We start from the raw sequence: 72,089 nt of genomic DNA, 5'->3' as shown, positions 1-72,089 counted from the left end.
TTTAATTGTTATTAAAAATCTTTGGATACTACCTTACTTCATGTGTCATATGCTTGTGTCTCAGGGTCTTTCCATGAGTGCACAGTGAACATTATGTGTTGGCTTAGGGATTCTGTCCTACCACCAAATCCCTCTATTTGCATGTTCATCACCTGTTTCCAACTGAGCTGTTACATTGGCAGCCACAACACATCTACTTGAATATGCACCTGCTGTCCAGTGTACCCACCACTCAAGGTGACTATGTTAACTTCGTATTGGACAGGTACGTGTGGTAATTCAGCTTTCATTGTCAGGGTCCTGTGTAGGAATGTTGGACACTGTGGCACATCTGACAGCCTACTTTCAATATCCATCCTGCTAAACTGACCAGTGGCAATTACAGATGAGGTCAAGTACCTCTGTTTCACACCAATGTGTTCTACTGGTACTCCTAGCTGACGATATTGCCTGAGACATGTTTCACAGCCATTCCTGCCATATGTAGTGGGTGAAGCATACATATGTTCTACATTTTTGACATACTCAGTGAATTGCTTGTAGGGGATGAGACCAGCATTGTCATTCATCATGTATGAACCTTGTGCGTGGATATATGCCCCCATATTCCTGCACGCTTGTACTGACACTGTGACTAAAGACATGTTACACACTTCACAATTCCTAAGCATATTAGATGTGTCACAATACAGAAAGTTCTGCTGGTTGTGTAGGTTTTGTTTATATACAAGTGTTGTAGTCCAATATTTACAATGTGCAGGTCTGTGACCCCATTAGTGAAATCCATGCAATTGTGACACAACACAAGTCCAGGGTTGAGGGACATGTCATGGGACATGCTTGGGTAAAGTGTAGTTCAGTGCAGAGGAACATGAGTTACCAATTGAAAAGTGAGAGACAATTGCCGTCCATAGCAGAAAGATCAACAGTGTGTCGGTAACAGGTGCATATCTCCAACTGTGCTAACACTGGCATGGTGTCAAGCTCAGGACAAAGGAAAACACTGCCCGTGTGGCATGGGCTGGTGCTACCAGGAACTCCTACGGGTAAAGATGATCTGTTCCACATCTTCATCCTCCGATGTGTGTGGTGTCTCCTCTGCCATTGATGGTGGTGGTGGGGAGTTAGATGGGGCCACACACACTTCAGTGGTTGGAGATGTGGACTCCCAATTCCCGGCAGCTGCCATCTGTGGAACTACATATGGCGTCACTGCAGCAAGAATGAGCTGCAATTTTTTTAGGATAGCAGCAACATCCCTGTGGTAGGCAGCCATGTCTGCCCTGAGGGAGGCAACCTCCCGGTGCACAGAGTCTAGCTTGTCCTTAATCCAATTTGGCAGTTGTTATGTCCTCTCCCTCATGGCAGCAGCTATGTCCCTCAGACACTGCTGGACTCCGTGCATTGGACAGTGTGTGCCTCGTTTGGCTGCAGTCTGTTCAGTGGCCATAACGAGGCACGTGCGCATACCCTATAGGCTGGCTACCATAGTTTGCATCCCCACCCACACCTCTTTGGCCAGCTCCCGCTGGACTCCTACCACTGTCCTCTCAAAGCTGGTCCCTGGGTCCTCGGAGTCCTCAACTGTGTCGGTGCTGGCAGGTTGTACTATTGGGGTGTTGGGTGGGGCCCCTGGGATGGCTGCTACATTAATACTCCTCCTTGCGAATGGCGGTGGTGTCTGGAGGGATACAAGGACTTCTTTCAGGGTCTCTTGGCTGATGGTTGTCAGCTGGTCATCCAGGACAGGCAGATCCGCAGGAGGGCAGAATCCTCTGCAATGAGATTATGTAAAATCAGTCTTTCTGTGTTGTGGCAGTTGATATGTCATGTCACTGACTTGCTATTGGAGGCTCATTGTCATCTTAGTTCCTAAACATTGTTCCTGTACATCACATCATGGTTGCAGTCTATCAGCCCTATTCCCCACCTGCGTGTCACATGAAGGCAAGCCCAGTTGGCACAATTGGCTGCGTATATCTTCTAGGTGTGATGTATATCCTTTTTGTAACTTGACACCATCTTGTCGTTGTCAACCCTCCCTATGCAACCATTTGCATGGTGAGGCCTTGCAATGGGTGTTGCTGTGCTCATGCCACAGCACCACACATGGCAATTTTCCTCTGACCCAGTCTTACATGTTTCACATACACCCATGCGGTGCTGAGACCTTGCACCACCCCAGGGATGGCATTGCAAGGACACTATGCTCTTGTTACCATTGATAGCTCCTCATGTTGATGTATGTGTGCTGCATTGTACAGCACTCATGGACCTAGCAGAGTTAAATTTAATCTTCTGTCTGTGCAGGTGGGTTCGCCTTCCTACACACCTTTGTCCTCCCCCTCAATGCAGCCCTCCTTGCACTATGATACATGAGATGCAGCATGACGGCAGTGCAGCTAATTTGACACAGGCCCAGGGGTAGACCCAGGGATGGCCAGCATGGGTATAAAATATCTGCTTTGTACATCATTATGTATCTGACAATGCCTGATGGTAAACTATAGACATAGTCAGTTAACAGGAGTTGAACCTAGGAGAGGACCTGAAGCTAGTTAGATGGTGATTCTGCAGGTAGTCATACTGGTCCCTCATTTCAAGTGCGGCAGTCCTATGGGCACCTGACTGCCATTGTCAAATTGAGCACCTCCTACAGCACAGGTGGTAGTGACAACTGTTGTCAATGGGGAATGCCCCATGGGCCAATGGCCTGACACTGGCAGGTTTCCAGCAGCTTACAGACTGGCAATGCCACCTGTCCTGTGATACCAGACCGGTATTACATTCAATGCTACCCTCCAGGTCTGTTTCCGCCCTTCCACCAGCCTTTGCATAGCGGTGAAACCCCCATGCAAAGGTTGGTGGTGATGTGGTGTGTTGTGTCCCTGGGTGCCCCTGCACAGCTAATGCACCTGGCATGGGCAGTGCAGGGGGTGCCATGTCCTGGCCCTTTGCCCTTTCCACTGCCTGATTTGCAGGGCTAAGTGCAGCGTGTCCTGTCACACCCAATGCACCCCACAACTGGCACTGACTCTATTTGATCCATAAACAATGTTGTGCTAAGTGCCCCACAGAGCTACCATGAGCAGAGAGATTTCCACGCGCCATCCCAATGTGTGACTCATCATGCCAACCACAAAGGGTACACTGCACTGGCAGTCTTACCAACACCAGACCTGCCCATGCACCATCCCCCGCCTGTCAATGTGGAATTATACACCATTATTTTCACAGTCATACCCCATGTGTATGTTTATTTCCCCATTCCTATGAGTCTCACATGGTTGTGTAGGAGTAGTTGTGGGCGCAGCCTGTGACTGTTGTTACCTACTGTTTGCTATCTGTGGTACATATTTTCTGTAGTGGCACATTTCTGTTCAGCATCAAGATGTGTGGTTCAACACTACACCAGTTTAGTTGGTCTGGGTAGTGGCTTGTTACCAATGATACAGGACCAGCCTGCCAGTCCCCCAGCGCCTGTTCAGATCATTGTTCCCTGCACCCAGGGGACATCCTGACTGCATGATGGAGTGCTGGCTGCCTTATGCGGATGTGTTGTCAATGTGCGGGGTGGTGGTGGGGCTAACAGCATATGTCTGGGTACTGTTGGGACAGGTCCAATGACTTGTGTGCTATCAGATGCAGCACATGTTTGGCCAAGGCAGTTGCAAGGTGTTACTTCAAGGGAAACCACCATGACGTAACCCCGAGAATGGTATGTACTTACTACCTAGTCTCTGAAGTCTTGGTCGTGCTAATTGGGTTGATAAGGCTCTATATAAGGGATGTTGTGATGGCACAACCAGAGGCAGTGTCATTATATGTGCCATCCATCCCATGTGCTGCATATGTACATGTAGGTATTTAGGCCTGGTGATTGACATATGTCCAGGTTGTGTATGTGTTATGGTGCATGGCACTACCAAGTACATTTGGAGCTTACGTCAGCATGGTGCAACTTGATTAATGTGCAATGTGTCCCTCTGCGCTCCTTTGACATGCATTGTGTAAGTCCTATGTGCCTCCTCCTTCTTGTACTTGACATTTTAGCATTAATTTCCCCCATTCAACTTACAATGCATTTGTGGTGTTTCCTGGTAGTCTGCACTGTCCTCTCCTGTGATTCCTGTGACAAGTTCCTCCGGGATGACTGCTGCAACTATCTCCTCCAGCTCATCCAAGTCCTCTTGTGGTGCTGGACTCCCACCTCCAGTTTGCAGTGCTGCCTTGCTGTTCCTTGCCATTTTTTCCTTTGTTCGCTTGCAGTCATGCCAGTGTTTCTTGCACTCTGTTACGGTTCTCCTGACCTCTGCCACACTGTTAATCTTGTCTACTGTCTGCTTCCAAATTGTCTCACTCCATCCAATTGGCAATTTCAAGGTGATGAAGAGTTGATGTTGATGCTCCGTCACCTCTCTCACCAGTATTTCATGCTCCTCCACACTGAAGCAACACTTTCTCTTTTTCTTCTCCCTCCCCTGGGTCTTGTCTGTGTCCTCCTGGCTGGTTCCTTGTTGATTGGAGTCTCCCTAGGGTCTCTCCTGGCTTTCTGGCTCCATTTTGCCTCTCCTTTGCACTGTCTTCTCCAAAGGCATCTGTATTTGACCCTATTGCGGGCAAAAATGGTGCATTTCCGTTTTGCAACATGGTTATGTGTAGTAAAACGGGTTAGTCATTTTGCCTTACGACAAGGCGCAATGGTTAACGCCAAGAAAAATGACTAAAAATGACTATGACGTCACCCAGCGTCATAGTATAAATATGACGCCTGGATGGCGTTAAATAATGGCTCCAGTCAGCACTAAAGATTTTGACACAAAATTGCATTAGTGCAGTTTTGAATCAAAAATTATAAATCAGGGCCTTGGAGTCCTGACCCCAAATTCCTTATGTTGAAGCAGGGGTGAGAGGGCTTGTGGATCCCTCCTCATACAGACCCCTTACTATGATCAACTCTAATGTTAAAGTTTTCTGCAATTTGCTAGAAAAGTGACTACAGGGAGTGATTTGTGACCTGGTCCATGAGGATTAATGTGGATTTATGCCCTCCTGCAGAAGAGCAGTTAACCTGAAGTGGCTGACCCATGTGCTCCATGAGACCACAGGATTGAACCAGGATCTGGCACATGCGCCGCTCGACCTAGAAAAGGTGTTTGACACGGTCAAGTGGAGCTCTCATGACTGTGCTGCAGAAGATGGGCTTCAGTCCAGTCTTTTGTGAATGGGCACAATTGCTTTATGCCTGTGGCTGGCGTCAAGGTGGGAGGGGAGGTTTCTGAGGCCTGGACAATGGAGCTGGGCACCCAGCAGGGATGTCCCCTCTCACCACTCCTATTTGCTTTGCCACTTGAGCTCATAGCCATTTTACTGTGTAGAGAGCTGGAACCCTGGGGCATGCAGGTGGGAGAATTGACCCACATCATCAAATTAGAAAACACAATGAAAGAAATATGGCACACTCATCCAGCAGCCCCATCAACATCTCAGACATTGGCGGGTTACTATGATAGGAGAATAGTAGACACCTCATCACTAATCTATATAGCCCTCCTAGGGGACATGACGAAGAACTCGTAGAGTGAGAACGGCATGAAAGACAGATCTGGGTGAACACAATGAGGACTCAGACTGGAATCGTGCATGCAGCTTGGTGAAAATGGTATCCTGCAATAACCAATTTAAATTATTGCACTTCATTTACCTACACCGCATGTGCTTAACTCCAGCCCAGGGGAATGGTATTAACCCTGACAGGGCGGTATGGTGTGCACGTTGGGGGAAAAGGGGCAGCCACGTTCATACATCTGCCACGGCAGTGCTCAGGAGAACATAGCTTCTGGGAAGAGGTTATGTACCGCATTGAGGGAGCTGAGGGAATCGCCATCCGCATAACAAGCCTCCTGGGCTTCGTAGTGAAGCCCAGGGGATGCAAGATTGGATTTAAGCTGCTGCAGTTAGCACTGCTTCTTGCTAAGCACAGAATAGCTTTGGGTGGATGGTATCACGGACTCCAAGTGAGGCCTTATGGGTCAAGGATGTTCTTTAGTGGAGAGTTGCAGAAGAACAACACCTGAGAATCTCTCACACTGATGACAAAGCTGCAGAGGACTTGGCAGCCTGGAGGGCAAAGTTGGACTCTTTTAATGAGCATAGTGACTTGTTATGGAATCAGACACAGAGACGTGATGGTACAAGGAGCACTATTGTATGAGAGAGATGCGATTACCAAGTGGGGTTCTGGGTTATGTGTCCACATTTTGACTGCTGACTTGGTATATGTGATGTTATTTACTTTGTGATGGTCCTGGCTGTAAATCGACTAAAATGCGTGATTTGGTACTTGCACTCGTTAACATGCACTATGTGTTGTGTAGGTTTTTGTATGTGTTAAATGCAGATAAAGGTTTTTGAAAAGAAAACAATGCAAGCCTATACTCCTTTGCTCCACAGTCTCTCGCCCGAAGCTTCCCTTAACCACCACCTTTACTTCCACCTGGACACAATGAATCTCATGGGCCTAATGATTTTCTCAAAATGGTCCTCTGGAAAAGTCATTGGGAGCATTCATTTCCATAGTTTTATAGCTTGATGCGCCACTACTCTTTCTCCTTCGGCTTCTGTCCATAGGTAGTCCACACAAAGATCCCTAATTCTTGCTAGTAGGGTAGCTCAGTGGGTATTGCTCCGGCTTTCAGTTGAAGTTCCATCCAGGACATTTGAAGAGTGACAGAAGTGGGACTCTGGTTATCACTCCTTGGACTCAAATAACCCTTCTTTGTTGTTCCATTCAACTATAATGATCAGCGCTTCGAAGTAGCTGCAAGACAGTGTTTGCGTATTGGGGGGGCGGGGGGGGAAAGACTATACAGGCCTGAATAAACTGACAGCTCAAAGATAGGCAAGGCATAACCCTCAAATCACAGACGCGACTGCATAGAATAGCAGACTCATCCTTTATCCTTCCCAGGTCAATAAAATAAGTAAGCAGCTAAATAATAGCATGTGAGAAAGATGCTTGGATTCAGTCTTCCACACAGATGTGTGGCTATAACTTGCACTTGACAGAAGGGACAAATTAACATTGGGGGGGTGGGGAGGGGGGGTGAACATCATGTTATGTAATAATTAAAATCTGATATTCGAGCATTAGTAGGTGATTGCGTGTGGGTGCTCTTCAGTACACATTTCTCACCACTTTGTCCTGTTCGCATATTCGGCCTGGATAATAGGTCAAGGAGTTGTGCATCTACATCAGAAATCATTCTGTAGCTTTCAGACCAATGGTATCAAATCCCATCTGGACAAACAGAATGTCATCCTTCCGAAGTCCATAAAATGAGTAGCATTGTGTTGGGTGTGGCTTATATAATCAGGAACAGAGTGCAGGTTGTGCAAAGGAGAGGGAGTGGTGTCACATCCCACTTGCCACTCTTTTCAATTTAGCCTGACTATGAGGAACATGGAACAGCAAGCATTGATCTGGCCATCACTCATCAATGCCCTTGATCATAGCGCACAAAAGTAACAAATTAACAAGCATTGGCAAAGCCAATAGGTTTTACAGTTTCTTTTTTCTTCTGCATTCTATTTTACTAACTGGATTATAAATATTTGAAAAAGGTTTTAACAATGTTTTAGATTTGATAAACTGTTAATAGTTGTTTATATTGAGTTAATATCCCAGGATTCCAAACTTGTAATTTGTACCTTATTTAATATGGCATTTTATTAGAGTATAGTAATGGATAGTAAAGGGCCACTGCACCTGCTGCGCCATTCTAAACGCCCCTTTTAACTGCAAGGTAACCGCAATTGTGACTGCCTGTTTAGTAGTAAAATATAGCAATATTTGGTGTTTAGAGAAAATCTGACAACTTTTGGCCCTGATGCTACTATTCCTGCTGCACCATTCAAATCATTACCATAATGCCTGCAAGACAACTGCACTCGTGAGTGCCTGTTTAGAAGTAAGATTTAGTAATAATTTGTGTTTTGTGGGGTTCCTAGAGGCTTTGGACAAGGTGCTGCTGCACCATTCGAATCATGACCCTAATACCTGCAAGTTAACTGCCCAGTTAGTAGCAAAATTTTGCAATAATCAGTGTTTAGAGGGGTTCTGACACCTTGTGGCACTACACCTGCTGCACCATTAAAACCACGACCCTAGTGCCTGCAAAATAACTGCACCTGTAAACTCCCGCTTTTGGCTCTGGTGCCGCTGCTCCCGCTGCACCATTCAAATCATGACACTGTAGCCTGCAAGGCAACTGAACTTGTGGCTCCTGTTTATTAGTAAAATATAGCAATATTTAGTGCTGAGCGGTTCCTAGAGCTTTTGGCCCATATCACTGCACCCACTGCACAATTGAAACCATGACCCTAGTGCCTGCTACATAACTGCACTAGTGTCCGTTTGTTTAGCAGTAAAATTTAGCAATAATCTGTGTTTAGAGGGATTCTGACACCCTGTGGCCCCGGTGCCACTGCACCTGGTTACCATTCAATTCATGACCCTAATGCCTGCAAGGTGACTGCACTTGTGACTGACTGTTTAGTAGTGAAATGTAGCAATAGCTAGTGTTCAGAGTTCTGACATCTTTTGGCCCTGGTGCCACTGCATCTGTTGTACCATTCAAATCATGACCCAAGTGCCTGCAAGATAACTGCACTTGTGACTGTGTGTTCATAAGTCACTGAGTGAGTGGTAGTTTAAGAACCAAACACAAATAATTTATATTTACAACTATAAATGTCCACTCGCTTCTTGCTTTAAAACTGCACTCGATACTCCATTGCAAGATGGCTGACACATTTAGCACATTTCAACGCAAACTGACTTACATTCAGTTCATCTTTTCGCATACTAAGAAGTAACCAATCACCAAAAACCGGTAGGTGTACATTGGCCATGCAATGACAGAAGAGCAGGAAATGAACTGCTAGCCAATAAAATGCAAGTAAATTCAAGACATATTTGAATGAACAAACAGGAAGTCCAGGCATGTAAGGGGAGAAGTGGGGCAGTTCCTTTAAAGATTTTTTATTTTTAGTGACATAGGACTTTGCAAGCACAGCACAAGTTTGGTGCAGGCAAAACCTAAAAAGCTATCATTCTCTGCTCTAAAAGAATGTGGAAAACGCCCAGTGGAGATGTCAATAGAATATAGGTACTCACGGCTCACTAATTTCCTAAGGGAAGAGAGCACAGATAGTGGGGGTCAGAGAAGTGGCAAGGAACCTTAAAAAAAGTGAGGGTCCAACATGGTTTCTCTCTTTTTTTCGGACATATTTGACTCAGCCAAAGCTTATTGGTGGGCCAATCGCCTGCGACAGGAAAGGGCCAAAAATATGTGTGGATTGCCCTTTTGGACCCACTTTGTTTCCCCCTCAATTTTTCATTTTATACATTTGTAGGCTGACTCTGCTTTGGGCACCCACACAAGCGCGGGAGGTGAAGTAAGCTTGGTTCTGGTTGTAGTACCCCCATTTTTTTGTTGCTTGGTGTGAGTATGTTTTGGACAGTAGTGCACTAGAATCCTGCTAACCAGGGCCCCAGTGCCAGTGCTCTCTCTTCTAAATTTGGTTGCTAGTAAACTTTTTTACACCCACAATTGGCATACTGGTGCACCCATGTAAGTCCCTAGTACATGGTACTTAGGTACCCAGGGCATTTGTACACTAGGGGTTTCCCATGGGCTGCAGCATATATTGTGCCACCCCTGGGAGCCCATACAAACTGTCTGCAGGCCTGTCATTGCAGCCTCTATGAACTGGTGCACCCTTTCACCACCGAACCTGGTCGCTGCACTTAGACATTAAGTCACCTCTCTGGTATGCCCTTCAGCCCAAGGGCAGAGTGTAGGTCTCTAAGTGGGAGAGTAACCCCTGCAACAGCAGGCTGCCGCCACAGACCCCTTGCCAATTCCTGGACTCTGTAAGGGGAAGCCATCTTAAGTTATGTACTGGACACTGGTCAACGCGAGTGGTCCAACTACATAATGGCTTCTCTGAACCAAGGCATGTTTGGTATCAAACATGTTGGAATCATGCAACTACACTGATTACACTGCTAGTTGCATGATACCATGTACTCTAGGGGTTCCTTAGAGGATCCCCCAGTTCTGCCTGTGCAGCCTTACAGGGTCTAGCTGCCAGCCTATGCTGCTGCTGACTCCAGACACTGTTCTACCCTCCTGCTGGTGAGCCAGGCTCAGGCTGGAGAGGCAGAACAAAGGATTTCCTATAAGGGAGAGGTGTGACCACCTCCAGCCTGTGCATTAGGTGTCTAAGTGCTGGGGTGGGGAGGGGTGGCCCCCGAGTGCCACCAAACTGCTTTGAAGGGCATATTTTGTGCCCTCCTTGCATAAACCGGTTTGCTCCGGTTCCCACTCTGGCACGAAACCACACAAAGGACAGGTGAGTGACCACCTCCCTGTCCAGCTCCTCCCTTAGGGAGATGCACAGAGCTCTGCCAGGTGGCCACTTGATTCTGCCATCTTGGAAACAAGATAGGCAGAGGCCCCTGGGAGCATCTGACTGGTTAGGCCAGGAAGGTGACATCCATGACTCCCTCTGATAGGTGGGTCACTTCAGAGAGTGACCCACACCTTTTAGGGTTACTTAAGGGCTTCCCCAGAGAGTGGGTCCTCAGATTCGTCAAGCAAGACTCTGAAAGGAACTCTCTGAGAGACATCTTCTGCTCCTGACTTCTGGATCCACTGCTGGTCTGCTTTGGAACAGAAAAACGTCTGCTTCTGGTGGGAAGGCTCCCATTGCAACATTGTTTCTCCGGACCCTGCAAGAATTCTGCAACATCCAAGGTTGTGCATCCTCCAGTGTCACAAGGACTCCGCACCTGGAAGCACAAAGGAATCTCATTTGGAGTGAAGAAGTCGCTCCCCTGCATCTGAAGGCACCTCAAGACATCGACCGGCTGGTGGGGTCTGCTGTCCCGCAGACATCTGAAGATCCTGCTTCACAGGTGGCAAGTATGTGGCTTCCTCTGGGTCAAGCTTGTCTTCTAACCAACTTGGGAGACTCTGGGCCACTGCTCCTGCCACTGGACTGAAACCCCTATGCACTGCAACTGTTTCACTTGCCAAGGCTTCTTGACTCTTCCTCCAGGAGATCTTTAGGTGCCAATAAGCCCCAGCCTCCAGCACTCTACAACTTGAAGGTTAGCCCCTGTTCTGCAACTCCTGAGACGTGGGACTTCTGTTTTGTTGTGCTGGTATGGCCTCCCTGTGTCATTCACCTGTGGATCACTTGTGGGGGCTCTATTGAATTCTGCTGGTATTCCTGCGAGCTGAGGGCCAGTCTGGACTCCCCCCTCCTGAGTAGAGTCTCCTGGACCTTGCTGATCCCCAAAACTTTGCAAATCCTTCTGCAACTCCTGCTTGCATTTGCCAGTGCTTGTTGGTGACCTGGTTGGTCACTGACCCTCCTGCAATCCGGCAACCATCAAGGGACAGCTCGTAGGTGACCCCTGGGATCTTCTGCAGCTCCTGAACACCGCAGATGGACTTCTTCCACAGACTTGCAGGAACTTCACCTTCAGGAGGGTGGGCAGTGCCACCGGCAACACGTGGGCACCTCCAAGGGTGCAGGACTTGGTCCCCTTCCTTTGCAGGTCCCTCCACATCCGGAATCCTTTCCTGTGTTCCATCAGCCTGGTCCATAGGTCGTGACAGCAGCTGGACAATCCGAGAGAGTCCCTTCTGCACTCTGCATCCAGGTCCCCTGGTGCAGGTACTCCAACTTCTGGGTACCCTAGGGTGGGGGCCCTCTCTAGCCTACCTCTGGTCTGCTGGTTTCCTTGGGGTCCACTTGGAAGGGTCCTGAATACCACGAACTCCAACCATTACACACTGTGTTAGCCTATGGACAACTGGGTAGGTAACTACCTTGCACCTACTGTGTCTGACTACTGTGGTATTGCAAGAGCTTTACATACCTCCTGGATAAGCTTCAGCTGCTAGCCTCAACTACCCCTAGAGAGTTTTTGCTATCTGGACACCAATTCACTATTAGCATGGGTTACCTGAACTCAGTATAGGGTGCCACACCATAGGTGTGCACCATAAACCGAGCCAGCCTCCTACAGGTGGGCCAAGCGCCTGTCACAGGGATGGGCCAAAAATGCATAGATTGTGGTGGCTGAATATTCAAAGGCGTGTTTACAAGGGCAGTGTAGCTTACAAAGTGTGCAAGAAGAATGTCTCTGGCACTACATGTAGGCTCTGGAAGCAGGACGCTCTTCAGATTTCACTATTAAGTGCGCAGAGGCATGCAAATAAATGGTTTTTAAATGCAGGAGTCAGGAGAATAGCCTTGAAATCTGTAGTCTCTCGTCTGAATCGGGAGGGTTGGCATGTATGCATACACAATGTTAAACACGCATTGCACTGCTCGCAAAACAATGTTTGTTAAACCACCTCTCATCAGATACTAAAGAATATTGGAAACAAATGCCATCCCTAACACAACTGGACAAAAGTGAGTAAAACAAAAAGTGGGCACACAAGTTTCTCAACATGGCAAAATAGGCACTCTAAACAACAAGCAGTAACTGGTGTGTGGGGCCAGGGCTGATGTTCGGGGAACAATTAATAATTTGAAACCAAAAGCCTGAGCAGTAACTGCTTAAGCCCATCTCCCAGCTGCTCCCCAACCCGGCCAGTTCCCAGGTGCATCCCCAACCCCTACAACAGCCTGCTTGATAAACAGACTGCGTGAAAGAAGCCCATGCTCAGCATCAACAATAAATCAAAAACGTGCTAACAGAGTAATGCTACCAAGCATCCAGGGACAAGAAATGTGGAGGGAGAGAGACTATTGATAGATGAAAAATGAGGCAATTAAAAAAAAATATATATATATATATATATATATATATATATATATATATATATGGAAAATGTCACTTACCCAGTGTACATCTGTTCGTGGCATGAGACGCTGCAGATTCACATGCTTTGCACATCCCGCCATCTAGTGTTGGGCTCGGAGTGTTACAAGTTGTTTTTCTTTGAAGAAGTCTTTTCGAGTCACGAGATCGAGGGACTCCTCCCCTTTCGGCTACATTGCGCATGGGCGTCGACTCCATCTTAGATTGTTTTCCCCGCAGAGGGTGAGGTAGGAGTTGTGTATTATAGTAATAGTGCCCATGCAATGGAGTAAATATGTATGTACATAATGTGGTTTAAAGTGATATATTTACAAATTTACAAATGTTCAAGATCAACTTCAAAACGGCTACAGGCTCCCGGGGAGGCGGGTGGGCGCATGTGAATCTGCAGTGTCTCATGCCACGAACAGATGTACACTGGGTAAGTGACATTTTCCGTTTGATGGCATGTGTAGCTGCAGATACACATGCTTTGCATAGACTAGTAAGCAGTTATCTCCCCAAAAGCGGTGGCTCAGCCTGTAGGAGTTGAAGTTGTTTGAAATAAAGTTCGTAGTACTGCTTGTCCTACTGTGGCTTGTTGTGTTGTTAACACATCCACGCAGTAATGTTTGGTAAACGTATGAGGCGTAGACCATGTGGCTGCCTTACATATTTCAGTCATTGGAATGTTTCCTCAAAAGGCCATAGTAGCACCTTTCATCCTAGATGAATGTGCCTTTGGTGTTATAGGCAGTTCTCTTTTAGCTTTGAGATAACAGGTTTGAATACATTTAACTATCCATCTGGCAATCCCTTGTTTGGATATTGGATTCCCTGTATGAGGTTTTTGAAAAGCAACGAACAGTTGTTTTGTTTTCCGTATTTGTTTTGTTCTATCAATGTAGTACATTAAAGCTCTTTTGATGTCTAATGTATGTAGTGCTCTTTCAGCTACAGAATCTGGTTCTGGAAAGAACACTGGTAGTTCTACAGTTTGATTTAAGTGAAATGGTGATATGACTTTTGGTAAGAACTTTGGATTTGTTCGTAACACTACTTTATGCTTGTGTATTTGAATAAAGGGTTCTTGTATGGTAAATGCCTGTATTTCACTTACTCTTCTTAGAGATGTGATGGCAATGAGAAACTCAACTTTCCATGTTAAATATTGTATCTCACATGAGTGCATGGGTTCAAACGGTGGACCCATGAGCCGTGTTAAGACAATGTTGAGGTTCCACGAAGGAACTGGTGGTGTTCTTGATGGTATAATTCTTTTTAGGCCCTCCATAAAAGCCTTTATGACTGGGCTCCTAAAGAGTGAAGTCGAATGCTTAATTTGCAGATAAGCTGAAATTGCGGTGAGATGTATTTTAATGGATGAAAAAGCTAGCTTTGACTTTTGTAAGTGCAGTGAGTAGCTTACGATGTCTTTTGCAGATGCGTGTAAGGGTTGAATTTGATTATTATGGCAGTAATAAACAAATCGTTTCCATTTATTCGCATAGCAATGTCTTGTTGTAGGTTTTCTAGCTTGTTTTATGACCTCCATACATTCATGTGAAAGGTCTAGATGTCCGAATTCTAAGATTTCAGGAGCCAAATTGCTGGATTCAGTGATGCTGGATTTGGGTGTCTGATCTGTTGTTTGTGTTGAGTTAACAGATCTGGTCTGTTTGGCAGTTTGACATGAGGCACTACTGAAAGGTCTAGTAGTGTTGTGTACCAGGGTTGTCTTGCCCAAGTTGGTGCTATTAGTATGAGTTTGAGTTTGTTTTGACTCAATTTGTTTACTAGATATGGAAGGAGGGGGAGAGGGGGAAAAGCGTATGCAAATATCCCTGACCAACTCATTCATAACGCATTGCCCTGAGACTGATCCTGTGGGTACCTGGATGCGAAGTTTTGGCATTTTGCGTTTTCTTTTGTTGCAAATAGATCTATTTGTGGTGTCCCCCATCTTTGGAAGTAAGTGTTTAGTATTTGGGGTTGAATCTCCCATTCATGGATCTGTTGGTGATCCCGAGAGAGATTGTCTGCTAACTGGTTCTGAATTCCTGGAATGAACTGCGCTATTAGGCGAATGTGGTTGTGAATCGCCCAATGCCAAATTTTCTGTGCCAGGAGACACAACTGTGTTGAGTGTGTTCCTCCCTGTTTGTTCAGATCATACATCGTTGTCATGTTGTCTGTTTTGACAAGAATGTGTTTGTGTGTTATCGGTTGAAAAGCTTTCAACGCTAGAAATACTGCCAGTAATTCTAAGTGATTTATGTGAAACTGTCTCTGTTGAGGGTCCCATTGTCCTTGGATGCTGTGTTGGTTGAGGTGTGCTCCCCCACCCTATCATTGAGGCATCCGTTATTACGTATTGAGGCACTGGGTCTTGGAAAGGCCGCCCTTTGTTTAAATTTATAGTGTTCCACCATTGAAGCGAGGTGTATGTTTGGCAGTCTATCAACACTAGATCTAGAAGTTGACACTGTGCTTGTGACCATTGTGATGCTAGGCACTGTTGTAAGGGCCGCATGTGCAACCTTGCGTTTGGGACAATGGCTATGCATGAGGACATCATGCCTAGGAGTTTCATCACCATTTTGACATGTATTTGTTGTCTTGGATACATGGCCTGTATTACATTGTGAAATGCCTGTACCCTTTGTGGACTTGGAGTGGCAATCCCTTTTGCTGTGTTGATTGTCGCCCCCTAAGTATTGTTGTACTTGACACGGCTGAAGGTGTGACTTGTTGTAGTTGAGTGAGAAACCTAGTTTGTGAAGGGTTTCTATGACATACTTTGTGTGTTGTGAGCACCGTTCCTGCGTGTTGGTTTTGATTAACCAATCGTCTAGGTACGGGAACACATGTATTTGCTGTCTTCTGATATGAGCAGCCACTACTGCCAGGCATTTTGTAAACACTCTTGGCGCAGTTGTTATCCCGAATGGCAACACCTTGAATTGGTAATGTACCCCTTGGAATACAAACCTTAAATACTTTGTGTGAAGGATGTATCGGTATATGGAAATATGCATCTTTTAGGTCTAGTGTTGTCATGTAGTCTTGTTGTTTGAGCAGTGGGATTACGTCCTGCAGTGTCACCATGTGAAAGTGATCTGATTTGATGTAGATATTTAATGTTCTGAGATCTAATATAGGTGTTAGAGTTTTGTCTTTTTTGGGTATGAGAAAGTACAGTGAGTAGACTCTTCCTATCTGATGAATTGGTACGAACTCTATTGCATCTTTTTGCAACAAAACCTGAACTTCTAGCTGTAGAAGATCTATGTGTTGTTTTGACATGTGTGTTTTCGGTGGGACATTTGGAGGGAATTCTAGAAATTCTATGCAATAACCATGCTGGATAATGGCTAGGACCCACGTGCCTGTTGTCATTTCCTCCCAGTTTTTGTAGAAATTGGTTAGTCTCCCCCCCCCCACTGGTGTTGTGTGTTGGGGATTTGTGACATGCAAGTCACTGTTTGTTTTGTGGAGTTTTGGGACTTTGGAACTTCCCTCTATTCTTTGGGAACTGTCCCCCTCTATATTGTCCCCGAAAAGTTTCCCGCTGGTATTGGCTCTGATAAGTGGGCCTTGTTTGTGAGGTTGTGGGTTCAGTGCTTTGTCCTCGAAACCCCCCTCGAAATTGTGATCTTCGAAATGTGCCTCTGCTCTGTGGGGAGTAGAGTGCGCCCATGGCTTTAGCCATATCAGTGTCTTTTTTAAGTTTCGATAGCAGTGTCCACCTCCGGCCCAAACAACTGCTGTCCGTTAAATGGCATATTCAGCACGGCTTGTTGTATTTCCGGCTTGAATCCAGATGTACGCAGCCATGCATGTCTCCTTATTGTTACTGCTGTATTGACAGTCCTAGCAGCTGTGTCTGCTGCATCCATTGCTGACCGTATCGGATTGTTTGAGATACACTGACCTTCCTCTACCACTTGTTGCGCTCTTTTTTTAAACTCCTTGGGCAAATGTTCTATAAAATGTTGTATTTCGTCCCAATGAGCCCTGTCATATCTCGCCAACAAGGCTCGTGAATTGGCAATGCGCCATTGGTTGGCTGCTTGGGCCGCCACTCTTTTCCCAGCCGCATCGAACTTACGACTCTCCTTGTCTGGAGGTGGTGCGTCTCCTGAGGTGTTTGAGTTTGCCCTCTTGCGTGCTGCACCTACCACCAGAGTCTGGTGTTAACTGTTGTGTGATGTACACAGGGTCTGTTGGTGGTGGTTTATATTTTTTCTCCACCCTTGGAGTTATTGCCCTTCCTTTGACAGGCTCTTCAAACACTTGTTTGGAGTGTTTTAGCATTCCAGGTAGCATGGGGAGGCTCTGGTACTGGCTATGTGTGGACAACAGTGTGTTAAATAGAAATTCATCTTCAATTGGCTCTGTATGCAGGCTAACATTATGAAACGCTGCTGCCCTTGACACCACCTGTGTGTAGGCGGTAGAGTCCTCAGGTGGTGACGGTCTGGCTGGATAACAGTCGGGACTGTTATCTGACACTGGCGCATCATAAAGATCCCACGCCTCTGGATCATCCTGACTCATCCCTGTATGAGTTGGGGATTGCATAATTGGTGGAGTGGCTACCGGTGATGGCTGTGGAGAGCGTTGTGGAGATGGTGGTGGGGTTACTTGTTTAGCCACATTTGCCTGTGGCTGCTTGTCTTTCTCTTGGAAGGCAAGTTTTCATTTCATCCGAATAGGAGGGTAAGTGCTGATCTTCCCTGTTTCTTTTTGAATGTGGAGCCTTCTTTGTGTGTAATCTGGCTCCATTGACTCTAGTTCCTGTCCAAATCTGTGTTTGCATTTGTGAGGACAGGCCTTTTTCCTGTGTAGGAACTTGTTTTCGGTTCCAAGGCCGGATGTTTCGGTACCGAAACCTTTTCGGCTGCCTTTTTCGGCTCCGACGCCACTTTTTTGCTCTTCGGCGTCGTGATCTCTCGGTTCCGACATGCCTCGGTGCCGCTCTCTCGGTGCAGAGATTGCTCTGACCCGATGTAGAGTCTGCTCTGTGCCGGTATCTCGAACGGAGTCGGATGACTTCGACACATGCATGCCCTTTTTCGGTGCCGATGCTCGGTCACCTATTTTTCGGGTTAAGCCATGGCCTGCCGGCGGTGGCATCCCCTGGGCTTTTATGGTCTTTGCGTGAGTTTTGTGTATCGACTTCTTACTCACGGTTTTCGGCGTCTGTTCAGGTTCGACCTCTTCAGAGTCCGAATCCTCGATGGAGAAGGCTTCCTCTTCTTCTATCCGTTTTTGTCCTGTCGGCACCGACGCCACCAGAATCTTCTTGCTCTTCGGTCCCTTAAAGTCTTTCTGGACCGAAATGTTCGACAGGCCTCACAAAGTATCCTCCTTGTGTTCTGGAGACAGACACAAATTACAGACCAGATGCTGATCTGTATAAGGATACTTGTGACATTCGGGGCAGAAGCGGAATGGGGTCCGGTCCATTAGCCTTGAAGACGCACGTGGTCAGGCAGACCGGGCCCCGCCGGGGAATTGAAAACCCCAAAGGGCCACCGGAGCTCTTCCAAATTCGGTGTCGATCTGTTGTAACTAACCCGATACCGAACGCAAACAATACCATCGAATTTTCCGAGATTTTCACTAACTTTCCGAACCGAAGCGAAAAGGAACACGCCAGAACCCGATGACGGAAAGAAAACAATCTAAGATGGAGTCGACGCCCATGCGCAAAGGAGCCAAAAGGGGAGGAGTCCCTCGATCTCGTGACTCAAAAAGACTTCTTCGAAGAAAAACAACTTGTAACACTCTGAGCCCAACACTAGATGGCGGGATGTGCAAAGCATGTGTATCTGCAGCTACACATGCCATCGAACATATATATATACGGAAAATGTCACTTACCCAGTATACATCTGTTCGTGCCATGTTCCGCTGCAGATTCACATGCTGTGCATACTTCTGCCATCTAGTGTTGGGCTCAGAGTGTTACAAGTTGTATTTCTCCAAAGAAGCGTTTGAGTCACGGGATCGAGTGACTCCTCTTCTGTTCCATTGCGCATGGGCATCAACTCCATGTTAGATTGTTTTCCCACAGAGGGTAAGGTAGGAGTGATAGAGTAGATAGGTGATAAAGAAAAGAGATGCCCGTGCTAATGCAAATCTATATATCTATATATGTACAAGTGTTAACTTAAACGACTACAGGCTCCCAGGGAGGGTGCATGTGAATCTGCAGCTGAACATGCCACAAACAGATGTACACTGGGTAAGTGACATTTTCCATTTGGTGGCATGTGAAGCTGCAGATACATATGTTGTGCATAGACTACAAAGCAGTTTGTCCTCCCATAATAGCGGTGGTTATCCTGTAGGAGTTGAAGTTGTTTGAAACAATGTTCTGAGTACAGCTTGACCTACTGTGGCTTGTTGTGTTTGCTAAAACATCTACACAGTAATGTTTAGTGAATGTATGTGGTGCTGGCCAAGTAGCTGCTTTACATATTTCAGCCATTGGTATGTTCCTAAAAAAAAGCCATTGTAGCACCTTTTTTCCTTGTAGAACGTGCTTTAGGAGTAACTAAAAGTTGTCTTTTGGCTTTAATGTAGCATGCTTGGATGCATATTACAATCCATCTTGCTAATCCTTGTTTTGAAATGGGGTTACCTGTATGAGGTTTTTGAAAAGCTACTAACAGCAGTTTCGTTTTTCTGAATGGTTTTGTTCTGTCTATATAGTACATTAGTGCTCTTTTAATGTCTAATGTATGCAGTGCTCTTTCTGCTACTGAGTCTGGTTGTGGGAAGAAGACTGGGAGCTCCACAGTTTGGTTTAAATGAAACGGTGAGATGACTTGGCAGAAATTTTGGATTTGTGCAGAGAACTATTTTATGTTTGTGTACTTGTATAAAGGGTTCTTCAATAGTGAACGCTTGTATTTCACTAACTCTTCGTAGTGAAGTGATAGCTACTAAAAATGCCACTTTCCAAGTTAAGAATTGGATTTGACAAGAATGCATGGGTTTAAAAGTTGGACCCATGAGTCTTGTAAGTACAATATTAAGATTCCACGTGGGTACTGGTGGGGTTCTTGGAGGTATGATCCTTTTTAGTCCTTCCATAAAGGCTTTAATGACTGGTATTCTAATCTGTTTAATCTGCAAGTAAGCAGAGATTGCAGTGAGATGTATTTTGATGGAAGAAAAAGCGAGATTTGATTTTTGTAGGTGTAGTAAATAACCTACGATGCCTTGTATGGAGGCATCTAACGGTGTGATGTGTTTTGCTTGGCAGTAGAAAACAAATCTTTTCCATTTATTAGAATAACAACGCCTGGTGGTAGGTTTTCTTGCCTGTTTAATGACTTCCATACACTCATTTGGAAGATTTAGATAGCCAAACTCTAAGACTTCAGGAGCCAGATTGCTAGATTGAGCATCGCTGGATTGGGGTGCCTGATCTGCTTGTGTTGTGTTAACAGGTCTGGTCTGTTTTGAAGTTTGATGTGTGGTGCTACAGAGAGGTCCAACAGTGTGGTGTACCAAGATTGGCATGCCCACGTTGGTGCTATGAGTATTAGTTTGAGTTTGTTTTGACTCAGTTTGTTGACTAGAAAAGGAATGAGTGGGAGAGGGGGAAAACCGTAAGCAAATATCCCTGACCAATTGATCCATAGAGTACTGCCCTTGGACTGAGGGTGTGGGTACCTGGATGCAAAGTTTTGGTGTTTTGTGGCGAACAGATCTATGTCTGGTGTCCCCCACTGGCGAAAATATTTTTGTAGTATCTGGGGGATGTATTTCCCACTTGTGAGTTTGCTGGTGATCTCGACTGAGCTTGTCCGCTAATTGATTGTGAATGCCTGGAATATGTTGCGCTATTAGGCGAATATTGTTTTGAATTGCCCAATGCCAAATTTTTTGTGCTAGGAGGCATAGTTGTGATGAGTGTGTTCCCCTTTGTTTAAGCAGTACATTGTTGTCATATTGTCTGTTTTGACAAGAATGTGTGTGAGCTAGAAGAGGTTGAAGTGCTAGGAAGACTGCTAGAAGCTCTTAATGATGTGTGTAGTTGTTTGGGTTGACTGTCCCATTATACTTGTATATTGTGATTGTTGAGGTGTGCTCCCCACCCTATCATTGATGCATCTGTTTTGAGAATGGCGTGAGATACAGGGTCTTGAAAAGGCGGCCCTTTGTTTAAATTTAGAGTTCCACCCTTAAATCGAACAGTGTGTTTGGCGGTCTATCAACACTATATCTTGGAGTTGGCCCTGTGCCTTCGTCCATTGGTTTGCAAGGCACTGCTGTAAGGGCCACATGTGTAACCGCGAGTTTGGGACAATTGAGATGCATGATGCCATCATGCCTAGGAGTTATTACAAATCTGACTGTGTAGTGCTGATTTGGTTGTATCTTTGGTACCATGGTGTAGAATGATTGTACCCTTTGTGGGCATGGACTGGCAATTGTTTGAGTGTTGCTCCCAAGTATTGTTGAACTTGGGATGGTTGCAAGTGTGATTTTTGGTAATTAATTTATAGAAAACCCTAGTGTGTGTGCAGGGTATCTATTACGTAACGTGTGTGATTATGACACTGCTGTTGAGTGTTGGCTTTTATTAGCCAATCGTCGAGATATGGGAATACGTGCATGTGTTGTCTTCTTATATGGGCCGGTACTACTGCAAGGCATTTTGTAAATACTCTGGGAGCGGTTATCCCGAAGGGTAATACTTTGAATTGGTAATGCTTTCCTTGTATGACAAACCTGAGGTATTTTCTCTGAGATGGATGGATGGGTATATGAAAATACCCATCTTTTAAATCCAGCGTTAACATGTATTCTCCCTGTTTTAGTAAGGGGACTACATTTTGTAATGTCACCATGTGAAAGTGTTCTGATTTGATGAATAGGTTGAGAATCCGGATATCTAAAATTGGTCTCAGTGTTTTGTCCTTTTTGGGAATAAGGAAAAATAGGGAATAAACCCCTGTTCCTTTTTGTTGGTGAGGTACTAGTTCTATGGCTTGTTTTGTTAATAGTGCATGCACCTCTGTTTGTAACAATGCTAAATGTTGCAACGACAGTTTGTGTGCTCTTGGGGGAATATCTGGAGGAAAATGTGTGAATTCTATACAGTAATCATGTTGGATAATTGATAGAACCCATGTGTCCGTGGTTATGGGTGAGCAATGTTTGTGGTACTGGTAAGCGCTATATAATGAAAATGTCACTTACCCAGTGTACATCTGTTCGTGGCATCAGTCGCAGTAGATTCGCATGTTTTGCAATAGCTCGCCATCTGGTGTTGGGCCGGAGTGTTACAAGTTGTTTTTCTTCGAAGAAGTCTTTCGAGTCACGGGACCGAGTGACTCCTCCTTTTGTCTCCATTGCGCATGGGCGTCGACTCCATCTTCGATTGTTTTTCCCCGCAGAGGGTGAGGTAGGAGTTGAATTGTAGTAATAGTGCCCATGCAATGGAGTGACTAAGTATGCACCTATTTAAGGTTGAGATGATACATATATAAATAATTGAAGGTAACTTCCAAACTGCTACAGGCTCCCGGGGAGGCGGGTGGGCACATGCGAATCTACTGCGACTGATGCCACGAACAGATGTACACTGGGTAAGTGACATTTTCAGTTCGATGGCATCTGTCGCTGTAGATACGCATGTTTTGCATAGACTAGTAAGCAGTTATCTCCCCAAAAGCGGTGGATCAGCCTGTAGGAGTGGAAGTAGTCTGAAATAATGTTCTTAGTACGGCTTGACCTACTGTGGCTTGTTGTGCGGATAACACGTCTACACAGTAGTGCTTGGTGAATGTGTGAGGCGTAGACCATGTGGCTGCCTTACATATTTCTTGCATTGGGATGTTTCCTAGAAAGGCCATGGTAGCACCTTTCTTTCTGGTTGAGTGTGCCCTTGGTGTAATGGGCAGCTGTCGTTTAGCTTTAAGGTAGCAGATTTGGATGCATTTAACTATCCATCTGGCTATACCTTGTTTTGATATTGGGTTTCCTGCATGAGGTTTTTGAAATGCAATAAATAGTTGTTTAGTCTTTCTGATGTTTTTTGTTATGTCAATGTAATACATCAATGCTCTTTTGACATCTAATGTATGTAGTGCCCTTTCAGCTACGGTATCTGGCTGTGGAAAGAACACTGGAAGTTCCACTGTTTGATTTAGATGGAACGGTGAAATAACCTGACAAAAATTTAGGATTGGTCCTTAGGACGACCTTATTCTTGTGTAGTTTTATAAAAGGTTCCTGTATTGTAAACGCTTGAATCTCGCTTACTCTTCTTATGGAAGTAATGGCGATGAGAAATGCCACCTTCCAGGTTAGGAACTGTATGTCGCAGGAGTGCATGGGTTCAAAAGGTGGACCCATAAGTCTAGTTAGGACAACATTTAGGTTCCATGAAGGAACAGGAGGTGTTCTTGGTGGTATAATTCTCCTAAGGCCCTCCATGAATGCTTTAATGACTGGTATCTTATATAGGGAAGTTGAATAGGTAGTCTGCAGGTATGCAGATATTGCTGCAAGGTGTATTTTAATGGAAGAGAAAGCCAGGTTAGATTTTTGTAAGTGAAGCAAGTAACCCACTACATGTTCTGGAGTTGTGTGTAATGGTTGTATTTGATTAATATGGCAGTAGCAAACAAACCTCTTCCATTTACTTGCATAGCTGTGCCTGGTGGATGGCCTTCTGGCTTGTTTTATGACTTCCATACATTCTTGGGTAAGTTGTAAGTGCCCGAATTCTAGGATTTCAGGAGCCAGATTGCTAGATTCAGCGATGCTGGATCTGGGTGTCTGATCTTTTGGTTGTGCTGTGTCAACAGATCTGGCCTGTTGGGCAATTTGATGCAGGGTACTACTGATAGGTCTAGCAGCGTCGTGTACCAGGGTTGCCTTGCCCAAGTTGGTGCTATCAATATGAGTTTGTTTTGACTGAGTTTACCAGGTAAGGAAGGAGAGGGAGAGGAGGAAAAGCGTAAGCAAATATCCCTGACCAGTTCATCCATAGGGCATTGCCTTGGGACTGTTTGTGTGGGTATCTGGATGCGAAGTGTTGGCATTTTGCGTTCTCCCTTGTCGCAAACAAGTCTATCTGAGGTGTTCCCCAGAGTTTGAAATAAGTGTTCAGGATTTGGGGGTGAATTTCCCATTCGTGGACCTGTTGGTGATCGAGAGAGATTGTCTGCGAGTTGATTTTGGATCCCTGGTATAAATTGTGCTATTAGGCGAATTTGGTTGTGAATTGCCCAACGCCAAATCTTTTGTGCTAGCAGGCTTAACTGCGTGGAGTGCGTCCCCCCTTGCTTGTTTAGATAATACATTGTTGTCATGTTGTCTGTTTTTACGAGAATGTATTTGTGAACTATGATTGGTTGGAAAGCTTTTAGTGCTTGAAAAACTGCTAGAAGTTCTAGGTGATTTATATGCAGTTTTGTTTGATGTACGTTCCATTGTCCTTGTATGCTGTGTTGATCGAGGTGTGCTCCCCCACCCTGTCATGGAAGCATCTGTTATTACGTATTGTGGCACTGGGTCTTGGAAAGGCCGCCCTTTGTTTAAATTTATGTTGTTCCACCACAGAAGCGAGAGGTAAGTTTGGCGGTCTATTAACACCAGATCTAGAAGGTGACCCTGTGCTTGTGACCATTGTGATGCTAGGCACTGTTGTAAGGGCCTCATGTGCAGTCTTGCGTTTGGGACAATGGCTATGCATGAAGACATCATGCCTAGGAGTTGTAGTACCATCTTTGCGTGTATTCTTTGTGTTGGATACATGTGTTTTATGATGGTGTTGAAATTTCGAATTCTTTGTGGACTTGGAGTGGCTACTCCTTTTGATGTGTCTATTATGGCTCCTAGATATTGTTGTACCTTGCGCGGCAGAATTTTGGATTTTGTGAAATTGACGGTGAACCCTAGTTTGAAGAGGGTTTGTATGATATGATTTGTGTGATTTGAGCACTGTATTAACGAATGGGCCTTGATTAGCCAGTCGTCTAGATATGGGAACACATGTATTTGCTGCCTTCTTATGTGTTCAGCGACTACCGCTCGACACTTGGTAAAGACTCTTGGTGCGGTAGTTAATCCGAAAGGCAGTACCTTGAATTGGTAATGTATTCCCTTGAATACAAACCTTAGGTATTTCCTGTGCGATGGGTGTATTGGTATATGGAAATAAGCATCCTTGAGGTCTAAAGTTGCCATGTAGTCGTGTAGTTTTAGCAATGGCAATACTTCTTGTAGTGTGACCATGTGAAAGTGGTCTGATTTGATGAAAGTGTTCACTACTCTGAGGTCTAGGATTGGTCTCAGCGTTTTGTCCTTCTTTGGTATCAGAAAGTACAGTGAGTAAACTCCTGTGTTTATTTGTGTGTTTGGCACTAATTCGATTGCATTCTTTTGCAATAGTGCCTGCACATCTATCTCCAGGAGATTGGAGTGGTGTGTTGTCAAATTTTGTGCCTTTGGTGGTATGTTTGGAGGGAATTGTAGAAATTCTATGCAATAACCAGGTTGGATAATTGCTAGAACCCAAGTGTCTGTAGTGATTTCCTCCCATGCTTTGTAATAATGACTTATTCTTCCCCCCACTGGTGTTGTGTGGAGGGGGTGAGTGACATGTGAGTCACTGTTTAGTAGTAGGGGTTTTGGGGCTCTGAAATCTTCCTCTATTTCTAGGGAATTGCCCTCCTCTATATTGTCCCCGAAAACCTCCTCTATACTGTCCCTGGTAACTGGACGGTGTTGCTTGTGAGGTGCTGGCTTGTGTGCTCTGACCCCGAAACCCCCCTCGAAAGGGTGTTTTACGGAATGTGCTGTAATTCCCTCTGGTCTGCGGGGAGTAGAGTGCGCCCATGGCTTTGGCAGTGTCCGTATCTTTTTTGAGTTTCTCAATCGCTGTGTCCACTTCTGGACCGAACAGTTCTTTTTCATTAAAAGGCATATTGAGAACTGCTTGTTGAATCTCTGGTTTAAATCCAGACGTTCGGAGCCATGCATGCCTTCTGATAGTTACAGATGTATTAATTGTCCGTGCAGCTGTATCTGCAGCGTCCATGGAGGAGCGGATCTGGTTGTTGGAAATGGTCTGTCCCTCCTCAACCACTTGTTTTGCCCTATTTTGTAAGTCCTTGGGCAGATGTTCAATGAGATGTTGCATCTCGTCCCAGTGGGCTCTGTCATAGCGCGCAAGTAGTGCCTGGGAGTTCGCGATGCGCCACTGGTTTGCAGCTTGTGCTGCGACTCTTACCAGCTGCATCGAACTTGCGGCTTTCTTTATCTGGGGGTGGTGCATCTCCAGATGTGTGAGAGTTGGCCCTTTTCCTAGCTGCTCCTACAACGACAGAGTCTGGTGGCAGCTGTGTAGTGATGAACACCGGGTCTGTAGGAGGCGCCTTATACTTTTTTTCCACCCTTGGTGTGATTGCCCTACTTTTGACCGGCTCCTTAAAGATTTCTTTCGCGTGCCGGAGCATACCAGGGAGCATAGGCAGGCTTTGGTATGAGCTGTGGGTGGAGGAGAGTGTGTTGAATAAAAAATCATCCTCGACCTGTTCTGAGTGGAGGCTTACGTTGTGAAATTGTGCTGCTCTAGCCACCACTTGAGAATACGCGGTGCTGTCTTCTGGTGGAGATGGCTTCGTAGGGTATGCCTCCGGACTGTTATCTGACACTGGGGCGTCATATAGGTCCCATGCGTCTTGATCTTGGTCACCCTGGCTTATGGTGGTGTGAGCTGGGGAGTGTGATGGAGTTCGTGCTGGTGAGACGTTAAGCACGGGCGGAGGAGAGGGTGGTGGGGTAACTTTTCACCACTTTTGGTTGTGGTGTCTGTTCAGTTTGGAACTCCAACCTTCTCTTTCTTCTAATGGGGGGGAAGGGTGCTTATTTTTCCTGTCCCCTGCTGTATGAAGATACGCTTTTGCGTATGGTCCACATCAGTTGATTGTAGCTCTTCCTCAAACCTATGCTTTTGCATTTGGGAGGTTAGCGAGTGCTCTTCTGTATAAGAGCCTGAAGCTGGGTCGCTTGCAGTTTGTTTCGGCACCGAAACCTTGTCTGCGTGTATTTTCGGATCTGAGGTGACTTTTCTTTTTCGGGGCCGAAACCTCTCGGCGTCGATCTTCTTCGGTGCCGCTGTCTCGGCGTCGAGCCGTGTCCACACCGGCATCTCGGTGTCGAGGCTTGTCTCCAGCACTTTCTCGGTCCCGAGAAGGCTGCGTGCCAGTGTCTCGACCGGAGTCGGACGATCTCGGCACGGTTTGGGCCTTTTTCGGTGCCGACGGTCGGTCACCGAATTTATGGGTGGAGCCATGGCCTGATGGCAGTGGCGTCCCCTGGGCCTTGTAAATTTTCCTCTGTGTGGTTTTCGACGTCTTACTCACGGTTTGTGTATCGTCGAATCCTTCGGAGTCCGATTCTTGGATCGAGAAGGTACCTTCCTCTTCCTGCTCCTCGAACTCTCGGTGGGCTGTCGGCGCGGAGGCCATCTGAAGTCTTCTGGCTCGACGGTCTCGGAGTGTCTTTCGGGACCGGAACGCACGACAGGCCTCACAGGTGTCTTCACTGTGCTCAGGTGACAGGCACAGGTTACAGACCAAGTGTTGGTCTGTATAGGGGTATTTATTGTGGCATTTGGGGCAGAAACGGAACGGGGTCCGTTCCATCGGCGTTCTTCAGCACGCGGTCGGGCTGACCAGGCCCCGACGGGGGATCGAAAACTACCCCGAAGGGCACCGGAGCTCTTCGATGCGGTGTTGAATCCAAGTACGCCGATCCCGAACGCAACAATACCGACGAAAATCTTCCGAAATTAGCTAATTTTCCGTTCCGAAACTCGGAGCGACAGGAACACGTCCGAACCCGATGGCGGAAAAAAAAACAATCGAAGATGGAGTCGACGCCCATGCGCAATGGAGACAAAAGGAGGAGTCACTCAGTCCCGTGACTCGAAAGACTTCTTCGAAGAAAAACAACTTGTAACACTCCGGCCCAACACCAGATGGCGAGCTATTGCAAAACATGCGTATCTACAGCAACAGATGCCATCGAACATACGATTACAATACATATTTCATTTCGGGTTACCCATGCAGAAATCAGAACGTGAAAATGTTTCTCCTGAAGGGAGAAAGAGCAGTCCTTTGGACTGTCACAAAGCATTTACCATGAATATTTTCTTGTCAGTGCAAACCATGCAGCTGTACTAAAACGGTCAATCAAAATATCTTCACTAAGAATACTTCTGCACTTTGTGAACACATTCAACTGTGAAGTGCACTAAATTAACCTAGAAACAGGCTGAAAAGCAGTGGTTCTCAACGTGTGTTTCGGGGGCGACTGCTTGGAAATGTAATAAGAGATTAGGTCTCCAGCTTTCAGTAATAACTCAGTGGAGGGGTCCCCGGATTCCAATGATTCAGTGGGGGTCCCATGGTTCCAGTAATGAAAGTGGGGGGCCACATAAGTCAAAAGGTTGGGAACTGCTCTAAAGGATTAGGCTGAGCCTTTTTTTTTTTTTTTGCAAAGTCGTCTACATGGTAGACCCTAGCACTGCAGAACTCCAAGCACTTTTCATGGGGAAGTTGCAAATTAAGGACAGCTTATCACAAAACTCAACGGTTCTGTACGGATGTCAGATTCCAGTAGAAATTCAAAGCTAAAACACATGCTCATCTATGTGCACTACTGAAAAGCAAATGCTTGCCAAAATAAATGGAGCTTGCCTAAGAGAATGGTAATCTTAACTAGCTTAGCAGTAGTCTTGTCCATTTGAGAGTCTGTTCTCCACCCACCCCAGCATATGCCAGGAGGGAATGCACACATCCAAGAAAAGTGAGGTTTGAGTTATCTTCAGGATTGTCAGTACAGAGATAAAATGCTTTAAACCCCTGCTGTACAGAGGAATCTTTGGAACGTCACCTGGGTCAAGTTCTAAACATAATTCAGCAAAATCTATTGGGCCCCAAAAGTCTCTGGTCTGCGTCTCCCTTAAACTTACTGCAGAGTCAGAGTAAGCCAAACACAAGTTAAAAGTTCATTCTGGATACGTGTTTGATAGGGTGTTAGATCAGTCACCTCTAGCATGGTTTCCTGTCTTTTTGGCTTCTCACCACCTGTTTTTGATCCTATGCTGGATTTCAATATTTTGCTGGCTTTAGGGCTATGTGCACTTTACTACTGCTCGCCAGTGCTAAAATGGAAGTGCTCTAACTGGTATTGGTGATTCGTTTAGCATATTTGAATTACCAGTAAGCCCTTAGTATAGTGTACCAGGTGTGCCCAGGACCTGCAAATCAAATGCTACAAGTAGGCCTACAGCACTGATTGTGTCACCCACAAGTAGCCCTACCCACATCTCAGGCCTGCCATTGCAGGGCCTGTGTGTGCAGTTTCAAACTGCTGTTTCAACCGGTCAAGTGTACCGGCTCACCCCTAAAGTAGGCCCAAGGCAGCCTCATGAGCAAGGTGCAGTTTGTTTAAAAGGTAGGACATGTACTGGTGTGTTTACATGTCCTGATATACATTTTAGCGAAGGTGGTTTTTAGATTGTCTGTTTGAAAATTCCACTTTTATAAAGTGGGCATTTTCTTGTTTATCCATTCTGTGCTTCTGCAGGTCTGTGGAATACAAGTCTGGGTGACAGTTGGACTGTTTGTGTGACAGTCTAGAGAGAATTCACAAAGCGAGCAGAGGTGTGCCCTGCATAACCTGGTGGGTCTTCCGGAGATCGTGGAGGGAGGCGCAGACACTTGCACCTAAACAGAGCTGTGCCTACACAAAGAAGTCTCCAACCCCCTGGTGTGTGTCTGCATCCATGGCAGAAAAGGCAGGGTGTTTGCACTACCACGACAAATAAATGGGTTAAATTACTGGACCTCTAACCCCACTAAGTTAGAACACTTCTGGACTGCAGCGTTCTCCCAGGAAGAGCTATGCGCTGAAGGAGGGTCTGCCACTTTGCCTGTTGCTTTGTTGTGCAGTCCTGCTGCTTCTGTCCTGGAGCGAAAGGACTGGACTCTGCTTTCTACATCCTGCTTTATAAGGTTCTTTAAGGGCTTGAACTGAGCTTGCCTCCTGTTAAGAAGTCTCAGGGACAAAGATTATCTGCCAGTGCCGTTCTGCTGAGAGTCCAGAGTTGCCAAGTGGTGGCAACCTAAGTCCCTAGAAAATCCACACACCTGTGCTGCAGCATCAATGCACTGCTTGTTTCCCCGGGGCTCCATCAACACAGCAAGTACGTATTTTCCACGCATGATCACCGGGGAGTCAATCTCTCATTGACCCTGCACCGCAGTAAGGAACCGACTGCGTGTGGAAGGCAACACATCGCCTTTCCTGTGGAGGGAGGGGGAGGGAGGGAGAGTGTGTGTGTGTGTGTGTGAGAGAGAACAAATACTTTACACGTTGCCTCCGAGATAAGCCTGACTGGTCAAAGGGGTGAGCAGGGGTTGTCTTAGCTGTGTGGCTTCCTTATCCTGACTAGAGGGACGTTCCCTACTTGGATAGGGTACAAACCACTGCCAACTAAAAACCCCAAATTCTAACAGGGTGGGCTTCATGACTGATCCAACAAATGATCATCTGGTATAACCCAATTTTATTCACAGCTTTGGTGGTTTTACTGGAAACTCAGTGGTTAAGAAATATTTGCACTCATCACTGACTAAGCTGGAGAGGTGATTTTATTATACGGGGAAAAAAAGTTGCCTATATCAATCGAAGAACTGTATTTGGAATTTAACAACTCACTCTGAACAGGTGTTACCATGATGAATTAAGGGTTCGTCTTCTCCACTCTTGTATCTGTTGGCCCTATGAAATCTGACTTTTAGACATACTGGTGAAATCGGTCCTGAAGCTAGCTTTGGTCAGTGCATTAAATGGGACTTAGTTACAAATTTCGATTACTGACACTTAAAAAAATAAAAAAAATAAAAATACATTGAACAGAAGTGATAATGTTTAAAAAGCGTGCTATTCACTAACTTAAATGCAAGTAATTTCATACCCCCATGCTTCAACAGGTTTGAAATGCAGACTAAGACACAAGAGTATTGCTGTATTTCCTTACTGAAAGATATATACACAAGACAAGTCATTCCCAAATAATCGGACAAGACATTCATTACATAAATTTTGTATTTATTTTACACATATTTGCAAACTTTAGACTGATTCTTGCACTGGGGGCTCATAGCCATCAGCCCGTTCCACTTTTGCACCAGTTTCATCACCAGCAGGTTTCCCAGTGGCACCCCCTTCACCATGCAGCTCCATCAGTTTCCCCACTGAAACGGTAAAGAAAAAAAAACATGAATTACAACAATAAGAAAACAAAACTGACCACAATCATAAACAGGACATTAGCTAAAGACATCAACAGAAAGCTAACCAGATAAAAGAAGAAATGCTAGACTCTGCATCCTTTTGGCTATATGGCATCCTTTTATGCACTGAACAGAGCAAAGGTATTTTCAGTACTGTGCTATACAAGTGAACAAGGTTATGATTGGAGAGCACTCATGATGACTTACAATTAATTTACACACACTGTCCAGGTCTCTCAAATCACGCAATCATTCAGACCATTTACCCACCAACTCCCTTTTTCATGTTTGTGAAGCTGGCCTTGCACAATTAGGAGTGCCCTGTGCTGAGAATCAATTGATTTACGGAGGCTGGCTTATATGCCGTAGGTTTATTATATAGCACTAAATGTCCAAAATAGCTTTAAGTTTGACCACGACTTCAAAGCACCTCATCAGAAAAAGTACAAATCTTGGAGAGATAACTGGGACCTACAAATTTAGACAGTAGGAAGTGAGAAACTTTGAGGACTCCCATTTAAGATAGTAGGCTTTCTCAATATCTAAGCACATGCATACAAAGCTAATGAATAAGGGGGTCTTATTAAACAAACCCTTTGGATGCAACTTAGTTTAATTGTGGGCTGCTGAATCAGAAGACAAGTGTCCTAATATAAGCCACCACACTGTCTTTAAAGGCAAACTTTACAGATTGTAAACTAATCATCCAAACACAAGTCTCAAACTCTAAGAAACATTTCTAGTCTCTCACCTGGAACCGTGTTTTCTTCTGATTATCTCCACTTATCTACTTTTAGCTATCAACTTTTTAATTTCATTAAGGTACAGCATAAGGATTACCCAAGTTTGACACTAAATGAACACAATCAAAGTGAAGGAGACTGGCAGAGACCGTTAAGTGCACACATTTTCTATGGCTTACCAAACGAGATGCTTTATTTTTAAAATATGCAAGACTTAATTATTCTATTAAACATATGTGATTGTCCCATATCAGTGGGAATGGGAAAATCCTTCATTTATTAACAAAATCAGATCTGCTCATTGGCTAAGAAAAATATATTGTAAAGCTAAGAAACGTAAATCTTTAACTAAATGCTGGCAGATATGATTATTAAAAACGCAAAATTGCAGAAGATGGTATTGGGATCATCAGCAGCATTGTTTCATAATGGAAAAATGCCCTACCAGATAAACTCAATGTAAATCTTTCAGTGATCAGGCAAACATGTCAAGATAAACGGGTGCTATAGTAACACATGTAACATAAGGATGTAGCAGAGTTTCTGAAACTTTTCTATTCAGATAACAAGAACTGATCGGAAGTATGGATCAAGTACAATGAAGGGCAACACAAATTTTCAATCCTACGGGATTTTAATAGTAAAATGAGTTGTCAAGGTACACCTCCGGCCAGGTTGCAAGCGACAATGTACAGCAGCTGCAAGCCCAGGTAGGTTTATTTGCAGATGTTACAATGATCAGTGTGTTGATATGAGGGTGCTCAAAAAGTTGTAAATTTAAGAACATTAGGCACAGAAACCTCAGGACAGTCTTAATAAGGTCAAAGATGGTCTGAGGGTTACTATGGGAGACCAGAAAATGGCTAAACGAACGAGTTACTTACCTTCGGTAACGACTTTTCTGGTGGATACATTAGCTACCTGTGGATTCCTCACCTCATGAATACTCCCATGGCGCCAGCATTCGACGGAAATCTTCTTACTAGTCTCTGCACGTCGACGAGGACGTCACTGTCGCCCACGCGACGCCGTCTGACGTCATACAGGCAATAAGAGGTCCTCGACGACGTGCGGACGTCAGTACCAATCATTTTTTACGTGCATGAGAACAACCAGGCAATGCAATGAAAGAGCAAGGCAACATCCATTATATTGTAAAAATACACCACATTGTATGAATAACTGTAAATCTTTTTATGTATATATATATATATATATATATATATATATATATATATATATATATATATATATATATAAATAAAACTCTTTTAAAATATATACACACCAAGTATATACACAAAGATATATACATATAAATATATTATATATACATCTATTGCACCCTCAAAGACCAAGAGGAGCGCACTCAAGGATTACTTGGTAAGACCAGAAAGGCAACGGGGAGGCGGGTGGGACCGTGAGGAATCCACAGGTAGCTAATGTATCCACCAGAAAAGTCGTTACCGAAGGTAAGTAACTCGTTCTTCTGATGGATACAACTACCTGTGGATTCCTCACCTCATGAATAGAGTCCCAAAGCAGTACCACGCCCGGCGGTGGGTGCCTAAATGGTCAAACCAAGAAATCCTGCAGCACTGACCGTGCAAAATGGCCGTCCCTTCTAACCTCAGAATCCAAACAGTAATGTTTTGCAAAAGTGTGAAGGGACGACCAAGTTGTGGCCTTGCAGATGTCGACCACTGGAACACCTCTGGCCAAGGCCGAAGTGGCCGACTTAGCTCTGGTGGAATGAGCTCTAATGCCCTCAGGAGGATCCTTCTTTGCCAAAGAGTAACATATTTTAATGCAAAGAACAACCCACCTGGATAGTGTTCTCTTGTGGACTGCCTTTCCTCTCCTCTTGCCCACGTATCCAATAAACAGCTGATCCTCCAGCCTGAAATCCTTTGTTCTATCGATAAAGAAGCTCAACGCTCTCTTTGGGTCCAGACGGTGCAGTCTTTCTTCCTCTTTGGAAGGATGAGGCGGAGGATAGAACGTGGACAAAGTAATTGCCTGAGCCAAATGGAAGGATGAAACAACCTTCGGGAGGAAAGCAGCCTTGGTCCTCAACACCACCTTATCCCCATAAAAAGTTGTATAAGGGGGTTTTACTGATAAGGCCTGCAACTCACTCACTCTCCTTGCTGATGTTATAGCTATCAGGAAGACTGTTTTTAAAACCAAATACCTCAAGGGTCAAGAATGCATAGGTTCAAAAGGGGACCCCATAAGGAAAGTCAGGACTAAGGACAAATCCCATTGCGGCATAACGAATGGCTTTGGAGGATATTGATTTAGAAGACCTTTCAAGAATCTGATAACAAAAGGGGATTTAAATAAAGATGGTTGGTCTGGAAGACATAAGAAGGCTGACAAGGCCGATAAATAACCTTTAATGGTAGCCACTGCACAACCTTTCTGCGCCAGAGATAGAGCAAAAGACAAAACGTCCGATAGATGAGCATGCAAAGGATCAATCTGCCTCTCTCCACACCACGCAACAAATTTAGACCACCTATTAGCGTAGATAGATTTAGTGGAGTGTCGCCTGGCCGCTAATATAACATCCACTACCTCAGGCGGGAGAGAGAAGGAACTCAGGTTGCCCCGTTCAATCTCCAGGCATGTAGGTGCAGACTCTGGAGGTTGGGGTGTAGAACCTGCCCCTGCGACTGCGAGAGGAGGTCTGCCATGAAAGGGAGACGGAGCGGCGGGCACATTGAGAGTTGGAGAAGGTCGGAGTACCACACCCTCCTTGGCCAATCCGGAGCGATTAAGATTACTAGAGCCCGGTCTTGGCGAATCTTCCTCAATACTCGAGGAATCAAGGGTATGGGAGGAAACGCGTAAAGCAACTGGCCGCACCAGGTCATTTGAAACGCGTCCCCAACGCTTCCTGCATCGGATACTGAAGGCTGCAGAACAACGGACAATGCGCGTTCTCTCGAGTGGCGAACAGATCTACCCGAGGAAACCCCCACCTCTGGAAGATTAAACGGACTTGATCTGGATGGAGACGCCACTCGTGGTCTGCCGAGAAGTGGCGACTGAGACTGTCCGCACGCACGTTCAAAACTCCGGCCAGATGGTTTGCTATCAAGCAAATCCGATGGTCCTTTGTCCAGGACCATAGTCGAAGAGCTTCTCTGCAGAGAAGGTACGACCCCACTCCTCCCTGCTTGTTTATGTACCACATCGTGGTAGTATTGTCCGTTAGGACCTGTACCGACTGACCACGAAGGGAAGGGAGGAAGGCCTTGAGAGCCAGACGTACAGCCCGTAATTCTAACAGATTGATGTGAAAAATCTGTTCCTCTGGAGACCAAAGACCTTTGATCTCCAGATCCCCCAGATGAGCTCCCCACCCTAGAGTGGAAGCATCCGTTATGACTGTGGCCACTGGTGGCGACTGCTGGAACGGCTTTCCTTGCGAAAGATTGTTGCTTACAATCCACTACTTCAAATCCACAGCAGCATCTCTGGAGATCTTGACAGTACCCTCTAGATCCCCTCTGTGTTGAGACCACTGCCTTCGGAGGCACCACTGAAGAGCCCTCATGTGCCAGCGAGCATGCGTGACCAACAGAATGCAGGAGGCAAAAAGACCGAGCAGACGAAGGACCTTGAGGACTGGAACTACCGCTCCATTTCGAAACATTGGAACCAAATCCTGAATATCTTGAATCCGCTGAGGCGGAGGAAAGGCCCGACCCAATGTTGTATCCAGTACTGCCCCTATGAACAGGAGGCGCTGAGAGGGCTCTAGGTGAGATTTGGGCTCGTTCACCGAAAAACCCAGGTCGAACAACAACTGGGTTGTTGACTGCAGATGACGCAACACAAGCTCTGGGGACTTGGCTTTGATCAACCAGTCGTCCAAGTAAGGGAATACTGCTATCCCCTTCCTTCTGAGCTCTGCCGCAACCACCGACATCACCTTCGTGAAGACTCGAGGTGCTGAAGTAAGACCAAACGGAAGGACCGCAAACTGATAGTGTTGCGATCCCACCACAAACCGGAGATACTTCCTGTGTGACTTGAGTATCGGGATATGAAAGTAAGCATCCTGCAAGTCGACAGACACCATCCAGTCTTCCATGTTCAACGCCAAAAGCACCTGTGCTAGGGTCAGCATCTTGAACTTTTCCTGCTTGAGGAACCAATTCAAGATCCTCAGGTCCAGAATTGGTCTCAAACGACCATCCTTCTTGGGAATCAGGAAATACCTTGAGTAAACTCCTTGACCCCTTTCCTGCTCCGGGACCAACTCCACCGCGCCCTTTAAAAGGAGGACTTCTACCTCCTGTTCTAGCAACAGGAGGTGTTCTTGTGAACAATACGAAGGGCGGGGCGGGATGAGGGGCGGAAACTCCCGAAAAGGAAGGGTGTAGCCTTTTCCCACAACACTGAGAACCCAATTGTCCGACGTAACAGTCTCCCATTTGGTGAGAAAATGCTGTAATCTTCCCCCTACAGGAGAGGCGTGAGTTGGAAATGGTGGAAGCCTAAGGCTGCTTCCCCTGCTGCACCCCACCAGAGGATGAGGCAGAGTGCTGCCGAGAGGCTCCTCTGGTGCGGACCCTACCTCTCCCCCTAAAAGATCTATAGGGATGGGAAGAGGCAGGTTGCTGATATCTTCCCCGAAAGGAAGAGGAGTAAGAGCCACGCCCAAATCCACGAAACCTCCTGAAAAATCTGGAAGAGGCCGTGGAAGAAGGAGCTTGGAGCCCTAACGACTTAGCCGTGGCCCTGCTTTCCTTAAAACGTTCCAAGGCCGAATCAGCCTTAGCCCCAAACAGTTTGTCCCCATCAAACGGGAGATCCAACAATGTGGACTGTACATCAGCCGAAAAGCCCGAGTTACGGAGCCAGGCCTGTCTCCTTGCCACCACAGTTGTGCCCATTGCTCTGGCTACCGAGTCGGTGGTATCCAGTCCCGTCTGGATAATTTGGGTCGCAGCAGCCTGGGCATTTGAGACAAGATCCAAAAGACCCTGGGGAAGCTCTGTAAACGAAGAGGAGATGTCATCCATCAGAGCATGAATATACCTCCCCAGGATACAGGTTGCATTGGTGGCTTTTAACGCCAGACTGCAGGACGAAAAAATCTTCTTCGACTGCGCCTCTAGCTTCTTTGAATCTCTGTCCCCAGGCACCGTCGGAAAAGAACCAGGCGCTGACTTGGACGAACAGGAGGCCTGCACCACCAAGCTCTCCGGCGTAGGGTGCCTGGACAGAAAACCAGGGTCAGTTGGAGCCGCCCGATACCTCCTGGCCGCGGCTCTGTGAACTGCTGGGGAAGATGCCGGCCTCTTCCACACCTCTAAAACCGGATCCAGCAGAGCGTCATTAAAAGGTAACAGAGGCTCCGCCGCGGCTGAGGCCGGATGTAACACCTGTCAAAAGGTTTTGTTTCGCCTCCACCACCGGCAAAGGCAGGTCCAAAAAACTAGCTGCCTTCCGTACCACTGCATGAAAGGAAGCAGCCTCCTCAGTATATTACCCCGGGGACGAAAGGTCCCACTCAGGGGAAGTGTCCAGCCCACTGGCCGACTCCAGTCCACGCAGCCCATCACCCGAGTCCTCTAGCTCTCCTTCCTCTAGGGCTCGTTGGTACTCCTGCTCTTCTAGTACCCGGAGAGCACGTCTCCTTGAATGCAGTCGTTGCTCAATCCGCGGAGTCGACAATGCCTCCGCCGAAGTCTGAGATCGGCGCCGATCTTCCGAAGCCACCGACGCCGCATCCGTGCCACAGGTAACTTCGGCGCCGACTGAAGAGCAGTTGAAACGGATGGACCCACCGGAGTCACAGGCCGAAATCGACGTCGACGGGATGGAAATCCCTGGGGCCAATCCTTCAGAAGCCACCGGAGCGGCCACCGGCGCCAACACTGGCGCCGAGCCCACGTTCCCAAACGGGAGAAAGGGCATAAAGGGTGCCGGCCGAAGAGGCGCAGGATCACCCAAAGAAAAGGCCAAAGGCCCAGCCGGAGCACCCCCTGGAGCCATCTGTTGGAAGATGGCATACATCGCATTCAAGAATGCGGAACTATCGGCTCCAGGGGTGGGAAAAGCCGGATACTGGGGTGCCTGTCTCGGAGGCGACCCCGACGCCGGCCTCGGCGTCTGCGCCGGAGAAAACACTTGAGGCTCCAATACCTCAATCACCGACGCCTGTCCAGGTGAAGTTTGAGACGCCGGAGAAGGCAACGGCGTCGAAGGATGCGGCGTAACCGTGGGGCTGACCTCCCATGTTCTTCGGCGCCGATCCGGAGACCTGGAACGAGCCTCCCTTGAATGACGCCGAGATTCTCTACGGCGCCGGGAGTCTTGATGACGCCGATGTCTTGGAGAAGACTTCTTGTGATGCTTCTCCTTTGACTTGGCCATAAACAGCTTCGCCTCACGTTCTTTAAGAGCCTTTGGATTCATGTGCTGACATGAATCACAAGTCGAGACGTCGTGGTCGGAGCTCAAACACCAAAGGCAATCGGAATGAGGATCTGTCACCGACATCTTGCCTCCACACTCACGACAAGGCTTAAATCCAGACTTTCTCTGCGACATTATCTCCACAGCGAAAGACTACGCAGCAAGATATACACTGTAACCGCAAGAGTAACAGTTGCTCCCTCGAAGATAACCGTTTCGAATGCACGGAAAAAAGGGAACTGACGTCCGCACGTCGTCGAGGACCTCTTATTGCCTGTATGACGTCAGACAGCGTCGCGTGGGCGACAGTGACGTCGACGTGCAGAGACTAGTAAGAAGATTTCCGTCGAATGCTGGCGCCATGGGAGTATTCATGAGGTGAGGAATCCACAGGTAGTTGTATCCATCAGAAAAATTACTTACCTTTGGTAACGCATTATATGGTGGAGACAATATCTAGCTGCTAATTCCTTATCTTTGAATTTCCCCAGGCGTCAGACTGGATCTGGAAGATTTTTGCATGAGCAGTACTCGTGTGTGCCGGTAGGTGGCGTTGTGTGGCTCTGTCTGGCATCAACTGCAGTGCCAGAAGTGAAGTCGCAGTCACCTATATAGACGGCACCTCAGCACACTAACATCAGTTACTTTTCCACACTTTCCTAGGAAGTAGTGCAGAGCCATGAAGTGTACTGACACTGGTATGTCCAAACTAGGGCCCTGAAAGGGATAATCCTCTAAATCTGTCCCCACGGCAGGAAGGCTGGGTTGGTAAGGAATCTGCAGCTAGATACCAGATAATGTGTTACCAATGTTAAGTAACCTGTTCATCACCGAGCTATCAAGCTGCAGATTCCTTACCCCTGACAAGATACCTGAGCAATACATTCCCAGCCATTGGGCTGCAGACAAATTTACTACACCAAGTCGACCTGCAGAACAAAACAGCCAAAATGACAGCCCCTGCAGACCTGACTATCTAGGCAGAGTTTGGAAACGTGTTCAGGGATGCCCATGTTGCCTGGCAGAGGTCTAGGACTAGACGTGCCAGTAAGCCATCAAGAGGCTGCTTTTTAGCCAATGCCTAGCAACTTTTTTTTTATACAGAGAACAACCCAGTGCAAAATGGTTAGTTTCTGCACTGCCCGACTTCTTTGCTCCAACATACCCCACGTGTTTGTCGTTCACCCAGAACTTGTTTGGTCGAGGTAGAACAACTTTTTTTTAAAAATATTTTTTTTCAGTCCAGATAGTGGAGTCACTCCTCTTTGGGGTATGTGGATGAGCATAGAAAGTGGGCCCGGTGATAGATTGTCCCACATGAAATGGTGTCACTGCTTTTGGCAGGAAAGAGGACTGCGGCTCTCACACCCTCAGGGCAGATGCTATGGTCATTTGGGGAAAAAAAAAAAAGGAAAAAGGCTGTCTTGATGGTGACCAGTCAGAGGGGACAATTGTGCAGAGGCTCCAAAGGGGGGCACATTAGAAATGTGAGAACCTGATTAAGGTCCCACTGAGGCATAATGAAGGATGGGGTGGGGGGTGACCTATGAACAAGCCCCTTGAGAAACCTATGTACAAAAATCAAGAGGGTTGGGCAGGCAGCCACAAGAAGGCAGAGCAAAAATGTAACCCTTAAGGTACCCACAGCAAAGCCCTGCCGGGCAAGGGTGTAAATAAAGAATAATCAGAGAGTTGAATCATTTTCTGTACAATAATTTGCACACTTCTCCCAACGGAAGGCATATAAAGTCTTGGTAGAGGGATCCCTAGCTGATGGAATGACATTACAGAGTTCAGAAGGAAGGCCAAAAACTGCAAACTGTCACTGCTCAAACTCCACGCAAGACAGACTAGACAGGTTTGTGTGGAGGACGGTTCCCTTCTGCTGTGACAGAAGAAGCTCCTGAAGGGGCAGCTTGATCGGAACATTAATGCTCACGCTGAGAAGCTTGGAGTACCAGACTTTCCATGTCCGGCCCGGGGGGCGCAAGGAAGACTGGTGCCTGTTTTTTTCCTGATCTTCTTGAGAACTCTGGGCAGGAGTGGTATGGGCGGGAAGGTATACAGGAGGCCTGAGCTCCACTCCGGAAGAAACGCCTCAGAGCGAGAAACACCTTGGGATCTCCAGTGCGATATTACTGCTGATATTAAGAGTTCTCTTCAGAGGTGAAGAGATTTAACCAAAACTCTCTCCGCTGTTGAGACCTTGCGCCACATTAGGATGGAGATGCCACTTGGGGGCAGGAAAGACTGGCACTCTGATATCCACAGATGAGCTGATAAGGCCCAGAGGGAGCACCGTGAACTGAAGGTGCTTGTAACCGACCACGAACCGCAGGTAGCGTCTTTGGGCAGGCAGGAAGGCAATATAGAAAACACACATCCTGCAAGTCCAACGCTACCATTAGTCTTCTTGGTCTAGGGTAGATAAGACCCGAGACCAGGTGAGTATTTTGAATTTCTCCTTTCTGAGGAAGAGGTTCAGGGTTTGGCGGTCTAGGATAGACCTAAGGCCATTGTTCTTTTTGGGCAGCAGATAGTAGCAACAACAGCAACTACTGCCTACTTCCAAAACATGAACACTCTATGCCCCCCCTCCTTCGTCTAGAGAGTCACAGCTTCCTCTGGGAGCAAGGTGAGATGATCCTCCATCAGCAAATCTTATGTCGGAGGTATAGAAAGAGGGGATGATTCGAATGAGAGGTAGTAGCCCCTCCGAATGATCTCCAACACCCCTTTGTCCGGTGTTTTGAACTACCAATATTGGATTATTCCATTAACTAGGTGCCAATGGGTCTTACAGAGCAAAATCAGGAAGGCTTGGAGATTGCAGCTGGCAAGGGTTGTGGCTGTAGCAGACCTCTGGCTTCCTGACCCTCTGGGCCGGTATACACTGCGCTCATGCAGCGAAGGATGGTGGCTGGCACGGTGGAACACCCCTTCCAAAGCCACGAAAGGGGCAAAAATGACAGACTGGGGACATGGGGGACTGAGAGGCCCAAGGACTTGACCATAGCCCACAAGTCCTTAAAGCGCTCCAGCACCATCTGCCTTCTCTCCGAAGAGACGAGTACCCATGAAGGGCACGTCCATAAGGTTTGCCTGGACATCACCAGAAAAGCCAGAAGTTCTCAGCCAGGCATGGCATCGAAGCACAACCATTGATGAAACTGCTCTGTCTAGCATGTTGGTCCTATCCAAACCACACCTATTGGTGAGCTTGGCTGCGCCTCTCCTGCCTTGATTGCCTGGGAGTGTACGCCACAGGCCTCCTCAGGACCTGTGGCAGCACCTGCACAACTGTACTTCACAGCATGCAAGAATGGTGGTCCAATATGTTCACCACCCGCAATGCGAGAATGGTGGAAGAAACATCTCGCATAAGGTATCCAGCCTCTTGGATTTCCTGTCCCGGGAAGAGGCGCTCCAGAGGTCAGCCCACCCAAATATGCAGTGAGTGGGGTCGCTCTGGCTCCCAAAAAAAGAGCAGGGAGACGCGGAGGCAAACCTGGCAATGTATTTGCAGGCCCTAAATAAACAGTAAAGCTAGCACCATGCTTTGTGGTTATATTAAACACTCAATGGACTACCTAAAACACAAGTAGAGTACAGAAAACAATTTACCCTTATTTGACAGGAATACATGACAACATTCTAGTGTGCATCCAGGGCTCCTCAACACTGCAAACTTCTGTTACACATCCGAAGAAGAGTGAATGCAGAGGTTGAATTTAAAGAACAAGTAGGTTTTATTATTTAGCTTCCTAAAAGATTACTAAAACTTACATTCAAACTTTGGCTTTTTCAGCATCTTGACCTTGCGTACATACACATCATGGAGAGGGTAGATAGACTGACAAGCCTTCTCAATGTCTTTGCCAACACTGTCTGGGATCCTGAAATATAATTTTAAGTGTTAAAATAAAATATATATACAATATGCAGTAATCACAGGACAAGACAGCAAGCCATGAATCATTAATGATGTTTCAACATAAACCTTATTTAATAAACCAGTCAACCAAATTCCAGGTTAAACAAAATAATTTTTTTCCTTTCAAAAAGCCACTGAATGCAGATATTTGAAACAGAACACCATTAAGCAGCAGTTAAAAATACACTGACGGTAAAGTTCCACAGTGGCAGGAAAGTAGCAGGCGCACTAATATTTCAGTTTGGTGCAATGCTTAGATAAACATTCTGATTTGTGCTCAATGATTCAAGGATAAACTCTACAACACCAAGGACAAACAGGTGAATCTTTAAATAGGTGCAAAGTGTTGAAAGTGGCAGGATCCCAGGTTGTTTTCAAGAGCAAAGACGTGAGAAGAGTTTTAAGGAATCAGGACCATATCATGAATTCAGAATAAAAAATAAAAAAATCTGTCACTGTCTAGGTTTAAATGTCAACAAAATCATCTAGATCAATAAGACCCTGGAATAGGTATGAGGCCACTGTATTTTAAAAAGGGGGGGAGGGGAGAACGAAAAAAAAAAAAATACCTGCCACCACCGAGGAAATATATTGAGATGCACTTTTGCCAAGGGGGTGGGGAGAATAAAACCAGGAGTCCGCTGATAATGGCCTGCATACTTTAAAAAGAGCCCTATAACAGATCCCGCCAAACAGACAATTCTTCCACCTGCTGCTCACTGATAATCTTCCAGGTAAACCCTATATATTCCTTTGATGCAACCACTACTGCTTTGTGCACTATACTAAAGGTTGCAAAGTATGTATACCCACAGGTTGTATACTTCTGAAAGCAACAAGCGTTCAATTTTTAATTATTTGTTGAGGCAGAGGGTGCACATCAGGAGGAACTAAACTATTTGGTGGGTACTTTTGAACTACTTGTTAAGTCCTCCCTCCTTTCAGCTGGTCCTGAATAAGGCATAAATGCTACTTCACCAAAAACAGGTCTATGCTTTGCAAGTGGGCGCAGTGATGTTCTCAACAAAAGCAAATGGACATTATAAGTGTGTGTCTGAAAGATTTGCCTTTATCAATTTGATTAACAAATACACAAGTTTGTTCCTTTTTATTTCCAGTGCACAGTTGGAAGTAGTTGTGTGCAAAACAATTTCTGATCGCTTGCTACTTTCCAACTCATCTTCAGCTGTGGTCACATTAGGGAATGTATCCATTTAGGGAAAGGCTGCTAGTGACTGGGAAAGACCACTCCACCACATTACATGGCTCCTTTCACACACTACCCGCCTGTTCCCTTTAACCACACTCTTAAGTCCCCACCAGAGAGATACTGTGCTGAGGTTCAATTAAAAAAAGAAAGCCTGTGCAATATGCTACAAAAGGGGCTTTGCTCCAGGGATTTATGCACAACATGGATTGAAAAAAAGTCTGCCACGTCCCCTATCAACAGCGCAGAGAGGAGAGTAAGGGGCAGATCCATAAACCACAAATGCAACCATTAAAAGTAATTAAAACATTCGCCGTTCAGGCATATGGTTGATAAAGCCAGTGGCAGCCATCAAGCCAAAACAAGTCAAGACTATAAACAAGGTAAGCAATAAAGCTCCATTTAGGTATGGTCACAATGAACTGAAAATTGTGTTCATGCCACTACAATTTAAATGATCTGGGCAAAGCCAACATAACTCAGTGCAAGAGTGACAAACACCCAAATCAAAAACTTTGATAGAATGATAAACTGATGCAAAGAAGGGGGAAACAAATGTCCAGAAAAGGCACCTCTGCTAAGGAATTTTTTTTAATAGTTTTTAGGAGTCATGCAAGTGTTGAGTGGGAGACTTCAGAGTGTGTGCATCCCAAAATGCAGAAAGTATGATGAAGTGGAAGAAAATCTGCATGATTGGGATGACCTACTGACTAAGAGGACTCTGTACATGCAGCTACTGATTATGTTTCCCGACAGTATCATGAGAAGAGAATTCTGGGAAATATTAAGTCCTCTTATTCACTGTGTAGAAATGGAGTGACGATCCCTCCCCAAGTCGGGAAATGGCAGAAACTAGTTTTGTTGCTGTGCAGTTGTACTTTAAACGTAACTAATAAAAGTAATATATTTTTTTTTAAGTTATTTACGTGTATAGCATTTGGACAAAGCACTGCTGAAAGGTCACCTGTGTGAGAAGAATCTTGAACCTGTGGTTCTTAAAATAAACTAAGAAAATATATTTTTCTATATAAAAACCTATAGGCCTGGAGTGTGTTCCCAATTTCTTGCCTGTGTGTACAACAAATGCTTAACACTACCCTCTGATAAGCCTACTGCTTGACCACACTACCACAAAATAGAGCATTAGAATTCTCTTTTTGCCACTATCTTACCTCTAAGGGGAACCTTTGGACTCTCTGCATGCTATTTCTTACTTTGAAATAGTACATACTGAGCCAACTTCCTACACATGCCTTCCTGGAGACCCGCTGTGACGTTTTGCGGGCAGATATTGCTACCCTTAAACAGGACATGGCTGCAGACACTGACGGTCTCATGAGAGAAGTAAGAGTTGGGCAAACGAGCTACCAACTTTAAACTAGTGATGCACACGGAGAAGAACTTGGTGCACATAGTCGTGAACAGCTGGAGTTGCAAGACAAGAACATGGAGCTTTGTTACCAGGTAGAAGACCTCAAGAACAGGTCCTGGGAGGGCTAAAATAAGAATGAAAGTGGTCCGCTGCATGCTGCTGTGGGCGGCCTGGAAGATTAAGTCTGCAGGCTCTTCCACCAAGTTGCCCCAGACCCTGCACTACAGGACTGAACCCAGAGTGGGCCACCTGCTAAATTACCTGGTCAGCCCAAGACATGCTAACACTTGCATTACTACAAGCAGAAAAAAAAAGTCACCCTGGCAGCCATAAGAAACTGCAATGCAATAGACTTCGAAGGTACCAAAGTTTGAATGTACCAGGACCTCTCCATCACACTGCAACATCGCTATCTGCGGAGACCCATCACAGAATTCCTAGGAGAGAGAAGTCCGCTACAGTTGTGAACACCCATTCCACCTCTGCTTCGTGTAGGACAATGAGGTGTGTAGAGTGCATGCCTTGGAGGAAGCAAAAGCAGTGGTGCCTGTTAAAGTCCAGCAGGAGGCAGTGACTTCTCATTCGCCCCCGCAGAGTCCATCACACTCATTAACGGGCTTCAGATGTTCCACACGAAAGACAAAAAACACAGCTATGGCCACCGACAGTGCCGGAATGAAAGAGCAGCCCTCATTTGACAACTTCAACACCAACATAATGCCTCTGACCCACAGAATGATTGACTCACGTTATTGCTGTAGCACTAGCACAAAGGCCCCTCCGACACCTGCAAAGTTTCTTCCCTGCTGAGGTGAGGCCTGTTCAGGACCCATTTTAACTATGCAAGGTTGACCTGTGCCAACGGCAGAGCTGGCCGCTCCATCGATTGATAAATGACCCACCTTGGCTGCTACTACATGGACCCCAATCTAACTGTTCAATGCGGTTTCTGGATCAGTTTCTCATTATTGTTCTTTATGTCTTTCTTCTCTCCTTCACCCATCTACTGCCAAAGTTGCACCCTGGCCTACTTACACTATCTTTGTGCAGCCAGCTAGTCTGATCCTCCCTGTCATCTTTTCTGGTCCTCTCACCCCACACTCTTAAACCAGGTGCCTAATTATCCACATAATTAGCTATGTTTGGGGTCGCAACGCACCCACAAAATGCTTGGCATTCCTATGTTACGGGAGACCAGGTGTCTCATCTCCTTTAAGTAGACTGGAAACCCTTGTAACCTGCCCATTGTTCAACAACCAATTTTTCCTCAGGCACAGGGAAGAGGGCAGGGGTAGCGAGTCTTTTGGCCACCCATTTTTCCCTAGCATGGTGGTTCAGACGCAGGCCAAAGTCCCTGGTAGACTTCTCTCTTCGCATTACCATACAGGTCTACACATTCACGCTTGCCAACCTATATGCTCCAAACGACCACGAGGCGGCTTTTATTCTGGACGCACTGGGTCAGGTGATGATCGATGCAAACCTGGAAAGCTCCATAGAACGGATGGCACAAACAGGTATTTTTTTCCACATGGCTTGGAGCAAATGATTCCACATCCGCTTACGGATGTATGGCGTAAACACCACCGAACCTTAACCTTCTTCTCAGAAACCTATCAGACCTATGCAATCAACCCACCCTCCTCCAAAACCACCAAACACACACACACACCACCTGGTGTCTTAACCATAGACTTAACATGTTAAGTGCGTATCACAGATAAAGGGAGCAATTAGCAATTTATTGATACCAATGATAACCTGAACACACCCATCATCCCCGTGTGATACATTGAAAGGTGTACTACACAGCCGACTGATTGCCCAGACAGCGTGCCTAAACAGAGATACAGGATAAGAAGGCCATATTCGAAGGGCTGGTAAAAGCACCAGAAGAGGACCACATATGGGTTTGCACAAAATACGCTGCAAGCTTACTGCAAAGCATAAACCGATTTGAACCCTAAATGGATATAGCAGATTATGCCCTTTTACAGACTAAAAGGAAGTATTATGTGGGGAGGATTCCTGCGCTGTCACTGACTGTGGATGCCAAAAAGGCGTTTGACCAGGTACATAGGCCCTATCTATTCGCTGTGCTTCGGAAGGTGGCCCTTGGTGAGTGGTTCAGACGCTGGGGTTGGTGTAGCTATAGGGACCTCAAGGCAAAGATCTAGTTTAATGATTTGATGTCCTCTCTCTGACTTTGCTTGTGGGACTCAACGGGGTGCCCCTTGTCATTGCAGCTCTTTGCTCTCTATATGGAGACCCTGGCAGAGCGTATTCATAGAAATCCCACAATTAAGGCCTCCCTCTGGAAGGGAGGGAACATAAGCTTGTTCTCTATGCAGAGCATGTCATGATAGTCTTGTCGCATCCCCTCAAGCCCATGCCCCCACTGATGGAGGAACTGAAAGCTATCTGAAATTCGTCTTGGTTTAAAGTCACCCTCCAGAAATCAGATACTAAATCTAACGGTCCCAGCAGCAGACCAATTAATTCTTAAGCACATCTTTCCCGTTTCTTGGGCCGCACAGCAAGCAGTATACTTAGGGCTTTGAATCCACTCCGCAACGGCTCAGACAGTGGAGAGCAATCATGGCACCCTCTGTCGGAAGCACGATCTACCCTCTAGTCTTGCAGAGCTTATGCATTTTCTTGGCTTGGGTGCCTTTCTGCAATTAAGAATACCCTGCGACTTAAAATTCTGTATGTTATGAAGACATTACCCCTGCATCCCACCCCCGCAGGTGTTGACCAAACGTAAACATCTCATGGAGTATTACAGCTAAGCGGGTAAGAAAGCAAGCATAGCCAAAAAAACAGACCTACTTACCCCTGGCAGATGGCAATTGTGGAATTCCTTATCTCACATTATTACCAAGCTGCATAGCAAGAATGGACAGACCTCTCGCACACAAGCACTGGTGGTTCATTGATCAGGCAGTTGCTAGAGTCCATATCTGGAAGGTGCAATGGCTGCCTAAACAGAGACCACCTGGGGTATGTGTTTCACCAATTCTTAGGGCCACAATGGGAGCCTGGGACAGGGTACAGATCGAGATAAAGCTATCCACTCTTATTTCTTCACTAACACCAATCATTGGAAACCCGGACCCTCACCCAGCATGCCAGGGTTCCAATTACATATAATGGCAACACAGCAACAGCAGAATAGGTGATTTATTTGATGATACGGGCCATTGGAGACTTTACTAAGATCCAATGTCCTTATGACCTTCAAAGGACAGTTCACTGGCAGTATCTAGCTATGTACTATTCAACCCTCCATCTGCCCTCACGCAACCATTCCTCTATTCCCATTTGAGAAATAGCTTTCACCAGAAATACTGATAAATACCTCCTGACATTTATATCTTTATCGCCCCACTGGACCATGCAAAATCCTCAGCACAGCTGCGTTGGGAGAAATAATTCTTTACCACTAAAGAATGGTCCAATATCCACAAACAAGCTCGTTCCTCAGCACGTAGCACCTCCGGCAGAGAGAAACACCTTAAAATGGCCCACTACTGGTACTACACATCTGCACAAACAGCTCAATGGAAGAGGGATGCAGATGCAAATTGCTACAGGGCTGTGGCCAAGACGGGACCCTGACATCTTCTCTGGCAGTGCCCGAAGCTGCCCAAAGCTTCGCTGTTATTGGGCTGAAGTTTGTGCTTCCACTTGACCAAATGTACAACACTGAACTTCCTCAATATATTCTGCTGGGCCTCCCGAATGCCTTGACTTCGCTGAAATCCATCCAAGGGCAGGCCATCACGCTGGCTCTATGCGTAGCTGAGCAGGCCTTGCTGACATGCTACAGTACTGCCAATACACCCACTCATTTAGATTGCCTTTACAAAATCTTTATATTTTCTACGCGTGGCAGAGCAAATATTGTCCCAATTTTACAAGACAGAGGGACCTTGATTAAAGTTTCTATTGCAGGAATTCCTAAAGTTGACGTACCCTGCTTATCTGTGCATCCTCAGTCTTATGCACATAGATCAGACCCCCAACTAACTCTCAGCAGTGCTGCCACTGTACCAGTGTTCTCTGGCTAATGGGTGGCACTCACAGCTCAGATCTCGAAGGCAACCCGCCCATCCAACTGGATAGGTAACAACTTCCCCCAACCCTATATTCTTCCCCCGTTGATGCCCCTTCGAATTTCTGTTTTTTCTTAACTATTGTTCCTCACTGGCCTGTGGTTGTAGGCAAGACGTTTTTGTACAGTTCTACTTCCTTGTTAAAACTAATAAAAGACATAAACCTAAAACAGAAAACTGCTAGAAATCCTAGAGTGCCACACTTGACATCAAGGAGGTCCTGAAGGGTGAATAAGTCTCAGCTAATCAGTGGGACACATGCTGAAGATCAACATAAGCCTTACAGACTGCACGATAACGACTAAGGAATGAACAATATGTATTAATGAATAGGTGGCGAGTAAACTTAACAGTGCAGGTATTTGAAATGCAGGTGCGCAATTGTGTCGACTGCCTGCTAATTGCTAATGTTCTCAAACTAGCATACTCCGTTGGATCAGGCAGACTGATGCAGGTTTTTATGCTTGGCCACTTGAACAATCAGTGTTGGGTGAAGTGGGACTATGGCGGCTGGTTATTTGTAAAGATTTGGAGATGTTCTTTATGACGAAATTGGCAGTTTGGGAGGTTGAATGGCTTTAAGTGTACTGCAGTGAAAAAACGATTATGGTTGGTGGCAAATTCAGAAAGCTTTGGTTGAAGATTCATCGGTTACGGGCTCAGAGCAGACAATCGCTACCCAATGGGAACTAGGAGGGTCCATCTCAAAACTTTACTATTGCTAGCTGGCAACAAAACAATACTGGTACTACCTTTAGAGGCAAAACTAATGTTACACCTGTGGTGGCTGGTGGGAAAAGAAAAACCGGCCAAAGGCATAAGGGAGGAAACGGGAGTTTACCAAACAATTGGGTCTCCTGCTGAACTATTTCCAATCAAACTTGAGGGAACATACATACTAGGAACAGCCGAGAGCGCTACCGATTATTGACTACTCAAAAACTCTATTACTATGCATATTTACGAGGGCAGGAAGGCCACCATGTAACACCAGACGGAGATGTCCTTGAAGCTGTAAACATATGCTGGACATAGTGAAATAGGGGGTGGAAAGGGTGGGTTTGGGAGGGTTGGGTGTTCATTTACAGCCATGTTTCAAAACCACAACAGTCAACCTAAAAGCAAGTTGTAATGAGGTCAGAAGAGAAAGCTGTATGCCAAAAGAACGTGGTACGACATTCTCAGGAACACATTTTTTCCTTGCTAGCTGTAAGGAAATGCCTCCTTGGCATGGTTACCCCCTGACTTTTTGCTTTTGCCGATGCCAAGTTAGGATTTGAAAGTGTGCTGAGGCCTGCTAACCAGGCCCCAGCACCAGTGTTCTTTCCCTAAACTGTACCTTTGTCTCCACAATTGGCACACCCTGGCCTCAAGGTAAGTCCCTTGTAACTGGTACCCCTGGTACCAAGGGCCCTGATGCCAGGGAAAGTCTAAGGGCTGCAGCATGTCTTATGCCACCCTGTGGACCCCTCACTCAGCACATGCACACTGCTTGCCAGCTTGTGTGCGCTGGTGGGGAGAAAACGACTAAGTCGACATAGCACTCCCTTTTGTTACAGCGCCACAGGGCATCCCAGCTAGTGGAGATGCCCGCCCCTCCGGCCACTGCCCCCACTTTTGGCAGTAAGGCTGGAGGAGATCATGAGAAAAACAAGGAGTCACTGGCCAGTCAGGACAACCCCTAAGGTGTCCTGGGCTGAGGTGACTGACTTTTAGAAATCCTCCATCTTGCAGATGGAGGATTCCCTCAATAGGATTAGGGATGTGACCCCCTCCCCACCGGGAGGAGGCAGAAAGAGGGTGTAGCCACCCTCAGGCCTAGTAGCCATTGGCTACTAACCCCCAGACCCAAACACACCCCTAAATTGAGTATTTAAGGGCCCCCAGAACCTAGGAAGATAGATTCCTGCAACCTGAAGACGAAGGACTGCTGACCTAAAGCCCTGCAGAGAAGACGGAGACACCAACCTGCCGGCCTGCCTCCCCACTTCAAGAAAAACTGCGACACGCCCCCCAGGGTCCAGCGACCTCTGAAGTCCGAGGACTACCCTGCATCTAAAAAAGGACCAAGAAACTCCCCAAGGCTGCAACTTTGTAACAAATAAGCAACTTTTTTTTCTTTTTTTTTTTACGACCACACGTTTCCCGCCAGAAGCGCAAGACTTTCCACTATGTACCCGACGCCCCCGGCTCAACTTGTGGAGAACACCACAGGGAGGACTCCCCGGCGACTGCGAGCCCGTGAGTAGCCAGATTTAACCCCCTCAGCGACGCCTGCAGAGGGAATCCAGATGCCCCACTGACCGCAACTGCCTGCTTCAAGGAACCAGACGCCTGGAAACCACTGCACCTGCAGCCCCCAGGACCTGAAGGAACCTAACTCCAGTGCAGGAGCGACCCCCAGGCGGCCCTCTTCCTAGCCCAGGTGGTGGCTACCGCGAGGAGCCCCCCATTGCCTGCATCGCTGAAGAGACCCCTGGGTCTCCCATTGAATCCTATTGCAAACCCGACGCCTGTTTGCACACTGGACCCGGCCGCCCCTGTGCTGCTGAGGGTGTACTTTCTGTGCCTACTTGTGTCCCCTCCTGGTGCCCTACAAAACCCCCCTGGTCTGCCCTCCGAAGTCCCAGGTACTTACCTGTTGGCAGACTGGTACCGGGGCACCCCTATTTCCATTGAAGCCTATTTGTTTTGGGCACCATTTTGACCTCTGCACCTGACCGGCCCCGAGCTGCTGGTGTGGTAACTTTGGGGTTGCCTTGAACCACCAACGGTGGGCTACCTTGGACCCAACTTTGAACCCTGAAAGTGTTTTACTTACCTGTGAACTTACTTACCTCCCCCAGGAACTGTTGATTTTTGCACCAAGTGTCCACTTTTAAAATAGCTTATTGCCATTTTTGCCAAAACTGTGAAATACCTTTCATTTATAGTATGGTTTATAAATCTTGAAGCTGTGGTTCTTAAAATAAACTAAGAAAATATATTTTTCTATATAAAAACCTATTGGCCTGGAAAGGTCCGAGTGTGTGCCCCTCATTTCTTGCCTGTGTGTACAACAAATGCTTAACACTACCCTCAGATAAGCCTACTGCTCGACCACACTACCACTAAATAGAGCATTAAAATTCTCTTTTTGCCACTATCTTACCTCTAAGGGGAACCCTTGGACTGTGCACACTATTTCTTAGTTTGAAATAGTACACAGAGCCAACTTCCTACACTAGCTCTCGCTCATCCAAACATAATTTACAAGCTTCTGTAAAGAAGCATTGATTAGCAGGACTAACGTCCTATCTCGCAACACCATACCAAAATCCAAAAAGTATCTAGAATTAGTCTAACTTGGCACCTAATTTTCGCTGAGGGGCCTCCAAGTTACAGCTTTAGCACCTTCTGGCACATCTTCGCCAGCTATCTAGGCAACACACCCTCCTCTACAAGACTTCAGGACACAGATGAAATGCGAGAAGACCAAGTGCACCCCTGTTAACACTGTTGAGTGTGGCTAATGCCATCAATCTGCCTAACAACATTTACTTTTAAGACCAGTCTAGTTTGCCTATGGCACTAATGCAAATACCCATGGGGCAAATGTTAACCACCCTACCCACTCGCTTGTACAGTGAATTATTTGTGCATTGGAATATGTTGCGTCAAACGTTTATCTGCTTAAAATATATATATATATATATATACACACACACACACACACACACACACACACTACTATATACACACAAATATATACATAAATAAAGTGTGTCAGGTTTGCACTGATGGCTATTAGCAAGGGGGGGGGTAATAGTGGGGTGTTTGAAGTGTGGGAGGAAAGGTGGCGGGAACATGAAATGTCAAGACAGAGTCTACTACTCTTGAACGCAGTGTACTATAACCATCTGCTCACACACTTATTGCTATCCGCGCTTACACAGCACAGGGTAATGAGTGATTGAGTAGGAAAACCTGAAACTGAGTAGTACAATCTGTTAAAGTAGTAAATCTAGCTAAACCTTTCTTGAACTTATAGAGCAATGTCAATCTCCAGAAGGCAGGGTATAAATGCTTTCAATAACCGATTTCCAGCCACAGCTGACAAAATACTGCTAAGAATACACGCTTCTCTACATTACTACAGTCACAAAAATACGGCAATGGCCGGATGAATCAAAACGTTCGCTTGTGCTTACCAAACACAGTATTAAGTATACCAACATGAGCAGTTAAACAATTCTTTTAGTTGGTATTCGAGCACTTTACAAAGAACATACATAAATTTAGACAGCCTCCCCCTGGACATCACCCGCCAATGCCACATCACAGACCACCTGAAAAACCTGCACTGGCTCCCATTCAACAAGAGAATAACCTCCAAACTCCTCACCCACGCTCAAAGCACTGCACAACACCAGACAAGAATACCTCAAACGACTCTCCTTCTACACCCCGACCTGGCATCTCCGCCCGCTGACCTCGCAACGTCCCACACGTTCGCACAACTACAATTGGCGGTGGATCATTTTCACACCTCGCTGCCAAAACTTGGAACACTCTTCCCACCCACACCAGACCAAAGACCTCATTACCTTCAGGAAACGTTTTAAGAAGTGGCTGTTCGAGCAGTATAAGCACCCTCCCTCCCCCACCTTCTCCCCCTCCTCAGCACCTTGAGACCCTCAAGGGTGAGTAGTGCACATTACAAATCTCCTTACTGAAACTGTAGTTTTATTTCTAAAAAGGCAGCGATATGCTGGACCCCAGCATATAACTCATTTTGCTCCAAATGCTTTCTCCCTTTTTGCCGGCATTTACCAGTGCTTCTACTTCTACCATGGCCACCAATTTGTACTTGATCTGCTACCACAACTCAAGATAAGACACCAACTTAATTTTTATCCTTTAATTTCAAGTTCCTTTACAGTTTTTAAATGTTTTTGTATACATACACTTCCTTAATCAGAAAATATCAAATTTAGTAAACCATGAGGACCCTTCAGGGTCCTTGGATCACAGCATAATAATCACTGCTTTAGAACATTATGCATACCTTGTTTGAAAATGAGATAGATACAGAAAGCAAGGTTAGCAAGTGGTTCCAGGCCACCATAACACCACTCACGGTTTTCCTTTTCATGCACAATTCGAGCATATAAACACTTAAATATAATTTTCTGCTCTCACAGGACTGTTTCTTCACAGCGCCTTAGATGGGAACTGCAAATTTCAGTTCAATACACAAAATTACTCACTTTTGCACAAATATACTATAGCATGGTTTTTAAGGGGTATGTAGCAATGGAGAGCAATTCAGGTCCACTTATTCAAAATATTCTGCACATATGCAAGATACACAAAGTTAAAGACTTACAGCTTGTTGACCACTTCCTTCAGGTCATTTGTCTGCACCTCACGGGTCATAATTTCCATCATTTTCTTGCGAATCTGACGGACCTGCTGATGCTGCGCATAGGATGTCTTTCGGATCTGATTATTACGCTTCTTGGTGAAACCAACACAGAAGAGCCGGAGAAGGTAGCCATCAGTGGTCTTCACATCAATATGAGCCTCGATCATAGTCTATAGTATTTAAAAAAAAAAAAAAAAAAGTAAAGCTTATTTGCTGCTTACCACTGAGCATATCATAAAACCCTGTTACACACAAATACCATGCCTAACTCAAAATCTCAATACGGTGCCAAGAGAGTACTTAATATAGCAGGGTTGTGTGTGCACAGTGAAGGACTTTTTAAAATGAGCCATTATAGTAGGCACTTTGATACTGAGCAAGAGATGTGGATATATTAACAGGTTTACACCTGTTGTAGATGCTGAACAACTTGCGAACAAAACAGCTCTAGTTTGTCTATTCTATTTCACCAGTCCTTACTACCTAGCTGTTACCCACAATGGCCTCATTTACGTGTTGGGCATGGCAAATTTCAGTTATAATGGAGATATACAATACAAGTTTTAGTTCACAACCCAATTTCTGCCAGAGCTCAGGATTCTCTGTACCTTACCCTACTAAGAGGGCATATGGCAGGTTAACACTGGTGGATATTGAAGTTATCAAACCGGAATAAATAAGACCAACACGTCGGAAAGGGTAAAAGACAAACTAATATATCCCATTAAAACCAATGGGAAAGAAAAGCTGTGTATGCTCTTAGACAAGGATGCATCTGTGTCCCAAGTGTGTTTTCTCACCACCATTTGACCATCAATGGTGCAATATAAAAATGTAAGGTAATCTTAAACAAAACTCAACTGTAAAAGGGTCGTCAGTCTTATCACTGCTGACATTGTAAATGAGCAGTTAGGAAATTAGCACTGGATCTGATGACATCAAGACTTACTAGCCTGTATAAAACGGATCTAAACCATGAAAATCAAAATCCGGATCACAGACTGACCTTCACCACAAAAGGAACACCTGATCATGTTTAATCTTCAGCAGTATCATACAAACTAGATATTTACTTTCTACCTTAAGACTGAAGGAACAAAGATTATGCTTTACCAGCCCCATCTCATATTCCTTGCTTTAAAATCAGAATTAACAGCTCCCTTCCCGGTGAATCATGGGTTTAATAAAATAAAAATAAAAAATAAAAAAACACAGCACCCCACCATGCACACCGAGGATTTAAGCTGTTTCTAAGGAGCCTATAATGTAACATATACATATAATAAGTCTAGCACCAACCTCAACCTTTGGCAGCACATTTACTAACCTGCCATTTTTTAACCATGGAGCACATTTTGTCCCGGGTGAGGTCCATTCCGTGGAAGTTGGTGAGGCAGTTCTTGCCTTGGACATCTTCTGTGATAAGCTTAAATTTCCGGAAGGCCACTTCATCGTTTTGGAGATCAGCTAGACTCACCTCAAAAACACGGCCTTTAAGACCGTCTGATGCGATTTCTATAAAATTAAAAAAAGTTTTTAAAAAATGTATACAGAAAAGCAAACTATTCTGGAGAGATGGCATGGCATTGTTCTTAAGGTAGTTATAGGTTGTGTCTGCTTAGGAACGGAAAGCTAATAAACACCCCCACACACATGTATAACTCATGAACTGATTTAATCGTAACTGCATTTGGATGTTATGCTTGTTTATGTAAATCGGAAGTTAAGACTACCACACTTTTGAATGCTTAAGGGTAGGAGTGCGACACACTGGCCCCAATTGCACAAATCAATCCACGTGAAAAATGTCCACGTGACGTTTCCCTAAACATGTGTGAGGCATGAAAAAAAGCCACAGAACGTTGAGTGTGGGATGGCATCTGCAGCAACATTTATTTGACAATCTGCACCAGCGTATCTGGACACTTCTCCACTCAGACTGCCAACCAAAGTCATGCAGAATGGCTATGGAAGACAACTTGGTGCTAAAAGGAAGCAGTCCAAGTTAGCAGAAATTTGTAACGGAAGCGTAACTGCACTATAACCTAACTGGATTACTGGTACAAAAGAATACCTCAAAAACCAAATATGGTAAAAAAAAAAAAAAACACACTAACACTTGCACCTAGAAGAGAAGAGACAGATAAATATCACAGACCGTTAATAAGTTCCCTTTCTCTGGAATCAAATACAAAATGAGTAGGAAAACGTGGTAGACCTGTAGAATGTACGAAGAAATTGTCAGGAACTTAACTTGCCCACTAACTCCAAAGAAGAGCAAATGTTAAGCAGACGAGTGAAACACTGACAAATTTTCTGCGTCAGAAGTGACTGGTAGATTACACGTCATTAAATAGAAATGGAAGCCAAAATGCAAGGTTGCTTTCTTTACTTACTGGTTCCCTGGGTTCGGGTGACTAGAGTCTTCCCAATGTTGCGGATATTGAACATTGCTGGTGCTTTGACATCATACCAGTCCTTTTTGGAGAAGGGGTCAACACTGGAACAAAACGGCAACTTAGCAATTTATCATTTAAACAAATGTAAACAAAATAACTTTTCCCCACCTTTTATGTACTACATTCAACGTGTCAGGGTCCTAGGGCAGCTTCACTCTCTGAATGCCGAAATATGCAAACCTATGTCACGCACATATGCAATCAAATGATAGAAAGTGTTAAAGATTACATCTAGGTACACGAGTGAACACGGTTTCACTGTTGAGATCAATTTGCAGAGACAAGCACATTGAAAAGAAGTAAAAAGCCAGGCATTTTTTTTTTGCAAGCTGTCAAAAGGGTGTACACGGCAAAAGATGTAAACCCAGTTCAGCAACTCATACATCCACATGTGAGCGCAGTTACACTAAACAGCCCCCTGAAGTCTGATCAGCTGCACTAACCAACGCAACATGTGCAACGGGAGTCAATTCAATAATGTAAGGTAATCGTGTATAAGCAGAATTAACAAGAAAAGAACTAATAAGACATTTGCTGAAATCTTCAGCATCCTACTCATTGTTTTGTTTATGGGTGGTATTTAATTCTTGTATCTGCCCTGCCTAGGAGCATTTCGGTCTCTGAGTTCAGAATGGATGAGTATTTTCATAGAAGTTCTATATTATGCTTTTGCCGTGTACAAGTACTATTTTATAATACATGGGTACCTGCAATCCTTTATAAGAGCTGTCATTTATGTCCTTCTTACTACTCTTGTAATTTAGTCTTTTAGATTTGACTATCAAAACAAAGTAACTGATCAACAGGACGGAGTTATTAGTTGAGTTCCGGCATCCAATGCCTTCTAACAGCGAGAAAAAGCAGATAATGTAAGGATGAGGGTACGTTATCTCATACCATCATAGAAGCAGCCTCAAGCCAATCTCTCTCAGAACTACAAAAAAACAAAGCTGAGATAATCCGAGCAGGTGGGCCCTCAAAAAAGGTAACAAGTGTTAGAATAGTAAAGGTGGAAACGAAAACAGCTTCCTCAAAATCGTGTTAATGTGATATTTGACAAGTGTGTTTTTATTAGAGTAATTACACCGGGGCCCCCGAGATAAACGTATCAAATTAAAAAAAGCTCGTAAGGCTTAGTAAACGACAGCTGACTAAGAACAAGTTACCACCAGCAGCACCCTACCCAAAAGCGAGTCAGTCTTTTGAAATCGGGGCAATCACCCCAGAGAAGGGGGTAGTGCCCATTTTCCTACAACTCTACACCAGTAAAGAGCCGCGTGTTCTGCATCTTTTTCAATACCACTCAAAACCTTACAATCAAGAGGAGGAACATGACGTGAACATAACTATTGCGAACGTCTACATTCATATGGTTGTTAAGACATAGCATAACAAACTGACATGGTACAAACTCAACACCTACTCATTTTGGGGTGGATAGGATTTAACTGCTTTTTTGCGAAGGGTTTTGACCACATTAAAGACTAACAGCGCAATATATAACGTAAATCCACACTGCGCGCTGTTTAGGACATTTCACCGAGTCGCCTTGCACACAGCGAAACTGCACTGGCCTCCTTTCCGCGCCCGCAGCCATACTGCCACGGGAAGAGTGGGGGCTTCAAACTCCATCCAACACACATCCCTGGCATCCGCCCTCCGCGTGCCACGGCTCAGCCACCACGGGTCGTAGAGGGAAAGCGATCTAACAACACGTCATGAATGGATGGAACTTACATCTTCTTTTTTGCGCCTTTCTTGCCTCCTTTGGTCAGCCGCTTGTTCTTGCCGACTGCCATGTTGGAGCTTAGGGAACGAAAGAGGAGGTAAAGGGGAGTCGCGCGAGACTTTAGGAGCCTCTGCGAAGGAATACTAGAGAGAGATATTCTCGCGAGAGCAGAGTGACCTGCAGCGTCACCTAACGGTAGGAGGCTGAATCACATCTCTGTAGCTATTACGAGTGGTTAAAACCTATTAAAATAAAAAACGTTCTGTCACGAGACCCTCAAATGTAATATACGAGGCGGCCATTTGTAAATGATGCGTACATGAACAGATGCATAAGAACACATTTTAAAATACGCATGATGACAATCACTTTGCTGAAGGGATCTATGCCTATATCAAGCAGATGCCAATATGAAGTACAACCATTTTAAGTGCCACGTTTACGGTTGTAATAAATGCAATCTACAGTTAACGACACTGTAGGATATCAGTAAATACAGTAATAAGAAAAATGTGTTTAAATGTCACATGATGTGGTTTCAGGATTGAGCTATGTTGTTTCATTGGAGCAGGCTGCAGACTGACTGTACACGAGCGTCATAAACCTTCTAATGCTGTTACTGACGAATGCCAATCTCTTTCTATGATGTTCCACGGAGTTCAAATGAAGAGACCGAAATTAGAGCACATTCTCATTTTTTTTGACGCATACAGTCGCCGGTCTCCCAGGAATACAGTTCTTTGAATTGCCATATATTTATCAGGCACATCTGCGTACGTGCCAAGTGGCCCCTGGTGAAGTATATCGTGTGTATCTCCTCAAGCCCACCTCCACCCTTTTTTTCTAACAAGTTGCATTTTGGGAGCTTCTAACATTACAAGGCCATCTCGCATTTTAAAGCACGCTTGCCATTTATACAGGTGGTCCCAAATAGTTTTTATGAAGTTCTAAAGTGGGAGTTGCAGGCTTCATTTATGTATTCTAAAACATCTCTGTAGCACTGGGATTCGCGGCATGCAATATTTCAGCTTATTAGCTTGTGACAGGGGCCAGAAGCATGGACCCTGCAAATGAAGCACCAAGGAGTGCTGTTCTCTTTTTATCTTCTTTAATTTAGAGACGTTTTGGAGGCTGCTGCTACAGTGTGTATCCGGGCGACATGGGGCCCACATTCTATGGTGGCTGTTATTGCAGTAGGCAATATATATATATAAATTTTTTTAGCAAACTCTGTTTTTAGAGGAATGTTAAGGTTTGCATGTTAGCACTGGAGTTTTAACATTTAAATACAGAATGCAGCCTCCGTCCTTTCACCACTACAGGGATCAAACATTTATTATTTTCATGAATCAATCATTTTATAGGAAACACAGGAAATCATTTTCACTCTATTAACCAATCAAGGACACAGAGGAGAGGGTTATTTTTATGCACTCCCATTCTTACTTTTTTGTTTGTTATAGCAAGCATAACCAAAACAATAAGGGGGTCATTCCAACCCTGGCGGTCAATGACCGCCGGGTTGGAGGACCGCGGGAGCACCGCCGACAGGCCGGCGGTGCTCCCAAGGGCATTCCGACCGCGGCGGTAAAGCCGCGGTCGGACCGGCAACACTGGCGGTCTCCCGCCAGTGTACCGCCGCCCTTTGGAATCCTCCAAGGCGGCGCAGCTAGCTGCGCCGCCGAGGGGATTCCGACCCCCCCTACCGCCATCCAGTTCCCGGCGGTCCGCCCGCTGGGAACCGGATGGCGGTAGGGGGGGGTCGCGGGGCCCCTGGGGGCCCCTGCAGTGCCCATGCCACTGGCATGGGCACTGCAGGGGCCCCCGTAAGAGGGCCCCTACAAGTATTTCACTGTCTGCTTGGCAGACAGTGAAATACGCGACGGGTGCAACAGCACCCGTTGCACCTTCCCACTCCGCCGGCTCGATTACGAGCCGGCATCCTCGTGGGAAGGGAGTTTTTCCCTGGGCTGGCGGGCGGTCTTTTGGTGACCGCCCGCCAGCCCAGGGAAAAACTTAGAATACCCTCCGCGGTCTTTCGACCGCGGAGCGGTATTTCGGAGGGGGGAAGTCTGGCGGGCGGCCTCAGCCGCCCGCCAGACTTGGAATGACCCCCTAAGTGTGCTATCGTGTATAGTGGAAGAAATCACAATAGCAATAATGCACTAGGAATAAAATACAAACCTAATGATCCTCAAAGCCTCTTAACCAATCGTAGTCTCTATGTTTATCTAAACATGGAAGACACCTCTTGCTGCGAGTGGCTTGTTTCGTCTAAACTAGAGTATGCACAACTTACTCCTGCTCTGGCCTGGAACTAAACTAAGCAAATGTACAAAATGCTCATTAAAACAGTCTCCTGCCTGCTGCTCCTGCAACGTGGGACTCATCTTCAGGTATATTGAGTGTGCCTTACTGCAACTCCTGTGCCTGCTGCCAGTGGGTTGCCTGTGGGGGCTGCCTCCTCTTCTTGTGACTCTCAAAGCTGCTGTGAGTCAAATCGGATTCCCCTCCTTGGGTCAAGTCCTCTGGACCTTGCTGGTCCTCTTCAGCCTGGCAAAACTTTTTATCCGTCTCTTGCATTTGCCAAGGCTTGTTGGTGGTTTTCCATCACCACTGACCAACTATATCTTGACCGCTGATGGGGGAAACTCACTTGCATTACTTCTGGGACTCCTCTTCAGGTCCTGTGCTGCACTGCTGACCATCTTCGTCCACAGTCGACCTCGTCGTGCATCCACAGAAGGGTGGGTAGTGGCTCCTGCCACAACCGGACACTCCAACACAAACTGGACTGGGTTCCCTTCCTTTGCAGGTCCTCTCTTTTCAGGATCCACCTGTGGGGTCTTCCAGTCTTGGTTGGGTCTTGCAAAATTCTTTTCTAAAGTCCTCCTGTTGGTTTTGGGGAAAACCAGGTACTTACCTCTGCCCTCCTCGTCGCTGGGGGTCACTCTGGTACTCACCTCTTGGGGTTCCTAGTTTCTCCAGCTCCCTCCTACAGATCCCACTTCCTTGGGTGGGGGGCTGCCTTTCACATTACACTTTTTTTTTTAGTATATGGTTTGACCCTCCCATAGGGCCCTCACTATTTGCTATTGCTTTTACAAATGCCTATTTCTTTTCTATGCTATTTACTGATAGCTAATGTGTATATAATAGTGTCTTTTACTTACCTCCAGGTGGGGGATTGCCTAATCAGTATTCTAGTATTTCTATTACTATAATAAAGTACCTTTATTTTTGTAACACTGTGTAGTTGTTTCATGTGTGTAAGTGCTGCATAGCTGTGGTGGTATTGCATAAGCTTTGCATGTCTCCTAGATAAGTCTTGGCTTCTAATCCACAGCTACCTGTAGAGAGCCCTGGTTTCCTAGACATTGCCTGTACTTCACTAATAGGGGACACCTGGACCTGGTATAAGGTGATAACACAAAAGGTGCTCACCACACACCAGGCCAGCATCCTACACCATCAAATCCAGCTCCTACAGGAAGTCTCGAAGCAGATGAATACCCTACATCTTGAAATGACAGTAAGGAACCCAAGGGTTGAATTCCCTGATATTGAGGACAAGTCTCTGACCTCCACCTTTTCTCTGGACCAGAAAGACATTGCTGCAGAAGCCTTTTGGATAAGGGGTAGTTAATGCAATAGCTTGTTTTGTCAGGAATTCTTGAATTTCTGAGTCTAAAAAAGTCAAATCTAGTTGGGAAGAGGGGGGATCTGAAAAGGAGTTTGAGTGAGTTCTATATGATAACCTTGAACCATCTCCAGAACCCAACAGTTTGCCGAAATCAATGCCCATAACTGCAGATTGAGAAGAGGAGGCTTGGTTACCCCTGTGTCAGCGACTGCCCAATCGCCAGGAGAACGAGATCTCAATACATCTCTGTTCTCCCCTGCAGGATGAAGTTTACATTCCAAAGAGGAGGAGCGGCTAGAGGATAACTGCTGGGCACTGACCTTGGCGTCAGGAAGTCAAGAGCAGCCAGACTGAGAGGCTGCGTCTTCGCAGTGGCAACCAGAGGCAGAGCCAGGAGAGAACAGTGCCGAGCGACCGGAAGAAGAACAGATACTCAGACATCTTTGGGGGTCAACTGGGGTTGAAGAATACGGTGGGAACCTCCCCCTTCGCTGTGACCCAGAGCAGGAGATGACAAAAAGGGAGCAACCTGAAGCAGACCAGGAGACTACGCAGGAGACAGTTCGCTGCATCTTCCTGCCACGCTTCAGGAGGAACATGGCTCCTCAGGTGTGTGGCCGGGTGCAGGGACTGGGAAAGACGCTTGTGGCTATCCCACTGAGAAATCACGAGGTCGGGCTAGGCTCTGTCTTGCATGTCAGGGAAGAGGCTGCATATAAGCCTTACTACCCTACTGGTACAACTTATACGTTTCTTTATATTCTTAATTTTCCTCCCATGTCTAAAAAGGAAAGAAACCTTTCTTTTCCCCTCCATTCCATTCCTTTGAGTTTCAGCGCACATTCATGCTGTTTACAGTGATTTTATCCAACTAAGAAGGAGAATCAAATACTTATTATTACTGTGCTTCTCTCAAGGGAACGGCGGATGGACCTCCTTATTGGAACATAGAAGAGAGACAGAACATCATCTGATGTTTATGTTGAAATATCTTGAGAAGAATAAATATGAAAAATGCAATCCCTAAATAGAGTGTGACAAATTTTTAAGAAGCTCTGCACAAGTATCACACCCGGTTGGCACCTCTGTGAAATCTCCCTCTGGACCATGAGGGGAAGAAGCCTGCTTGGGCTGGATCCTGGCAATTGTCTCCACGCCTATAAGCGAATCCTCGTTGAGGATCTTGTTGAATGAAGCGGCCGGTCAGACGTCCTCTGCCACGACTGGTCCTGCCAAAAAAGGGATTTAGTACCTTCTTTATTGAGGACTGTGCCTTGTCGACAGATGCATATTCACAAATTTGCCAAGATCCTTGACAAAACGATCCCCAAACAGCTGTCCTAGTAAAGGACCAGGTTCACTCATGGCTAGTTCCAGAAGTTGTGGGCTGATTCGTAACACAACGGATTAACTACGTTCAGAGGCAAGGGCACAATTAGTGTTGCCTAACAGACAGATGGCCCACTGGGTCCACCCGGCTAGGGGATTAATGGGGACGTTTATCTCTTGAGCATGCAGTGCAAATTCAAGGATTTTAGCAAGGGGGCTCACAATATCCAGAACCTTCTCTTGGCAGGCTCAATGGGCCCTGTCGATCCCCTTTTTTGGATCCTTGGCAAACTTTTAAAAAAAGGTGAACATATCTATATCAGGTTTCTGGGCGGTCCTGTGCAGAAGGTCTGGTGTTGGACATTCTGCCCTGCACTTTCCTCTGACCTCTTTCTCAAAACTTTTGCACAAATGTTGCTGCATATATTCCACAACTGCTGGGGCAGGGATCCACTCTGCAGACCTGGGGTGGATAATGTCTGAGGGCTCAAATTTGAAAGAGCTGGAAGGGAGGAAAGAGCTGTGGGAGGGAGAGTGACATTTACGTTTCTTGGATCTCTTAGAGTGTTTGAAATAGTAAGAAGAGGAGGAGGAGTCAGAATTTGTATCAGAATTCTGTTGAAGTGGGAGAAGATTTTGAGCGCTTCTTAGCGCTGTAAGTATATTCCCCCAAAACCCCTTGGGATAATTTACCAAGGGCAAACGTCTGCGGCCAGGAAGGTCCATCAGGAAATTCAGGAGCCTGGGATTGGCCAGGGGTGAGGGGTGGCAGACGGGGCTTTAGGAAGGGCAGACATTTCCTCCAGTTTTTTAGTAATGGTTTGAAAGGCTGAGAAAAGAGCCTTGTTCAGCACTGGAATGAAAGGTTGATGACAAAACCATTGTAATAATAGTCCTTATCTTCGTTAGGGCCATAAGTTTCAAGGCTGCGGTCATATTGAGACATGGTAGTAAGAGGGAGTAAGCCTCTGAGTCAAAAATCACCAGGGGGAAGCAAGGTCAAGATTGAAAAGGCAAGTGGAGAGGAAGCTTGACCAGAAGTATAATAGATTTATTACAGCGCCAGACTCATTGTGAAGGGCATCACAGGAGCAAGCTGAAGCAGGCCAACAGATTAATCAGAGTAAGGGTATTTTCAAAAGTTAAGTGTCTGTGAAGAGAGAGTCTTTTATTGAACAAAAGTGTCCAAAGTCAGGAAATTTATCAGAATCATGCCCCAAGAATTATGTTTGCCTGCCAGTCTTCACCCTGTTATTTCAGCCCAGGCCAGGTGGCACCAGCGATGTTCCTAGCCAAGTTGCTGAGCGGCAACTGCCCTCTGTGTTGGCAAACTCAAATTGTACATGCACTTAGCCAGAGGCTCCGTACACGCTCCCAAGGGGCTGACGTAAATGTGGCTAGAGCACTCGTATCGTAAGGGATTTGAACAAAGGAAAGGAGAGGTGCAACATGTGCCCAAGCGGAAAGAGAAAGGACTGAAGCAATCACGCTTAGATGGGGAAAAAAGTCAAACAAATAACTAAGCTTGTTCTGGAAGGGAAGCGATAAGTTAATTGAACATGCATGTGAAATAAGGCCAATACACATGTAATACAGCACAATAACTGCTATAAGGTAAAACAGTGAAACACTTATGTTGACTGCGGAACAGGAAACAAAGAGGCAGTCAAGATGGTGTTTCACTGTTTTGTAGGATTTGCCTCATTACTATTGGTAGGCGATTTTGGAGGTGTGGTTCAAAGCCTCATGGGATGTGTGGTTTATGTTTACTGTTTTTTGATTGGATGCTGTTTTGTAGTAGTAAAGATAGAGAAAGCATAATCATAGCCTCCGTGTAACCGTGCAGGTGTGGATGAATCACTGTGGACCACGTGATAGTCTTGGAAGAAAGGAATTTTATTGATGATTTTGGATGTTGTATGAAGCAGGTAAGTATACTTCAGTCTTTGGTTGCTGGGTATAGGGTGGTGGGATGTTCCTGAGGTTTGGTCATCACTCTTCTCTTTCTGTCTCCCTTGTTCACAAGTCGTCCCCCGGGAAGCGCATGTGGAGAGAAGAGAATGAGAGCAGTAAGTGAACGTGATACTGGTATCTATTTTGTTTCCTTATGCTTTGTTGTCCCTGTCTCACTGTTCTTGCAAGGTTACTTTCTCAAACTGGTTCAGGTTAATATGTGCTTTCTTCCATCTGTTTCTTAGTGGTCTAACTCCTGTCCTTTCTGTCTTCCTATTTTCTTTCAGTGCTCAATCGTTCCTGTGCGCGAGTCTTGGCTGGTCTATTTAGTGGCGGTGCTCTAAGGTGCCCGGTGGTAAGTTATTTATCTCTCCCTGTTGGTCCTCTCCCTTGTCTGTGTCTGTTTCCTTTTTCTCACCCCCTCCCTTTCCCCGTGCTTGTGCGTTTGTTTCCCGGTTTTGTCCTTCCCCCTCCCTTCCTTCCGTGTTACCGTTTCTCCCCCTCCCCTTACTCTCACTCCGCTAACTTTCTCTCAATCACTCGTTCAGGGACGTGGTCCCACGCACCTGAATGGCCACTCTTCTCCTGAAGCGTGGCGGGATGCTGCACTCCGTCCTCCCGGTTGCCTGGAACAGGATCTCCTGTCACTCGCCTTCTGCCTTCTCCTCCGGTACTCGGACGGTACCGCTGTCTCTGGATCTCGAGGGGGCTCCGCTCCTTGTTCTCCTCGTTCGTATCTCTCTCGCTGGGTTTCTCCTCCTCCTACCGCTGGTTCACGGTTGTCTTCTGGCCTCCCGTTTTCTCCTCCCAACCTCTGAACGCTGTAAGTGCTGTCAGCGGCACTTTTGACCTCCCAGCGTCCTCCCACTGTGGATCATCCCGCCAATCACGGCCAGAGAGACTAGGAAGTCTCGGAGTAACAGGGGCAGCATCAGCACAAGTGAGAGGCATGTGCTGGGGAACTGGTTCCAGCCCATCACATACACTCCCCCTAGAGAGTGGCCTGTCGAGACGCTCCAGGACCGGATAACGGGAAAGAAAGTCCGCAGTCACCATATGTTTTCCCGGAAGATGCTGAATCCGAAAGGAGAAAGGCTGTAAGGAAAGGAACCAGCGGAGAACACGGGGATTAGTGTCCTTATGATGGGTGAGCCATGTAGGAGGAGCATGATCAGTAATGGGGGTAAAGGTCCTGCTGGACAGGTAATATCTGAGAGATTCAATCGCCCATTTAATCGCCAAACACTCCTTCTCTATAGTTGGATAATGCACTTCCCGCGGTAGAAGTTTCCTGCTGATGTATAATACTGGGTGGAGGGAATCACCATCCTGCAGCTGGGATAACACAGCCCCAAGACCCACGTCGGAGGCATCGGTTAGTAACACAAAGGGTTTACCAAAATTAGGACAACATAGTACAGGTTCAGATGTGAGAGCGGCTTTTAACTTATCAAAGCTAAGTAATGCAGTCACAGAGGGGGGTCCAAAGGTGTTGGGACAGGTGCTTTTTAGCATATTAGTAAGAGCTTCCGCAATTGTGGAGAAATGGGGAATGAAGCGCTGATAAGAGCCGATCAATCCCAGGAAATCCCTAATATCTTTTTTTCTCTTGGGGAACTCCATTTTAGAGATGGCTCCTATTTTTTCTACTCGGGGACTAATCCGACCGCTCCCTACAATATAGCCCAGATATTTGATACTAGTCTGTCCAAGTCTACATTTTTCAGGATTGGCGGTTAACTGGGCCTTTGTAGAGCTTGTAATATGGTATCCAGATGTGTCATGTGCCCCTCCCAGGTCTTACTATAGATGACAATGTCATCGAGATAGGCAGCAGCATACTGCTTAAAAGGTCGTAGGATTTCGTCCCTGAATCTTTGGAAGGTGGTGGGGGCCCGTGAAGCCCAAAAGGGAGGACATTAAAGTGATATAATCCCGAAGGGGTGGCAAACGCTGTTTTTTCTTTGTCTTCCCTTCTTAGGGGTATTTGCCAATAACCCTTTGTGAGATCTAGGGTGGTTAAGTACTTGGCTTGGCCTAATCTCTCAATGAGCTCGTCAATTCTAGGCATGGGATAGGCATCAAAATATGTTAAGTTGTTGACGCCCCTATAATCTACACAAAACCGCGTACTGCCATCTGGCTTGGGCACCAAGACGACTGGCAAGCACCAAGGGCTGGTTGACGGCTCTATGATGCCAGCTGCCAACATGGCTTGCACTTCTTCAATAATATTTTGTTTTGCTTCAGGGATACGATATGGCCGCTGTCGTGAGACAGTATTCGTTTTCAGGTGAATGGGATGTTGGACTAGGGTGGTTCTACCTGGATATTTAGAGAAGACATCTTGATTGTGATGCACTAGGCGGTTTAGTTGATTGTGATACAACCTAGTAAGATCGGGATTGATCCATGGTTGTACCTGGTTGGACAGGTCATGGGAAGGTAACCTGGGATACGGGATGTCGTCAGTAACATCAGAATTGATAAAGTGAACAGAATAGTCTCCTGTGGGTGCTAGCCATTTTTTAAGAAGATTGATGTGATATATCTGCTCCCTACTACTTCCTTGGGGAATGGCCAGCTTATAGGTGGTGGGGTTGATCTGTGCTATCACTTCAAATGGTCCCTGCCATTTGGCCAATAATTTATTTTCAGTGCTAGGGAGTAAGACTAGAGCTTTGTCTCCTACTGTTAGGGTGCGAACTGCGCTTCGGGCATCATGTATTTGCTTCTGCTTATTCTGTGCTTCCTGTAGGGCAGTATGAGCTTCTTCCCATTCTGTATGAAGATTCTCTCTTAAATCTCTGGTATAGGTTAAGAGGTCTTTTACTTCCTCTTCTGTGTCCTCCCACTGTTCGGCTAACATATCTAACAGTGTGCGAGGTTGTCGACCGAACAACATCTCAAAAGGGCTATGGCCTAAGGACGCTTGTACGTGGGTATGGATAGCATATAAAACCAACTGTAGTTTCTTTTCCCAATCCTTACCAGCTTCAGATATACTTTTTCTTAGTAAGGATTTAATGGTTTTGTTGTATCTTTCTACCAGTCCGTCTGTCTGCGGATGATATACTGCTGTCCGAATTTGCTTTACCCCTATTAATCGACATACTTCAGCCATTAACCTAGACATAAAAGGAGTCCCTTGGTCAGTCAATATCTCTTTTGGGAAACCCACCCTGGAAAAAAATTCTATCATTGCCTGGGAGATAGCCTTAGTGTGTATACTGGGAAGGGGAATGGCCTCAGGATATCGTGTGGCATAGTCCACCAAGACTAACACGTATTGTCTACCCAAAGTGGAAGGGGTGAGAGGACCGATAAGGTCCATTCCAACCCGGGTAAATGGAATATCGATAATTGGAAGAGGTTGCAGGGGAACGGGTTTGTGTGGAGAGGGGTTGTACAACTGGCATTTGGGACACTCAGCACAATGCTTGCGTATTTCGCCATAAACCCCTGGCCAATAAAATCGTCTAAGGACCGCTTCCTCAGTTTTCTCCCTTCCCAAGTGCCCTTCCCCGTTATCCCCATGTGCTAATTGTAACACTTGTTGACGGTGACTTTTAGGCACTACTAATTGTAGATCATTTCCTCTTGTGGGGGGTGGGATTTCTGTATAATAGTTTGTTACGAATCAGGAATCTGGGACCTACCCCTTGTGCTGCCCCAGACTCGGCCTGATGCCATGCGTTTTTTAAGGTAGGGTCCTCATTCTGATTCTGCCTGAAATCCCAGGTGATTGTGCAAACCGTCCCACCAATAGGAACGTCTGGGGATGGGCAGTTCTGTATATAGGAACGTCGTTGCTCTCTTTTTTGACTCCTGCTGAGGGCAATTCGTACACGTTTGGGTTCTTCTGAAATCAGTCCATTAGGTGTGTCCGTCCACCAATCCCTCAAAAGGTGCTCTTGTCCGGCTTTCTCTAATAAAGAGGGAAAATCCTCATAATCTGTCCCGAGGATTATGTCCTCATCTAGGGTGGAGAGCACACCTACCCGGAGACTCTCGTTTCGTTCTCTCCATTTCAACTTCATAGTAGCAAGGGGATAATACCGTTGATCACCATGTACAGAGGTGATGAGGACCTGGGTTTCTGTATCTTCCTGTCCTGGCAATAATAAATTTCCCCTGATCACGCTTTGGCTACATCCAGAATCGATTAGAGCCATTTGTTCTACATCATTGACGATGATAGGGAGGGTATATTTAGGTTTCTCTCCTCCAGTCCAGAACACCCTTCCCTTGGTCAGACCTATCTCCATGGGCTCTTCTACATCTTTTTTTTGTGGACAATATCGGGCAGTATGGCCCCACTCTGAACAGTTGTAGCACTGGGGACCAGGGCCTGCGTATCCAGAGGGACCCGGGCCCGCTGGTTGTGATCGGTCCACTCCGGGATTTACTACCGGCCGTGGCGGATGTATTCTAGGTATGGCCGGTCTAACCGGAGGTGGAGGAGCCCGACTAACGGTAGCCCAGAAATCCGAGCCTCTATGATAAGCACAGGCAAGATCTACGGCCGTCTCATTCGTGAGTCCAGGATGTTGTTGTACCCAGTTCTGGGTGGTAGGTGGTAAAGCATCCAAGTATTGTTCTAAGACTATAATGTCAAACATGTCTTCTCTTGTTTTCTCTGTGGGATGTAACCACCTCCCGGCTGCATGTTGGACTCTATAATATAAGGTATGGGGGTTCTCCTGATGTTGCCATTTCATTTGTCTAAACCTAATGCGATAACTCTCACTATCCAAACCTACTCTTTCTAAAATGGTTTTCTTAAGGTCCTTGTATGGAAGGTTACCGCTCGGGTTAATAGCTTGGTATGATGTTTGTAAGAGGCCGGTGAGTAGGGGGGCGATATACTGACCCCATTTGTCCTCCGGCCAATTAGCAGTACTGGCTACTCTTCCAAACTTTGTGAAGAAAGATTCTGGGTCTTCCTGCTCCTGATAACGTTGCAACACACTACTTGGTACCGTGGGGTGTACCTTTGTATGGGCGATGGTATCGGTAAGCTTACCCAGGGCCGTCTCATGTACCAGTTGGTTATTGGCCATAATCGTTGCCTGGCTCTTGAGTGCTGTTTGCAATGCTTCCTTTTCCTCTTTGGCTTCTTTCATTTGTTGTTCCCATATCAACTGGAGATGCCGTTGTCCTTCTGCCATTTGTGCGATTACATCTGCCATTGTTGCCTTTTCTTCCATGGTGGCAGTTTCTCCAATTATCCCACTTCTGACACCACTTGTAACCGTGCGGGCGTGGATGAATCACTCTAGACCACGTGATAGTCTTGGAAGAAAGGAATTTTATTGATGATTTTGGATGTTGTATGAAGCAGGTAAGTATACTTCAGTCTTTGGTTGCTGGGTATAGGGTGGTGGGATGTTCCTGAGGTTTGGTCATCACTCTTCTCTTTCTGTCTCCTTTGTTCACAGGTCTTCCCCCAGGAAGCGCATGTGGAGAGAAGAGAATGAGAGCAGTAAGTGAACGTGATACTGGTATCTATTTTGTTTCCTTATGCTTTGTTGTCCCTGTCTCACTGTTCTTGCAAGGTTACTTGTTCAAACTGGTTCCGGTTAATATGTGCTTTCTTCCATCTGTTTCTTAGTGGTCTAACTCCTGTCCTTTCTGTCTTCTTATTTTCTTTCAGTGCTCAATCGTTCCTGTGCGCGAGTCTTGGCTGGTCTATTTAGTGGCGGTGCTCTAAGGTGCCCGGTAGTAAGTTATTTATCTCTCCCTGTTGGTCCTCTCCCTTGTCTGTGTCTGTTTCCTTTTTCTCACCCCCTCCCTTTCCACGTGCTCGTGTGTTTGTTTCCCGGTTTTGTCCTTCCCCCTCCCTTCCGTGTTACCGTTTCTCCCCCTCCCCTTTCTCTCCCTCCGCTATCTTTCTCTCAATCACTCGTTCAGGGACGTGGTCCCACGCACCTGAATGGCCACGCTGCTCCTGAAGCGTGGCGGGATGCTGCACTCCGTCCTCCCCGTTGCCTGGAACAGGATCTCCCGTCACTCGCCTTCCGCCTTCTCCTCCGGTACTCGGACGGTACCGTTGTCTCTGGATCTCGAGGGGGTTCCGCTCCTTGTTCTCCTCGTTCGTCTCTCTCTCGCTGGGTTTCTCCTCCTCCGACGGCTGGTTCACGGTTGTCTTCTGGCCTCCCGTTTTCTCCTCCCAACCTCTGAACGCTGTAAGTGCTGTCAGCGGCACTTTTGACCTCCCAGCGTCCTGCCACTGCGGATCATCCCGCCAATCACGGCCAGAGAGACTAGGAAGTCTCGGAGTAACAGGGGCAGCGTCAGCACAAGTGAGAGGCATGTGCGGGCGAACTTGTTCCAGCCCGTCACACTCCGGTTCTGACATAGAATATGAGATCAGCGGAAACAGGTGTAGAAGGGGTTAACCATTCAGAGTGGAGGAAAATGGTGGGGTATGAGCCATCTGGAAGTGTCCCCTAGTGCTGGGCTGGAGGTCAAGTAGGCAAATTGAGGGGAAGAGCTCAGATTACAAAGCTCCCTGCCCA

The 72,089-nt window shown here is 46.1% G+C and overlaps 1 protein-coding gene across 1 annotated transcript; it reads right to left on the bottom strand.

Annotated features, from left to right (window-relative positions):
• Positions 1-31,034: 31,034 nt before the first annotated feature.
• On the bottom strand, positions 31,035-58,808 carry RPS3A (ribosomal protein S3A). Its single transcript, XM_069242644.1, has 6 exons — positions 58,652-58,808; positions 56,852-56,955; positions 55,783-55,970; positions 54,417-54,625; positions 42,204-42,313; positions 31,035-31,197 (listed from the first exon to the last, which is right to left on the bottom strand). Exons 1-6 carry the CDS (start codon positions 58,711-58,713, stop codon positions 31,076-31,078), a joined length of 795 nt encoding a protein of 264 aa, XP_069098745.1. The 5' UTR covers positions 58,714-58,808; the 3' UTR covers positions 31,035-31,075.
• Between the last annotated feature and the right edge of the window lie 13,281 nt (positions 58,809-72,089).

Source organism: Pleurodeles waltl, chromosome 1_2 (assembly GCF_031143425.1).
Source record: "Pleurodeles waltl isolate 20211129_DDA chromosome 1_2, aPleWal1.hap1.20221129, whole genome shotgun sequence".
Classification (NCBI taxonomy): Eukaryota; Metazoa; Chordata; class Amphibia; order Caudata; family Salamandridae; genus Pleurodeles; species Pleurodeles waltl.
This window is presented reverse-complemented; position numbering and strand designations above follow the sequence as displayed.

Bases quoted from the DNA above. Each gene is read 5' to 3' on its own strand.
- RPS3A (XM_069242644.1), bottom strand. From the start codon at position 58,713: ATGGCAGTCGGCAAGAACAAGCGGCTGACCAAAGGAGGCAAGAAAGGC. The intron at 56,956-58,651 runs GTAAGTTCCATC...GTTTTGTTCCAG, and splicing joins AAAGGCGCAAAAAAGAAGAT to TGTTGACCCCTTCTCCAAAA. The intron at 42,314-54,416 runs GTAAGTCTTTAA...ATTATATTTCAG, and splicing joins AAGGAAGTGGTCAACAAGCT to GATCCCAGACAGTGTTGGCA.